The sequence below is a fragment of the Sinohyriopsis cumingii genome, chromosome 15, assembly GCF_028554795.1.
Source record: "Sinohyriopsis cumingii isolate HCF-2022 chromosome 15, ASM2855479v2, whole genome shotgun sequence".
NCBI lineage: Eukaryota > Metazoa > Mollusca > Bivalvia > Unionida > Unionidae > Sinohyriopsis > Sinohyriopsis cumingii.
The window spans coordinates 52,452,960-52,525,048 of NC_142975.1; the positions used below are offsets into that span (position 1 = coordinate 52,452,960).

General features: G+C 35.0%; 1 long non-coding RNA gene across 1 annotated transcript; it reads left to right on the forward strand.

The window, feature by feature from the left end:
* Positions 1–11,536: 11,536 nt before the first annotated feature.
* Positions 11,537–42,785, forward strand: LOC149781800 (uncharacterized). The gene is made up of 3 exons (XR_016414530.1): positions 11,537–11,874; positions 38,525–38,599; positions 42,663–42,785. It is a non-coding gene; the product is annotated as an uncharacterized LOC149781800 (long non-coding RNA).
* The last annotated feature ends 29,304 nt before the right edge of the window (positions 42,786–72,089 follow it).

The window sequence follows — 72,089 nt, forward strand, 5'->3', positions numbered from 1 at the left end:
AAAAAATTAATATTTTAAAATGATGAAAAACATCCCAAATGAGTTCAGTAATCAGTAGAAAATTACATATAAATTTGTTTGATTTAAATTAATTTATTTTGAGTAATGTGATCTTTCTCTGGTTGTTATGTAAAAAGAGACAGTTTTATGGTTTTGCATTTATTGTTTAATTTTTGACTTGTACAATATTCAAACTTAGAAATTAAATGATTGTGTTAATTGTATGTATTAGTTACAAAAGCTAAATAGACCGCTCCTATACATGCCAATTAGTGTCATACACTTTCACGTCTAGAACTTTCTCAAACATGCCAATCGGTGTCATACACTTTCACGACTAGAACTTTCTCAAACATGCCAATCGGTGTCATACACTTTCACGTCTAGAACTTTCTCAAACATGCCAATCGGTGTCATACACTTTCACGTCTAGAACTTTCTCAAACATGCCAATCGGTGTCATACACTTTCAGGCCTAGAACTTTCTCAAACATGCCAATCGGTGCCATACACTTTCACGTCTAGAACTTTCTCAAACATGCCAATCGGTGTCATACACTTTCACGTCTAGAACTATCTCAAACACGCCAATCGGTGTCATACAATTCCACCTTTAGAATTTTCTCAAAACATGCAAATCGGTGTCAAACACTTTCACGTCTAGAACTTTCTCAAACATGCCAATCGGTGTCATACAATTCCACGTTTTGAACTTTCTAAAACATGCCAACCGGTGTCATACAATTCCACGTCTAGAACTTTCTCAAACATGCCAATCGGTGTCATACAATTCCACGTTCATTTTGTTGCATGGCTCGTGCATACATATGGAGGACAGTGGACATTTTTTAAAAAAAAAAAAGAATTCACACAGAATGATACCAAGTTCACATGTCTAAATTCAGCATGTGCGATTCAATAGCTTGTGCGTCTTTGAACACTAATTAATTTGTGCGATTGACCGGTTACTATTACTATCGCGCAAGCAAGCTGCCAAATCTATGCCCGGTTTCCTCTTGAGGTGGGACTGTCCCTAACCAAATGCCAAATATGTGAGCTTGTTTGTTTTCGTGTACTGTACGTACTTGTATGTTTTCCTAAAATAGGTACCACTGAGGTCGGCTTAAAGCAGCCAATAAAGTTAGCGATCTCTTTTGGGGTCTTGCGACGTCATTAGTTCGTTCAGCAGCATACCAATTAGTCTTTTCGGGGTCATACGGTTTCCGCCTGAATAGGGCTTTCGGGGGTCGAATTGAAAAGCCCTGTGTAATAATACTCTGGTTTATTGTGCCACTTGACGTTGTTTAAAAGTTTCCCCATTTACCTATTTTCGGGCTATCCTTACTTTTAAGTCGTTGGGCATAAATTGCCTTTTTATTGTTTTGTTGATTTTAATCAGTTTCTGGTCGGTATTTGTTGCATAAATCCCAGAGTTTAATTTAATCACACTTATTACCAATCAATTTAGGCAACTGATAGAGGTCTTAACCCACAAGGCATCGTATGAGGCAAGTGTACGATCCCAAATTTGAGCCCTAAAAACGGCTGTTTTTAATGCGGAAGACCGTATTTTCTGCTCCGGAGCAGTGGCGTCACTGAGGGGGTGCGGTGGGTGCGGACTGCACCGGGTGACACCATCAGAGGGGGTGACACCCAAATGACTGTCTATAAAATTTTCGACTTTTGTGCAGGAAGTGTTATGGGGGTGACACCATGAGTTACTGTACATGACTGTCTATAAAAATTTAGAATTTTTGTGCAGGAAGTGTTCCATGGGGGTGACACCATGAGTTACCGCACTGGGTGACGCCAACCCTAGTGACGCCACTGCTCCGGAGGTATTTGGACATGCTATCTTCCGCACTCTGTATAAGTCCGACATTATGACCATTTCTTTAATTGTAAGAAACTCTATAACAACCAGGTTTGAAAATGACACCACCAAGCGTTCAGTTGCACAGACCTAGTGACGCACGGTCAGTGTCATATTTTGGTGCACAAACCTAGTGACACACAGTCTGTGACATCTGCTTGCAATCTGATTAAAATCAGATCTTCATTGCCCTATGTGAAGACCTGACTGCCACCTCGTAGGGTCATGTTCTGGTGACCTATGCTATTACCATAAGTGCTAATTTATCAGCCAGTCACATGAAGTCATTTGTCTTCGGTTTTGGGAGACAGAGCAGTATAGCTGAAGAGCACCAGTGTGTGCCTATCGATTTTATTCTCTTTCGAATTTCTGAAAGCTGTATTTCCTTTGGCTAACTCGAAGGTCACCAGAACATGACCCCTAAGCGGTCGCTGTCAGATCTTCACCCAAGACAATGGAGATCTGATTTTAATCAAATTGCATCTGCTCACAGAGCAAATTAGAAAGTTGACACTAGCATCAGATGACGCTGACTAGTGTGGGTCTCTGAGTCAGTGAAATATAATGTTTGGTCTTGTCGCCATTTTGAAATCTGCTTATCACAGTTTCTTACTATTGTATACATTTACACAATGTTGGCCTTATCACTATTATGGAGCCAATGTCTTTCTACAACCCCGTTGTCACAAACTTTGTATTGTTAACAATACTGAATATGAGGACTTGAAAAGTATTGCATCATATTTTTCATCATCTGTAGTCTGTGAGTCACTCTCTCAAAGCACACGCACGCACGCATGCACACACACACGCACACATACATACATACATACATACATACGTACATACATACATACAGGCACACACATCCATCCGTCCGTACATACATACATACATACAGACATACACACACAACCTTCCATCCATCCGTCCGTACGTACGTACGTGCATGCATGCATACATACATACATACATACATACACAGGAAAAGCATTTTAGTGTCAAGAAAGGAATGTAATCTTTTCCCGCTTTCCCACTTTTTGGGATAAGTATTTTTTTCCAAACAATTAGAAATCGCATTAGTTACGGACGTTAGTCGTCTGTGACCTATGTCTGTGACTTCTAACAAAGCAGACTAAAACTAGATCATGCGAGAATTGCTTGTCTGATACTCACCGTTTTGTTTTTTTAAATAGTTATCCATTTGGTCCAGAACGGATTATTATCTTCTACTGTTATACAAAAACAACAACAACAACAACTATTACTACTACTACTACTACTACCAATACTAATACTACTACTACTACTAATAATAATAATAATAAATATAATAATAATAATAACAATAATGATAATAATCGTCATCATAATCATTATTATAATAACCACCAACTGAGAAGTGTAAATCACTGCATTTTGTAATATTAAAAAAGGTAATAGGAAAATGATACAATTAACCTATAAACCATGGTGTTTGCAATGACCAATTGAAAGAAGAAGAAAAATATTTTAAAAAAGAAACAAACAACAAAACACTAAGAAGGACCAGTTCGTCTTGAGTTTCAATGATTTTGTTGAAAGAATTTTGCACGCCATGATTACAAAGATGAAGAACGAAGCCTCCCCGACTCTTTCCTGACAATTTGCTCTGAACAAGGCCAAGTTCGTCTGTCTATCGTGACCTGGGGTTTTAATATGTGAAACAGAGCAAAAGGATGGATATAGATGATAATATCCAGTCATATCAGAGAGTTAGAGAACAATTGCTCTATGCTTTTGCAAAGTCTAATCATGTTGCTTTGCAAGAAGTATTAAAAAAAAAACGTGTGGATTCGTTTAAGTGCTGCTCCTGACGTTATGTGTATTTCTGCAATAAAATGCTGCCATACAGTTTCTTTTATTTTCTTCCACTAAGACTCTATGGTTTTAAACTAAGCAGCAGAAAGAAGTGAAACCATGAAGTTTAGTCAAATCAACAAATACATTTATTTCTCTAAGTCACAAAGTGAAAATTTAAGAGAAATTTACGGTATTGTGAGTTAAATCCCCAATAATACTAACAGTTCTATCACAAGTACAAAAGTATAGAGTGTTCCGAATGAATTCTAATATGAATGTACTGATGTACCAATAGACCTCACTACGTTCATATGCCAACAATATCACAATAATAATTCAGAATGTCTTTGAAAGATTTCACGAAAAATACCAAAATAGTGATTTTGTGCAAAATATCAATGATCACTTTGCAATTCCAAATAATAAGTTTTAAATTAATGATTCCTCTCAAATTATATATGTACACAACAGTAAATAATTCCAGAGACTGAATTTAAACGAGGATTTATTAGTTTTGTTGACAGCAACCTTATACAAAATCTTAAGATATCAATAAAATAACCAGGGTGTGGGTCAGAAGTTAGCTTCCAGAACTATTAAAGTTTCTATAAAATAAAGACCTTGAGCTCAGGTATCAGTAAAAAAAAACTATTTGTAACGTACAAACTTAAGAAAAAGTAGGTACACATCAGAACCCTATCCTCAATCCTGGACAAAGATTAAGCAAACAATACAAATTAAATATACCAAACAATAAATATTACTTGTAAAATTACTATTACTGCTTCTGTTCTTAAATACATAAGTATGTCCGTCTTTCCTTCAGCTACACAAAAGTTTAATTAAATCAGATAGTAATGAGCTGGTTTAGCGCTAAACAAACGTCAATATGCAACCATTTGTTCAATGTCCTTTGACCATCATCTTTTGTGATGTATATCACAAATCATCTTTTGTGATGTATATCACAATCTTACCATCTGTGTCTAGGTTGTGTTTTTTCCAGCAGAATAAAAACGTAGTCGTCTTTTTAAACTCTGATTATCGTTCAATGAACAGTCGATAATTAGAAGCGACTGTCTCTACATATTTTGCATCCAACAAAAGAGCACTGTTTAGAAGGCTCTCCAGTAAATCATATATATATATATATATATATATATATATATATATATATATATATATATATATATATATATATATATATATATATATCTGTGTGTGTGTGTGTGTGATTCGCAAGTCAATTTGCCCGACTCCCGGGACAAATTCAAATTCGGCTCGGGCAAGCTCAAGTTACCCGAACTTCTAAATACGGTTTGTTAGTGTTTGTTACTAATTTAAGCCAGTTTTGACACATAAGGAGTAAATACTGATATGCTGTGCTAACTTACCAGTTAAATTGTAATCGTAATATTTGTACGCATCTGAGATTGGCTGACGTAGAGGACCCTAACTTAATCTATGGCATTTTGTTTGCTGGCCGAGTATACAAAATGTTTTGATGCATGTTTCCGTCTTTAGGTGAGTAAGGTGTTAATTATTGATAATATAATTTGTTAGATTTAATTGACATGTATATTTGGAAATAAACGGTTCTCGTCACCAACAATTAACCACCAGGATTTCATTCTAAAGTGTGATCGACCAGCCGAAAATGTAGCCCAGGAAACACGGTGCTTATGATCTGTTGTTTATGTTGTAATTAACAGGAGATCGATAAGTAAATACTGCCTGGCAAATTATTATGGAATAAAAATAACTGTTCTCAGTCTCAAAAGTCGCCTTGTCAAATATTTGGATCCAGCTCGTTGATTTGAGGGTGACTAGAGGCTGATTGGATGCGGAAGCAGATATGTGAGTACATATAGCACGCCCCAGAAGAACGTGATGGAATGATATCATATACAGTTTTGTGACTATTTCTATGATGGACATATTGTTTACCTAGTTTTCTTCATGAATGCATTATTAAATCTGCATGATCATTTGAACCTTAACTGGAAATATAAAGAATGTTATGTATCAACACATGATCAAAATTAAATTAATGTAGCTCTGTTGTTGTCTGTTTAAATCTCTCTCTCTCTCTCACACACACACACATACATACATACATACATATATATATATATATATATATATATATATATATATATATATATATATATATATATATATATATATATATGGGTCGACTCTAATTCAATGATTGCTTAATAATTGTTGGTGTCTATATTTGAATCGTATTCAATTGGAAACCTCTATATATGATTCAATTAAATTACAAAGCTCTATATCGTTCACAGATATGTTCGCGTTGTCGACGAAACGTAATTTTCTATCCCAATGGTCACCCATGAATATTCGTCTTGATTTAGAAAACAAAATAAAATTTTCCGATTTCAAAGGAATTCGTACGAAACAATAAAACTGGAATGAAACAAATATTTTCTCTATTTTAAAATACGGGATCTTTCTCTATATTTTCCAGGCAATTAGAACTTGTCTGGGCTACGGACGCCCGTCATTGGTGATCTGGGACTGGTAATCTGGAAAACAGACACAAAGCAAGGATGCGGGCTTAAAAACAGATCAGATGTGTAAAATATATGCACCCGGCGTTTGTAATATCTAATCATGATGTTTGGTTTGCAAGAAGCACAAAAAATATGGCGTAGATTCGTCCGTAAGCGGTGCAGGGATTTGATAAATTACGCCAGATGAGGCAATTTATCTATACGATATGGGGTTCAGAACCCGTGGTGAAGGCTGAACGATTATCAGCCGTCTACGCTGCAAAGATTGACACGCGCATACGGCATACCTACATCTTCTCTGCTCTTTCAATCACTGGGTTTCACCTACAAGGCTTTTCCACAGATAAGTCTATTTAAAATTGGGAGCTAGTTTCGAATGGAGTGGGTTATTTCGTAGCACCTCTTGTTACATCAGTCAAACCAGTATCAAGGCGATAACGGGGTAAGCTGAGCAACTAATTTAGCAACCCAATCGTACCAGGGGTGTTCGTGCATTTATCATTTTCCATTTCAATTCGTCTGCCATACCGTTCTGTACTGCTATTTTGGTTAGGTTCTGCAAAGATTATAGAGATAACGTGTTGACCTTAGATTGTATGACGATTGTAGAAATTTGGTGTTGGTTATGTAATATTAGTGCTGTATTTCCAGATAAAATTGGATGAATGTGCACATTTAAAAATGTATGTACATATGACTTGTTTTTGTCTTCACAATATGAAGGTCAGATATGAAGAAAATCTACAGTGAGTACACTTTTCAAGATTTTTGTAAAACAATATGCGCAAGTTTAATAAAGAAACAAATCCTTCTTCTGTATAAGTTATACCGAATGAATTTCCGTAGTTATGCGCCAAAGTGAAAAAATGCCAAGCCCAAAAGTACCGACTGCGTTATTTCCCTTGCCTTAGGTTAGTTAGTTGTTATGTGTGACGTCATTCCAGAAAGAGCTGATCATCCGTTACTGTACAAGAGTATACAAGACACACGGTACTAATTGTATGGAAATATGGGAACCAGCCTGGAAAACATAAAATAGAGTACATATGGGTTTGGGTGGCCAGGAAGGGTTGAAAATGAAAGTATTTTTTAGAAGAAAAAAATCTTTGAAGAGCTTGTCCTAGTTGTAACTTAAAAAAAAGAGACTGTTTTCTTGATGGGATTTTAGTCCTTTAACAGTCTTGAGTTTGGAACACTCATTACTGACATTAGCACCTTACTCTTTGGTGCGGAATTGAAAGCACACATTTCAAACACGTGCAGGTCCAGAAAATGCCGCGGCTCATATCGTTTTCTCTAGAAACTGTCATTCACGTTTCGTCTATACTGATAAATATAGGTTTGATCATGAGCACTCAGAAATTTAAAGTTAATGAATTTTTAATATCATGGTGATTGCATAGGTTAACTATGGGAACTGAATTAGTACCGTGAGTCCTAAAATGAACGTTTCAGCAAGTGAAAATAATATATTTTTTTTTTCGTACAGGATATGATCTAAATTTTTCTAACATTTCTTTTGAGTGCTTAACTTCAATTAAAATTTGTCCAACAAGCGCGCGTGCGTGTTTTAATTTAAGACTTTTCTGCGCAATTTACATAAGCTGGGCAATCTAATTTGACAAGAACAATGAAGATTGGGTTTACAGACGAGTAAGTTTCAAAATTGTGTTGAAACATATAATTTCCATATTTAATGCTGTCTCGGCGCTTGATCTCAAACCACTTGAATATTATAAAAGTTTAAGGGAAAAAGATCCAATTTTTAAATATGCATAACTTCCAACGTGCTCATCTTCTTGCAGCTGTCATCATTTTTAAAAAAAAATAAAATGATATAAGTTCATCGTGTTCTTTTAATGTATACTATACGAGGGGGTGGGCGCCACCATGCTGAATCAATGTCTGATTTGCAGCTGAGTTGTGATTGATGACGATGGGTATATGAAGGGGTTACCAAGTCTTGTTGCAAATTGTTAATTGCATTCTTTTTATAATCTGTATTTCTAAATCATATTGTTTTTGTTTATTGTTTTTTTTTTAAAAAAAAACACCATAAAGAGATGCTTGAGATTCAAACGTAATGGTTGGTTTAAACAAAGAAAGAATATTTGGTTATAGTACGATTATAATCAGGGAAATCGTTCTATTTTTAACGATAGGCCGCATCTGAGCATGTCAACTGTGATCGAGCGAAATGAGAAACTCACAGGAGGTTATTCACACACGCGAAGTTATTTGCATTTGATCTAAGTCGTAGTTATGACTGACTTACAAATAATACCGAACATATGATTTTTTTTTATCCTCCTCTCTCTCTCTCTCTGTTTACCATCCGAGAGAGAGAGAGAGAGAGAGAGGGAGACTTGTGTCTTGGTTTATCTCTCTTTCCTTAGAAATGCAAACACACACCCCATCATTCTTGGAAGGAACACGGTTAATCTTAAAACGATATACTCAGTAAAATTCAAGTGGCGCGAGCCATATATATATTAACCAACACTTGATAAGTTTAGTTCATGTTTCAAAAAGGTAACTATTTCGCAGATAACTGCCCAAATATTACCCACTAGATGTGTGTGAGAGAGTCTATTTCTCTTTACTCATAGCAAACTCAGAAACTGAATGATTTTGGTGGACTAGACTATTTAATGCACTGTAAGTTGACTAGAACAGGGGTCGGCAACCTATTTTACATAGCGTGCCACTTTTTCCCGGATTAATTACAAAATGAACGAGCGCGTGCCACCAGTTAAAATCGAGTTTTGGCTGCCATTCGCTTGCCACACAAAACCGTTTGCGTTCCACCTTATGACACGCGTGCCGTAGGTTGCCGAACCCTGGACTATACTATTTAATGCATCACGTATTGAGTATACTTTTTTAGTTTGAGCAGACCATGGACGGCATCACATGTTGAATAGACTATTTAATGCATTACACGTGGAATAGACTATTTAATTTACCCTGTGTGGAACAGACTATTTAACTTACCCTATGTGGAACAGTCTATTTAATGCATTACACGTTTATTACACTATATAATGCAGTGCATGTTTATTAGACTTTAAGCGCACTACAAATGGACTAGACTGTTTAATTTATTACATGTGAAGCAGAATATATTATATGTGGAGTAGACCATTTAAAGCACTCCTCACTGCTGGTACTTTCGATGCTTTTCAAAATAGGTGAAAACCCCGTTTAATGGCCTAGATAATTTCATCCTCACACTACTCATTTAAAAAAAAATTAAAAAAAATAAAAACAACCAAAATAAAACACAAGAAAAAAAACCCAACAATAAACAGAATTTCACAAATCCTAAAGAAAATAAGTTTAAGTTAATGTACATTTGGTAATGCCACAAATTCTTCACCTTCTGATGATCCATCCTTATATTCGCTTGTATGACGAACACATAAATACAACTGGCAAGAATCAATATATTTGGTCAGCTGTCAGTCCATAATCAGTCAATAAAAGAATAAAATATGCAGGAATGGCCGTAGCAAACGCGGAGCCCGATTTGGATAATTTTTGCGCCCCTCCCCCCCCCCCCCCCCCCCCGCGCGTGAGCACGGCATTTGGAAATAAACTTTTAAACAGTTTTATATGATACTGAACTTTAAATTTTCTTCCATCGTTTTAAAATTACTTTCTTTTCTGAGTGCGGGTCTCGATTGGGCCAAATCGGTCCAACCGGCCTAAGGCCGGCCCTGAAAATATGGCATAATTTTTATCAGCCTTACCTTTTGTTTTAACTGTGCGAACACCATAAAATTTAAATTTAAGTTGTGGAACAGTCATTCATTTGATCGCTTTCGCTAGCGAAGATGTCGTAAGTTGGAGTGCATATTTTCTGAGCGAATTACTGCCCCTGGTGAACGCTTATCGCTAACATCCGGGCATCACGTGCAGACGAAAAGCGGAATACCGAAGAGACGAGGTCGAGAGGCATGTTCGTGAAAGAAAACGTGCAGTTATGCGTCTTTATCACTTTCTGTGTCGGAGGTCTTACGCCATATTTAACGCAGTTCAGTTGATTGGGACCATAAAATTGAACAGAGAAGTTTATGTGTAATTCGTTTGTTGGTGTTTTAACAAAATGACATTCAAACGTCCTTGACACGTCAGATACACACTAGTTATCCTCAGTGTATTTTGAAAGAAGCATTTTCAAGGATTAATATTGTTTGGATTCACCGGGCACTCATTATTACACACGCCTATAACGTCCCCTATAAACCCAAACATATTACCCCAGGAGTTGACCAAAAGTTGAAATCTAAAACTAGCATGTAGTCAAAATTTCAGACATTTGGAGATCAAAAACTGAATTTAAAAAAAATATCTTAAACTAAATTAGTGTTGTGATATTCAAACATTTCTTAAGTGAAGAGAAGCAAGTATATCATAATTTGGGGCAAATAGTCCCTGTTTGTTCATTAGAATTTGCCTTTGATTTACTTCTGAGTAAAAGCTTAATCAAGGCAAATAAAAAAATGAAACTTCATGTTAATATGCATTTCTTCAATATCACATGTTCTTGTACCTGAAAACGGTAGTGAATTAAAATTCGGACATGACTCCACAATACTTCGGAAGATGGTAAATGGGGTTAATCTGTAACTATAGATTGGCGCTAGCAACAGCCAATCTAGTGGAACAGATTTTTATACCACTTTGTATTAAAATTGTATCTCTGGAAATTTAAGTTTATTGCTTTATTATGTGCCATACTTTAGCAGTAACATATTTTCAAGCCTTAAGAATGATGTCACTAACTACATGCACTATTTCTGCCATATTGGCAATGCATCGTCTGGTTTGGATTACAAGCCTGATCCACTTAATTCACAACACAATTTCAGGCAAGGCACATCAGTTAAACTTGAAAAAGTTTAAAATGGTTCAACATGTTGCCTTTTAAAAAAATTGTACGAGTTGATCGTGCATTTGGCCAATAAGGATGAACAAATGAACATTTCAATGTTCCTTTACTCACATTAAAATGTGTGCTGAAATAACTGTACAAGGTTTGATGTTGAAGATTTAGTTTTTTGCATTACATAAATACTAATAATTTCAGGGCCCCGAGTGGCCAAGTGGTCTAAAGGGTTCTCCATTATGGATCACAGTCATTTCACTTCTGTCGGTGTGGGTTCAAGTTTCAGATTCGGCCAATGTGGGTATGTGAGGAAGCTTACCAGTATCTTCTTGTGGGTTGGTGGTTCTTTCTGGGGTTTTCCCGGTTCTTCCTCCACCATTAATACTGGCTGTCATGTATAGCCTATTGTGTGCTGAAAAATGGTGTTAAACCCTACAACAAGAAAAAACAACAAGTAATTTCACATAAGCTATGCACAGTAGATATGTTTTAGACTCCAGGACCATTATTATTTTCTGAAATCTGCAGAGAGTTATTATCTTTGCTTGAGCATAGCTACATAATATAAAGGGATATTGTAAATATTCCGTCCTACCTACTTAATGTATCCCCTTCCCATTGTTATGCAGATGAGTTCCTAATACACTGTAAAATCTGAATGGAGCTGTAGAAGGGCTAGAAAAGCTCAGCCAGTACTAACCATCACTGCAAGGCACAGCTGACAGCAGGTAATGGCCATCACCATACCAAAATTTGAACCATCAATGGATGTATTTAGATTTATAGAAAAAAATTGTCCATCATTAAAGCAAAGAGCTTCCAGATTACCCGTTAATAAATTGGGCAATTTAGCATTAAGGTTGAATGGGTCTTTGGAGACTGTCCATTTAATTTTCTGGGGGTGGTTATGGGTATTTCTTTTAAACCTGGATAGTTCAAATTTTTTTAACCTCAAGAAAGTTATTTTCAGCTACTAGAATGAATATGTTCTTTTTCTCCAGCACATCAGAGCAAGAATATTTTTTCTAAAGTTACTTGAGGGTGGGAATTTTTTTCCCCAAAAATATTCCAGGTCCCCCTTCTAGAAAGTTGAATGGTTTGTCCTTTATACTGTTTGCAGTATTAATGCTCCCCCTAACAAACTATTGTAGCAGGGAACCAAATAATTGGGAACAGAAGTGATGGGCTTTAGATAGTATAGGTGGCTCCATGTATCGCATGACAAGCAAGACGTAAGTGTTGAAGAATAATGGTCAGAAGAATTGGAGATCCAATGTCAAAGTGCACCTCTAGATGAAAAATAAGATTTTTTACTTTATTAATGCAATTAAAATTTAGAAATACCTACCAACATTGGTAAGGATTCACATAAAAATCATTTACTTTTTCCAATAATTTTTATATTTTATAACTTACATTCTTTCAGAAATATAAAATCAGATTAAAGCAAATTCTGTAATACTCAAAGAACTTGGACAAAGTCATGGGTATAACTGTTGTTTGACATACAGAGAAAAAGTAGAGGGATAGGCCAGTGGCATGGTCTATTTTTGAGCAAAGTTAGTGATAATCTTTAAAATTGTTGTATAAAAATAGTTGAATATATAACCCTAAATATGATTTTTTTCATGTTAACTTGAGTAGCTACTTTGCAGGTTTCCCCACAACTGTTTTGAAAACGTATCCATGCCAAAATGCCATGAATCATAAACAGTCCAGAGAATTTAGAAAATATATTCATGCCAAAACAGTCCAGAGAATTTTAAAAAAAGGCTTTGGCCAGTTTACTGTTTGAGTAATAAAAAATTATTCCCGATAAGGTCATTGGCAGATAATAATCTGCCCCTTTTACATTGACAATGGGCAACCTGGTAGCTTTTCCTATATGCAGCCACCAAAATTGACCATTTTGAAGAAGGCACAATTAAGCAAAATCTGTTTATGAATTATAAATATAGATACTAATAAAAAGCCTGATTTGCATTCTGTTTATGTATGTATGTTTTTTAACAGTTTCTTGAAATTGTGTGAATTTATTTCAACTTCCAAATACCATACAAACTCAACAATAAATCTGCCAGCATACCACAAATCTTACATCTATAACCAGTAATGTCATTTGGGATTAGCTTTTTTTTATCTATAAAACATTATTTGAAAGCAGGAGGGTAAGTATCCGATGTTTGTTTGACAGGTTTTTTTTTTATAAAGAATGATAGTAATTTTATTTATTGAAAATTTATACAAATTTTCTTTGAAAAAACAATTATAAATTTAGATTTTTTAAATACAAACCCCATATTTAAACTTGCCATGTATTAAATACTGTAGCTACTTTATAACATACAGATTTTTCCTACATGTAACTCCTTTCTTTGTTGCCTGTACTTGAATCTTCTAAATCTTATTACATGTATCTTTAAAAATGTATTTATGGTGAATTGCTGCAAGTTGTAGACAACCCAGAAAATAGTGAAAAAAAATGCCTTTGACATGTTTAGTGTTAGTCTAGTAAAAATGATTTAGAAAGTGGAATGATGGATCCATGATGTCCACTATATTGGCAAATTTTTGTTGAATAATAATTTATGTGCTTAAAATTATAAATTTGTGATAAGTACAAAATGTGATAAGTACAAAATGTGATTTTCATAATTTGTTTCACTGAAATTTCAACTTTTCTTCATTATGTGTTAACTTTTTTTTTACAATGTATTTTGGCTGAACTGCTGAAAGCCCTGGAATAAGCATTGGAATGTTTAAACTTAGATCAATAAATAAAGCCCTGGAATAAGCCTTGGAACTTAGATCAATAAATAAAGCTTTGGAATAAGCATTGGAACTTAGATCAATCAATAAAGCCCTGAAAAAAGCATTGGAACTTAGATCAATCAATAAAGCCCTGGAATAAGCATTGGAATGTTTAAACTTAGATCAATAAATAAAGCCCTGGAATAAGCATTGGAATGTTTAAACTTAGATCAGTAAATAAAGCCCTGGAATAAGCACTGGAATGTTTAAACTTAGATCAATAAATAAAGCCCTGGAATAAGTATTGGAATGTTTAAACTTAGATCAATAAATAAAGCCCTGGAATAAGCATTGGAATAAATAAACTTAGATCAATCAATAAAGCCCTGGAATAAGCATTGGAATGTTTAAACTTAGATCAATCAATAAAGATCATTTGGATCACATAAAGATGAATCTGGCATATGCTACTTCATTTGGCAAATTCTTCATGAATACTCTCTTTAAAATTTACTATTTTTCTTTAAAAGAACAAATTGTTTTTCTTACAGTTTTTAATTAGATATTCCTAAATTTAAACCTTCTCACCTCCTTATTGATTAACTTAGCTAGCTAGTTTACAAAACCAATTAGTTTCATTACAGTTTCTTCTTTTTTTATCACCATTGAGTGAGGGAAAGTTTTAAACAAAATATATTCATTCTAAACTTTCCCAGATAATTATGACAAAGGTTTTTGCATGATCAGTGTTATACCAGTGAATAAAAATGATGTTAAAAGTAGCAGGATGAATTAGTGGCATGTGCTTCATTGGATGGCAATGTGATGATGAAAGATCTTGATTTATCTCAATATATAGGTTTAGATTACCGAAATCTAAACTTTAATGTATACTGAATATTCCATGATTATACTCCTTTCACTCTTGCAGATGATTGGATAGTTTTAAAATTTTTTTTTAAATACATCTTAAGGGCATGTTTTAGCAAATCATACATTGTACAAAGTACTATCAAAATGGCTGGGGTATATTTAATGTGTGGCATCTTTGTTAAAATTTAATTTAGAAAACAGGAGGATGGATCTCTTGTTTGTGTTATTTAAATACTATTATTATTATGCTTATTGTTACAGCTTTTAAAATCATAAATCTAGATTGAAGTGAATGTAAAATGTGCCTCTGCATTGGAGAGGTAAAATAATGCAGATCACCATGTAGTGTCCAGTATATGTCATACCTGACAGGTAGACTGCCCTTCCTGGCAGGAGATGATCTTGGTGTTTACACTCAGGTGTGAAAATTCTCACTTTGACCCAAGACAGACCTGTTTATCAGGTTGTTAACATTCCCTTTGTTTAGTTCTCAGATTGTAGGTGGGTAATGGCCACACCAAAAGAAATTTGTCAGGGATGGCCCTTCATTGCTACAATATTTCATCATTAAAATAAGAAATAAAAGTAGTTGCATTGGCAAAAGATGTCAGAATGCATTGGTGTGACTTTTGTGGACATTTTAACAAAGGTTTCTGAAAAATGAGGTAAAAAATAATTGAATTTGCAAACAGAATTTGTGCCAAGGTTTGTTTTAACCCACAATACAAAATTTGTGTGCAAGTAACATTGATAAAATTTAAATTTGTATTCTTAGTACCGTACACAGGGTTGGTTAGCAGTGGCTTCCGTGTAATGTTATGAATCACTATCTCGTATCTAAATATAAAATTGAGCCCCCGTTTCAGACAAACAGATAACATTATGGTGGGCCAGTACCATTATTTAAATTATAAAATACTGTACTTAGAGAAAATGAATAATGCAAATTATCTTTTAATGAATTAATGAGCAGTAATTAATCTGATAGCTTTTGTAACTACTTTTCTCGCTGTCTAGCAACCTATATGCAAGGCTGTTCTGTTTTATTTGCACTTGTTTTAAACACTATTTTTGTACTCATTCTTGTGATTTAATAAAATACATATGTACACAACTTATATTTAAGATCCATTTTAGACTTGTTATATATTTTGTGGATTTTATTGTTCTACTTTACTGTCAACAGATTCGAAAGTTGACTTGTTTTCATTTTTAATTATAAAAATACATAATTATAAACATAATCTTTTCGACTAAATTTAACCAGTGTTAACTGAAAATACAATAGCATGTGTAGAAATGCGGAGTACAATACATCCCATTTATGAAATAATGTGCATCCTGCTGAAGCCCCATTGCCCGAATTTCAGTCAACTTATTTATTGTTTATTTGTTCTTTTATAAAGTGCATGGTAAGAAGGAGATGTGAACTTGTACTCTTTTTGTGAGTCCAGGCCCATGAGTCTTTGTTTCATTTCTGAAACATAATAGCAATTAAATGATGAAGTAGCTTGTGCTTTATATGGGGAAAACAATTTTTACTGTCAGTTAATATCATGGGATTTTTCTGATGGATGTGGGGTGTTTAAGATCAAATTTAAAAGGGCTAGTTTTGTTCTACTCTTCAAAATTGGCACAGATTTTTTTTTTCAAATGGGCTTTATTCCAGTAATTCACTGCCAAAGATTTATAACTGAATTATACAAAGATCAAATAATGAAAGCAAAAACAACAACTATTATTAATATTATTATTATTATTATTATTATTATTATTATTTTCTTGATAGGGTAATATAATGGATAGAGGCAGGAACAGTCAGTCCAATTTCTATAACAACAGTGTTTCACAACCATTATTTAAAAGTTCTTCTGGATAACAAACAGAAGTTATCACTTAGATAAAGATGAAAGCAACAATAAGATTTGCTGAATGCAGCATCATATGTTTGTCTGAAAATAATATGGCCAAAGGTGCAATGCCTTATGGATAAATGACACCATACAATATTTATAGCTTGCTAAACAGCCCTATTGCAAAATGCATTGCTGCCAGTTAGAATGAATGAAATAGTTTATTTCATTTAACTATTTCTGTACATTAAAATTGAAAATTTTTCAGAGTGGAAAGGAAAAGCTTTTTTGGGTAGTTGTATTAGCAAAACAATGGACTAACAATATGATGTTCAGCTAGTCTTTTGGGTCAAATACCCCAAATTTTAAATGCATCATTTTCGCTTCAAGGATTTTATGGCTTATTGGTCTAGTTTCAAATCTATAAAAAAACATATATATATAAAAACACCTGGAAGATAACAGTCAGTTTTCCTTTACTAATATTGCTTGTCTGAGCATTGCTGTCTTTAACTTGTAACTCATTTAACAGGATGGGCAAATTAGATAGTTCAGTGATTTCTTTTAATATTTTGGATAATAATCTAAATCTATTATAACTCCATAATGACTAAAAGCAGCAGCATCAGCATCTGTAAGGTTAAGATATACATATAAAATGTATCCATTTATCATGTAATCATTATTATCAAGTAACAACTTCAAGCATTACATTAGAAATTTACAAAAATTCTCATGTGAAACATTTTCTAAATATTTGTTTTTAGATGTTAGTGACCATTTGCAATAAGCACAAAACAACAAAAGATACATCATTGGTTCATATTCATTTAAAATGGTATTAAAATTATATTAGGGTAGAAAATTTAACTAGTGTAACAAGGAAGGAGAAACAAAATATTATTCTCTATTTAAAATTGACCAGTTTGGTGCTGGAAGTAGCTACACCACATCTATTTTGTATTCAGCTTTTCCATTGCCCTTTTTTTCCAACTTAAAAAATTTGGCCACCAATATTAATTCTAATGTACTAAAAAACAGAAATATTTATGTACAGTGTATTAGTTATTTAGTGTGTTGGGTCTGTAATGTATAGTACATACATGTACTTTCAAATATTGATATAGTCCTAGATTTAGATTTTGTTGCAATATTTTCTTTTGCAGTTTATAATATTGATTCTTTATGTACCTCATGGCTTTTTTGTATGCTCAGTGGCATGTCAACTTGATAAGGCTGTCATCTGAATTAATTTCTTGATGTGAAAGGAAACTTTTTGGGTCCTAATGATGCCACTGTTGCTATAAAGACTCTTGACAGCACTCAATCAATGTAAATTCTTTCAAAATCTGTTTTTAAATAAAGCAGTGTGTAGCAAAAGATAAGAATCGTGTTACTATTACTGCCAGTTCTGTTCCATAAATGGTACATATGTTAATTAGAAGAGATCAAATTATACACAATCCTTAATTGGAAATGCAGTATTTTTTTTCAGTTTAATTAGGTGTATGTGAGTGCTGTCCTTCTTAAATAACAATAAACAAGATTCAATAAACGTTTATCAAATTTAATGACTGCAGTTCTGTCAATGTAATGTTATTTGCACACAGGTTGGTCAGAAATAAAAATGATTGTGCTGCAAGAAGACCAAATGTGAATATTAAGGCTACTTTCAGGCATGTCAATAAGATATTTTGGTATAGAATTTCAGTTTATTAACATTACAGCTGTTTATGCACAACAACGTAACATGGACGAACACTTCCAGCCCATAAATTTTAAGTGAGGTTGGTACAGAGAAAATACTGGTGTTTCCTCATTGAAGTCTTTCATCTTAATGGTCATCACATATTTGTACTTAAAGATAAACAATTTATGTTTAAGTCTGTTCACTACCTGTTTAAGAATTCTCCTATTTTGTTACATATCATGTAACTACCTTACGAATATCTTTAGCAAGCATTCTGATCAACTTTAAACAACCTCTGATTGGTTCCATGATGGTTTTTAACAGCAGGACTAAGCAAGTGTGCCATGTGCAAACTGAATATTGTGTTCAAATATTTGTGTTTTTGGTAAAAATAGAACACAAAATTTTGATTGCATAATGGTAAAAGCAGACAGACATGGATGGTTTGTCTTTAAATTCATAAATTTGTCAAATGTTGAATATATGTTTTAAGTAATAATAATAATAATAATTATAATATTTAATTTGCTGATGAGGCAAGTTGTTCACCATGACATAACCATTCAGGCTTACACATCACATGCAACAGTGGGATGTTTCAAATTAAATTTCTTTTCCATCCAGCAAGACAATTTTTACCAAATTAAATGTTAACCACAATGATAATCTATTTCACTGTCAAGGCTACAATAAACCATTACGCAGGGACAGAGTGACAGCAGGGTGTGTGTGTTGTTGTATAAATTAGGGATGATGTAAATCCAGAAAGACGACTTGACTTGGATTCACATGAAATTGTGAGTGCATGTACCTGGGTGGAAATTTCTCAAAAAAAATGCAAAATCATTCCTAGTTGGAATGATAACTTTTTGAAACAAATGGAAAATGTTCTTGCACAGGAGAAAGAAACATATATACTTGGCGATATAAATAAGGACCTTCTCAATACTCAAATAAGGAACAACTGGATGGAATTTATTGAATCATTAGGCCTAGTCCAGCTGATAAATGAGCCCACAAGGGTAACAGAAAAATCAAGCACTCTTATTATCACATTTATACCAATCTACCAGACAATGTAGCTTGTATTAATGTACTGAATGTTGGTTTTAGTGACCACCATCTTACTTTTTTTAACAAGAAAGGTTAAATGCAAGAGAAATAAGAAAAATACACACAAAATGATCACTTACAGATTGTTCAGAATTTTTAATGAAGAACAATTTCTCAATGACCTATAGAAATTTAACATTTTGATGACAAAGATGACGCTCTGAGGGTGTGCCACGATTGACTTATTTATGGATGTAGTCTCTAAGCATGCACCACTGAGAGTACATCGAGCAAGGAATGAAATCCAACCTAATTGCTTACTACTGAAGTCCTTGGTGCTATGGAAACACAAGACCAATTCAAGGCTATTAGAAACCATGCACAATATAAAGTATGGAGGAATAAAATAACAAATATGATTAAAAAAGCTATAAAAAAATTATCAATCATTGCTTGTAAACAAAAAGAGCAGCACAAACTCCATTTGGAAAGTCTTCAGGGAACTCACTGGAGGAACACATGAAGATCAGACAAATAAAAGTCACTCAGACAAATAAAAGTCACACACTTCTGGTAAATGACACCATAGTCACTGATGACACTGACATTGCAAATGTTTTCAGTGATTTTTTTTCATCAGCATTGCCACAAAATTAAAAGAACCAGTGATAGAAAACAACTTTAATGAACTGAATAAGTTCTGCAGTAGCAGAATCCCTAAGGAGGTATGTTTCTCTATCCCACCAGTATAAAAAAAACTTGTTGAAAACTGTCCCATTGAACTTGATACCAAGAAAGCTACAGGAGTTGATCAGATGGGTCCATGACTCATTAAAACATCTGCCTCAGCTATTTCAGATAACATTCATAATCAATTGAAGTATTGCAACCTCATCTGTCCACAAAATATGGAAAACTGCAAAACCCGAGAAGAACCACTGACCCACAAGAAGCTACTGGCAAGCTTTCTCACATACCAATGTTAGCCGAGCCTGAGACTCGAACCCACACAAACAGCGGTGAGATGGCAGTGATCTGGAACAGTGAGTGCTTTAGACCACTCGGCCACTCAGGGCCCCAACTAAACACTTGCTGTTACACCCTAATCAATAGGCTTTAGACAGAAACATTCATGTGAGACTGCCTTGATCTCACTAACTGATAAAAGGCTTCAAGCACTTAACCAAGGTAGAATAGTAGGATCTGTATTTGTAGATTTCAGGAATGATTTTGATGAAACTGAAAATTTACCAATGTGATGAAAGCAGTTAGATGGTTTACTTCATACTTAAATGAGAGAACACAACATGTTTATATAAATTATGTTCTGTTTGAACCTGGAACAATCAAATATCGAGTACCACAAGGCTCAATTCTAGGTCCATTACTATTTAGTTTATTTATTAATGACCTACCTGACTTTTACTAAAGGACTCAATATCATCTACAGATCTCTATGCAGATGACACAACATTGTCAGACATCCAAAGCACAAAGCATGAACTTGAAATTTCTTTACAGAATGCCCTAAACAAACTGGACAACTGATCCACATGCAATGGCATGGTGGTAAATACTGGTAAAACTAAAATATTACTGATCTCAGCACAGCAAAAAAGGACAAATCTTGATAGTGATGAACTATGACATGGAAGGATACAAATTTGCAGATGGTCAGTCATGATAGACTACTTTGAGTTTTGGTAGATAGTAACCTATCATGGACTGAACATATTAAACATATCAGTAAAAAAAAGTCAATTCAAGTTTATGGCCTCTCAGTAGGATAAGACATTTTCTCCCTGAAAGGCACAGAAAACTATTTTATGACAGTTACATACAACCCTATTTAGACTACAGTAATACAGTATGGGGTAATTCAACTGATAAAAACATAGCAAAGCTGGCACATATTCAAAAAAGATGATTTGGGCTAATATCAGTCTAGAAAGAAAGCATGGAAAATTAGCTGGTAAGTTAAAAATATTACCTATTGTTGTTGTTGTTGGGTTTAGCTCTATTTTTCAGCACACGATAGGCTATACATGGTGGCCAGTATTAATGGTGGAGGAAGAATCCGGGAAAACCTCGGAAAGAACCACCGACCCACGAGAAGCTACTGGCAAGTTTTCTAACATACCCACATTGGCCGAATCCGAGACTCGAACCCACGCAGACAGAGGCGAGATGGCAGTGATCCGTAACGGAGAGCACTTTAGACCACTCAGCCACTTGGGGCCCCTATTACCTATTAAAGACCAAATCCATTTGAGAAAAGCCAAATTAATTTACAGGATATCCAGTAATAGTGCTCCTGAATATTTACAATCACTATTCCAGTATAGGCTCATGGCAATTCTCCCCACCAACAGTGTAAAATCCCCAAGCCAAGTAAGGAATTATTCAAAAAAGTTTCCAACACTCTGGAACTTTGCTTTGGAATAGTATTCAGTTGAAATTAGAAATGCCCACTCTATTTCCTTCTTCCAAACCCAATATATCCAGTGGCTTCAGAGATGCAGCTAAAATAAATAAATTACTTTGTATGAGCGCCTAAAGGTAGATTAGTTCTTAGCTAATTGAGTTACCCTCTTTAAATAAAGACATTAAGTCATTAATATTATTATTATTATTATTATTATTATTATTATTATTATTATTAAAGGCTAGAATCAGAATACAGAAGTTTGCACCAAACATTCATAGCTTTATGTACTTGCAGTGCTAAAAAAAAGTGATTTAAATTTTTTTTGGATGTAACCAAGTAATGTCCCATTTTGATCTGTCAGGAGCTGTGGATGCATTGTGCTATGGCAGATTATGTTCTTTGTTGTTTGCAGTTTGAGGCGACTTATGAACAAGTATATGTACATACAGTGAAAGTTTAGATTTAAATTGTGGTCCAGGCATGATCTATCCAGGTAGATTCTATTTTGCTAGCTAAAGATCATAAAGATGTATTGTTATGCATGTAACTTTGGCATGTGCAATCAGTCTGAATAGAAAACAAAATTAACTGTCTAATGAAAGAGCTTGTTACAGATGTCAGATATTCAGTTAAGCAACTTTCATGATGCCTAATTTGCCTTGACTAAGAAGAAAGAAAATTGTCTGAACTGTTTAAATTGGCACTATATTGTATATGCAGACCAGAATGATTTTTAAAATAATCTACCTTGTAAATATAACAAGCAATCTGATTGGATCAGTTGCTTTCTCCTGCTCAAATCATCTACTTTGTAAACATAACAAGCAACCTAATTGGATCAGTTTCTTTTTCCTGGTCAGATCATCTACCTTGTAAATATAACAAGAAATCTGACTGGATCAGTTTCTTTCTCGGGCTCAAATCATCTACCTTGTTGTTGTTGTAGGGTTTAATGCCATTTTTCAGCACACGGATAGGCTATACATGGCAGCCAGTATTAAAATGGTGGAGGAAGAACCCAGAAAAGCCCCGGAAAGAACCACCGACCCACGAGAAGCTACTTGCAAGCTTTCTCACATATCCACATTGGCTGAATCCGAGACTCGAACCCACTCAGAGGTGAGATGGCAGTGATCCGTAACAGGCAGCGCTTTAGAACACTTGGCCACTCGGGGCCCCCCATCTACCTTGTAAATATAACAAGCAATCTGATTGGATCAATTTCTTTCTCATGCATTTAATCCTATAGTGGAGCATTAGATAGTTTCACCTAGCTGAATATATCAAAGATTGATGTGTATTGATGACCCAAGGACAGCATATTGGTACTTAAGTGATGAATTGGTTTCCTGATTTATCAATGTCAAATGGGGGAGGGTAGGATAGCAGTATTGGTAGAGCATCTGACTCAAAAAACAAGGGTTTGGGGGTTTAATACCCACCCATGCCAGTCTGGGTCAGCTGCCTTGGCATGTCTGTCCTTGGCAAAGGCACGTGGCTATAATTACCAGGTCATGATATAAGTATAATGTGTTAAAAATGTCCATGTTTTACAGCAGTGCATTGCAAGTTGAAGTCATTTACTGTGGGAGTCCTATAAACATAGTGCCAGCAATGGCATGAAAATGAGCACAGTGGCAGAAATTTAATGTTGTTTCTTCATTATTATAAATAGTGCTAAATTGAAAGCATGTAAATCAAATTGGTGTACAGAGAGCATCATCTGTATTTGAAAGTGCTGTTAAAAGGTAGTCAGATGATAACCTGACAGTCAAGTGCATATTGACGACAGCCAATGAATGATAAATTATGCCTTATCATTCCAGGAAAGAGTTCCTTGATGGACTTCAACTGCTATGCAAAAAAGAATGGTTTCTGGATATTCAAACATAAAAACCTTGGATTACAAGGTACTGTGGTTCCCTCGCTATTGGTTAAAAATGAATTGTTCTATTAGTTTAAAGGAATTCCATCCCCAATATAGACCTTGTTAAAAGAGAGCAGAATTCACCAATCCATGCAATTTACTCTGGATAATTTTATTCCCATGTGATCATTTTCTTGACAGACCAAAACCAAATGCCAAAGTTTTTGAAAATCCCTCCTGGCTGATAGATTTAATTAGGTACTGTTAGAATGTTTGGTGTTGACATAGGATAGATAGGTTGTGTAAAGTAACGAGTGCAGAATTTATTGCATTTCATGTCTCTGACATAATTTTTGATTCTTGTATCATTATTCAAGCTTTATCACTTGAACACCCAAGTTGCACAGATAAATTTCAGACATAAATTTAAACATGGAATATCATGTTATATACAGTTTAGTATTGGATTAAGTCACAGGCAAACCTTACTTTTTTTAAAATACCAATTTAGTTTACAATTTATCAACCTATTTCAGCCAATTTCGAAATAGGTGATTCTGCGATGGCAGCAGTTTTAAACTATTGGAAAATTCTTGTGTTGGTTGATTGCACCTATTGTGTTGACTGATATAATTGTTCAAAATTATGTCATGGTTAAGTTGTCTGGCATTGAACATTATTTATGGAGAACCATTGTGATCTACAGATATTCCAAGGCCATATATTTTATTAGGTTTATGTTCTTTGAAGTCTGCTAAGCTGTAAAACTGTGCCTATCAGTCTATGAATAATTTGGTTGCAGCAAGATTTCTTTTATCAGGGATTTATAGATTTTGGCCATATTTGATCTGCAGTTTTATGTTGATGAGATCTTGTAGGAGTTTCATTTTCACATTTCTGTTATTTAGAAGAGTTTTGATTTTAATTGCCTTTGGTTTTTGCAGCCTTAATTTAACAAGGATTGTTAGATTTCAGTCAGATTTGACATGCAGTCTTATGCTGATGAGAGATGCAGTGACTGCAATTTCTAGTTTTCATGACATAATAGGCAGGTGTCCTGGAGTCACATGCATGGACGGTTGGCTTGCACTTCAGGAAAATAAAAAGTCTATCCATTTTGGGGGTCAAATAGTCATTGGTCCAAGTACCTGTAAATACATTAATAAAGTGATTTCTGCATTCAGATCTTGACAAGGTACTTGAACCAAAGTTAGTGACTTTCTTAACATTAGGTTACAAAGAAGCCTTTCGATTTCTTGTTCCTATTGGTAAATGGTCACCACAGTTCAAAGAAAAATAGATTTGCAGATCAAGGTGTTTGTTCTAGAGTAAGTTCCTTGAAAAAATTTGTAGATATCTTGTATTTAGAGCAGTAAAGAAACCTATATATTCAGGGGTCTAAATATAAAAGGTCATTGTCATGGTAAGTCCATTAAGCAAATAAGGTTGCCACACAATAAGTTGACTTAAAACTGTCTACCAAGACCCAAAAGGAACTGACAGTTGAAACCTGTTGGTAAATAATTTCCAACCAGTAGCGCCAGCATAGGGGACCATTAAACATGCAGCAGTCTGGGCCATTCAGGTATCATAAGCTTATTATAAAATGGAAATAAAATAAATAAATAAAGATTTTTCTAACAATGGTAGCTAGGTCTCGTTTGAGCATTCTTTGTTAAAAATTAATTAGACTTGTCACTGATGGAACTTACTTGGTTGCTATGTTTTATCAATTGTTTCAATACTCTAAAACTGCAAAGCACAAGGCAAAAAATATGTGGAAACTTGTCACCTGGAACTGTCATTACCATGTGATTCAATAATTGCCCCAGTGTCTGTATTAGGCATTATATCAGTCCCTTACACCATGTGGGTACCAAAGACTTTTAAAAATAGTATTTACAGCTGCCTTGCTAGGTGCTCAGCTGTAAGAGGTTAATGTTTGGACTGGTCGGCCTGTTGTCAGGATAATGTGAATGGGTGGGACATGATGCTACATGTCTTTGGCATGATGCCCCAGTGCTAGACATCACTTTAAACTGCAAAACTGCAGACCTTGTAGTGATATGACTGAAAGACTGTTATAGCTACATTAAAAATCTAAATCACACACACACATACACCATATGGTTTTGAACTATATTGTGCCTTTTTATGTCCAGTATTTCAAACAATACTTGAATCCTAGGCCCTGACTAAGACTGAAAGATACCAGCAACTTCTGTTGATCTCCAAGACCTATTTTGGGAACTCGTTTGATAAAACGTAACCATCCAACATTACTTAAAGGTGTTGCATATTTTCAAGGTAGTAATTAAAAATGTTTAAAGTTAATAGTTCATTTTTTTAGAGTGGAATAAAATACTATTGTTAGATGATAATCCACAGTAGCATTTTGAAGGAAAAGAAAAGTATTTTATAAGTAAATAGTTTCGAGAGGAAATAAATTAATCAAGAATTGATAATATCAACACTTGAGCAGCAGATCTGGGTCCAAGAATGCCATTTTTGGGTACATCTAATACTTTATTATGTCAGTGATTTCATGTACTCTTGTTTATATCCCCTTTGAATCTTTTATATTAAATTTCAGAAATATGGGGCCACCACATTAATTTTATGGGGAAAATGTGTGGCATGAACCAATTTAATTTTGGAATCCCTGGTATTAATAATACAGCTACATTTGATATCATTTTCATATAAAGTTGTACCAACTTTACATTTTTGTTATCAGCCCTTTGTCACATGCTCAGGTAGAAGATGAAGTTTTGGGAACTATGAAACTAGTGACACCAGATAGTGTCATTGAGATAAAGGTAAGTCATGGTAGAAAAATACCTGGCCTTGCCTGGTTCTAAAATTATAATACAAATGCTGATATTCTTGTTTGTTTTTTTGAGATTTGAAAAGTGTTTTGAGGTTCCAATGAGCATATGTATGGGTGAGTGTGCAACTCAAAATAAGTGATATCATACATGATACAATTGAGAAACTGCTTATATGCATTGACAACATGGTCTGTGACAGGATTATATATTTTGGAGTGTATAATTGTTTAATTTGAGATGGTGGATTTTCTTCTGACCCAGGATACTATTTTGTTACTGCAGGATAATTTATTTTTCTCAAATAGTGTCATGGATCTAGTTATTATTATTATTATTATTATTATTATTGTACCATTCCCTTGATAACTTGCGCACAAATGGGTCCAACAACTTGGCCAGCACTATAAGTGACGGCACAAGTTGCCAACAGGACTCTGAATAATGAAGAAAGGGTTGCCATTTCCAGCTTGATGTCAAAAGACTGGTGGTGGTGGGTTGTAGGTTGTGGCACTGTTTAATGGCTGAATACTCATTTTATAATCACTTTTGGAATGATTTTCAGTACCGGTAAACAGCTTTTTGTAATGAAATTATTCACTTTTTGAAATAAATTGTTTTATTTTCAAGATAGCTGATCTGTCTAAGATCATGAAAAAGATAACTCCAGGAGGTTTCAGCACATAAGTAGATGTGTGCCTCATTGTGTGTACCTGCCAAGCATTGTGTATTATTTCACAGATTTTGCACAACAAAAGAGATTCCTTTTGTTAAAAAGTAGAGACATTGGTTTCGTGAAAAAAATCTGCTTAACCACCCTGAAACTAAAGTTTTAAAATATTTTGTATTGAAATACAGATGATGCGATTTCATCGCAACTTCTGCCCACCCTGGAGCAAATCTTGAGTGCGAGTTTAAGAGTTTTAAATTCACTATACACTTTGGAACTTCATCGTAATCAACCATATCCATTCTTGCTCACATTTCTGAATGAGTAGGTTAATTTAAGATAGTTTTATTGTTACTTGCACAATGGCTTAATTATATTACTTACATGATAATATTTATAACAGTGTTCCAGTAGTCAATTGAAATTAGTTGACCTGACATGATCATAACTGCTAGCTCTGCATGGCACACTGGTATGGATTTGCATACATTTTACCTTTTTTTGTTCCCGTTTATTAGAATTGATATAAATGACATAAATGTTAATACTATCCAGTCTGTTCTTGAGTATAACAGTACAGAAAATACATCTGCAAAATGAAGATCAAAATACAGTCTGCGGTTGTTTAAGTTCTCACAGGAATGAAAACAGAGACAGCTGTGACTACAGATTGAAATTTTTAAAGTTTAAATACAGGAGAGCATGTCTCTCGGATCAATTGATTATACTGAAATTAAATTAAAATATATGACTGAAACATAAATTTGTATTATTTATTAAAGTCTTGACACCAGTAGATGTGACATTTTCACTGATTGAAATTCTATCATAGAATGTTATTTACAGTATTATGAGAATTTGCAAAGAAAATGTAACAAAATACAGGATTTCTTGTTATAAGTTGAGAATTCAATGATGTTGATTTATATTCCTGGACACAAAGCCTTTTTTGTTTGTTTAGAAAACAAGCAATATATCAGGGTTCCATTTGTCAATTTGGATTGTGATTTTCTTCACGTTCAACAAATAAGGGTCGTTTCTTTTGACATTTTCAAGAAAATAATTGGGATCCATGCCTACCCATGTGTTTCAAGTGGGTTTGCAAGTTATCTGAGCACGTGTTATCGAGGAAGTGGTGTAGTTCTATCTTTCTACAAATCATAGCAAGAATGTATTTCAAGCTGTGTGGGCTGAACATGTTTTAACTCCAACAATTCTGGCCCCCCCCCCCCCCCAATTAAATGGGTAGTCACTTAGCATTGCCAGATATCATCATCACATAAACACATCATGTATGCACACTCATATTATCACAACCACACAGACATGAACTAAAAAAAACAAATTTTCTGTTTTTAAAATGCGTTTGATAGTGGAATAAAGTCTTTTACAGTCTTTGCTCAAAACAGTTTGCTCTGGGGTTTTGAAAGTTAATGCAAGTGTCATTGACGTTCCTCTTTGCATGGACCAGAGGCTGGATGGTATTGTTCAAACTTTGAAACACATGGGCAGGCGTGGATCCCAATTGTTTTCTTGAAAATGCCAAACTTGTTTGAACATCATGTTGAAAGTTTAACAGAATAGAAAATGATCTCTTTGCATCTGTGTTGATGTGCGAGAGTTCAGACGTGGAATGGCTTAAATGTTAGCTACTTTTGTGACTGATCTTTGCATTTGTGCATTTGTCATTATGCTGGTGTTACTATGCTAATGGCTGTTGTCTTGATATGGACCGCTCTGGTGGCCTACTGGTTTGAGCATCCACCTCAGAATCATGAGGTTGTGGGTTCGAACCCTGGCCAAGTCATACCAGAGACTTACAAAAATGTAACTAACAGCTGCCTCACTTGGCGCTCAGCATTAAGAGGTTAGTGTTAGGACTAGTCGGCCTGGTATCAGGATAATGTGACTGGGTGGAACATCATGCTACATGTCTGTGGCATGATGTCCCAGTGTTTGACATCACTATAAACTGCCACACTGCAGACATTGTAGTGATATGACTGAAAAATTGTTAAAGCTATGTTAAAAATTCTAATTACACACACTCATCTTGATATGGTGCTTACAGTATTTGCAATGTGCAAAGTGTAAAATGCATCCCCTTGCTGCTGCGCTTGATGAAGTCTAACTCCTGTCCCATACATATAACACAACCAGGATTTCGAACTAGTAGATTATACAAATTTTTATTAGTCGATTGACTTCTTAACTGTAGATTTTTTATCTGCATTAATTTTCCATGTTTTAAGCAGACTGAAAACAAAATAAGTCCTTTTTTACATGTTATGTGGGGCCTCTAGTGGTTTAGAGTGCTTATCGTTCCAAATCACTGCCATCTCACCTCTTTGTGGGTTCAAGTCTTAGGCTCAGCTAACATGGGTATGTGAGAAATTTTGTCAGTAGCTTCTTGTGGGTCATTGGTTCTTTCCAGGGTTTTTCCTCTTCTAGTTATACCATGAATAGCCTATCTTGTGCTGAAAAATGGCATTAAACCCAACAACAACAACAACAACAACCATATTACGTATTCTCTCCATATTATAACAAAACAGTAAGTTTGAAACATGAATCAGATTTGCAATAATAATTAGTGAGTCAGTATATGATCAGTTCATGAAAAGTTGTTTATCTTATAGTTCACTGCGAGATCTTTTAAAAATAATATCCAGTTGCATTTTTAGTGCTTTAAATTAATTATGAGGATGACCACTGATGACACTGTGATTATCATGTGAATTAAAAGGCCTTAATTGTTAATAATATAACTTTTGAAATTTCATTAACAGGTTTGTTTGGAAATAAAAGACACGTGTAACTAATGATTAACCACCAACATTTCATTCAAAACATTATTGATCAACTGAAAATGTAACACCCACATGCAATGTGAGTGATTTGTTGTTTGTGTTGTAATTATCAGGAGAGCATTAGTCATAAATACAGCTTGGTAAACAATTAAATGAATAAAAAATAGTGTTCTCAATATCAGAAATCAGCTTGTCAAATATTTTGATGCATGTCGGTAATTTTAAGGTGACTAGGTGATAATTGGGAAGTACATTGATAAAATCCATGTTCACAAATCTTTTAAATTGTGGGTGTAAATAAATCATTACGAAGAGTCAAGCTTTCATTATTCTTGAAGAAATTAGTCCACCATCTTATTTAGGCAAGAGAGGAAACTGGATGAAGTTTTCTAGCTCTGATGAACCTATGTTATAGAAAAAATAAGTATGATGCTGCTAAATGTGCAAAATAGTTTCCATCATCATGGGAAATCTAGCTGTTCCAAAACAATTTTCTACTTGACCATTTTTGGGGCAAGCTTAGATTTCCTAAGGGTAAATTAAAGTTTACAGTCAGCTGACTTTTAGAAACTTGTAAATCCTGGAAGGTCATAGGAAAAAAACTTCATAATTCTAATTGTCTTGGTATTGATGTCAGAGTCATATTTTGGAGATTGTAATGTTGCAAATGCCCGACAGAAAATATTGCAAATGCATAGGAGAAAATGTTGCAAATGGATAGGAGAGAATGTTGCAAATGCATAGGAGGAAATGTTGCAAATGCATAGAAGTAAAAATTGCAAATGCACTTGGGACATAGTTTAAACTTAACATACATCTAGGACATAAAGTCACAAAATGAAAGGTCAATACATAAAGTTTTAAAAAATTTTGGGGTGTAATTTGCTTAGGAGAAAAAATAGAAAAGTTGATTTTGAAAGAAAAAACAGGTTTGGCTACTGTCCTTTTATCTATCACTTTTTTGTGACTTTTTATGATGTCAAATAAATTTGTCATAAGACTTGTGCAAAAATATGTTATAATTATTATATTCTATATTTAATTGTTACTATTATTGATCCCAATAAGTTGATGGCTTCACTTACAAAGGGGAAATTACTTAGTCCTTTAGCAAATTTTAAATAAACATATAACAGAGATAACTGAGGTTCATTTAAGGGATCTGTTTGACAGGAAAATTATTAAGCAAATGAATAACAATGAGATTATTGAGGCTGTAAAACAAACAGATAACAATGAGATTATTGAGGTTTTAAAACAGATAATGAGATTATTGAGGTTGTAAAACAAACAGATAACAATGGGATTATAGAAGTTGTAAAACAAACAGATAATGAGATTATTGAGGTTGTAAAACAAACAGATAATAATGAGATATAGAGATTGTAAAACAAATGGATTGCAAAGAGATTATTGAGGTTTATTTAAGGCTTCTGTTTGATAGTAGTAGTTTTGATAAGAATATAGAAGTTCAATTTTTGTTTCAATCTCTAATAACATTTTTGATGAAAATGTAAATACATTAAAACTATTTTTGTTATAAAATATCTAGAAAATATGAAAAATCTCCACATACTTTGTTTATCATGTTAATGTCTCAATGAAGACATTAAAGACATGAAGAAATAAAATCTTCATTTGGAAAAAACCATAGCAACATTACAGAATTGCAAGAATGACTATGTGACTATGTGTTCTGTGATCTGTTGTCCTACACATCTCTCGTAATAGTGAAAATAAGTTTTGTATCATCTGTCTCGCCATTTTATCTCCCTGCCACCAAAGAAGCATCTTCTTAAAAATTATGTTTCATTATATACATATAGCTTATTATCAATATTTATGTATTGTTTTGTTTGCTTTTTACACTATTATTGTGTGTGCAACTAATTACATGTCCTCTGTAGGTAAATGGGAAGAGAGCCACAAGATTTTTTCATGCAACTATTCTGTTGCCCTCTGTAAATAAAGCCAAAATTTATTGTTTTTATTATTATTGCTCTTTCACGTGTTTTCTTTTAAATTGCTGCATAGTTAAAAACAAATAATTTTTTTTGTACATCCTTTTTATTTGACTGGCCAAACTACAACTGGTTTGGCTATCACTGATACTCATATCAGTTGCATAAGGAAAGTCCACATTCTCTTTGCCATTAATATCGATTTGCTTGATTCCTATTTGGAAATTCATAGTAAAGTGTGATCCCACTATAGCACGCTCCGTTATAACACAAATTCAGATATAACACGGCTGTGGTGTGCCTCCTGAAATTTCATATACATGTATTTTATGAAGATTAATATGTAATAAGTTTATTCTGGGATCGTGTACAGCTTTGCCAATGTTGCAAACATAGATTCTTTTCCTTAATGGCAGCAAAATATACCGTCTGGTGATTTTTTTATTTGCAAACTTGTTTAAACTTGTATATACAGCCATTGGTTTTTAGTGGAGAAATTTAGAAGCCCTATGAAAGGAAGCCGCAGACTGGATATATAATGCACTGAAATTTATTTTTTGTTACATAAATTCTTTGTCCATATTGACAAACCATCTAAAGAGTGCATTGTTATATCATAAATCGCTTATCTTGACATCAGGCGCGAGTACTGTATGTTGTGAGATATCCACCTTTTTGTTGTTGACATTTCTGATAACGAAGATCAACCGGATGAGGCATTATCTCGTATTTTATCTTTTGTCGAATTTTTGGTCACTCACTAGTAATTAATATATTTACATATTAGGCTGACATTTATATGTGGCTGGTAATTAAATTTCCTCTTCTTTTCACTCAGAACTAAATCCTTCAGAAGACTCACATTTTCTGTAATAATCCCTGTCATCAGACCAGAACATCTGCGTCTCTTTCGTCCAGTGACCCGTTTTTAAATTTCTGATTCATGCATGGAAGCAGCATCACGCTGCTACCACAAATGTAAGAAAAAGAAAAAATTATTTTAAAAATGGTTTATTTAATAGGCAGGGAGGAATAGTACCTAGAATAGACCACATGATGGCCAATTCCTTTTTAAAAATGTACCCAGATAAAAGAGTTTGCTGAAATTTCAAAGGAAACAGATTACCTCTGAAGCACTGATTGTTATGAAAACATACTCGTCAAATGGAGAAAAAAATCAGTCTCAGTCATGCAATACAGTTATTTGCTGTTGCCACCGCAATAAGAAATGGGCATATGTTTGGTTCTCCAAAGCTGTTCTTTAGTGGTGACTTCAATAATACACGCATCCTTCATCAAAGAAAGCCAACTAGTCTTCAATAAAAACAAAGAACGTTTTTTCAAAGGAATTTAGTACCGAACTTAAATAAAAGTAATGGTATCGAATGGTTTTTACATTTTCCAACATGACTGGAACACATTAACTCTGCCGTGAAAGTTTCCTTTTTGCAGGGAAAACGTTTTATGCCTACGAATGCAACCAACGGTGGCTTAAAACACAAACTAACATTTACCAACTTGGTATGTACTGAAAAGTAAATGTGCTTTGTCATTGATTATGCTATGTTTTTCAGACCAATATGACCTGTGACAAAATTATTGAATATTTTAAATCTGTGTGCATATTTTCAATGTAATCACTTGTATTGTGGATTCAATGTATATGATGAGATTTGCAGGTGAGTACACGGTGTTGATGCTGTATTTATTTTATATATTAGACATGTATATATAAACATTAGTCACATAAATGTACCAGTTCGTGGTTCTCTAAATAAAGTAAACTATTATGTATGCTTTCTCTGTTTTCACTACAGGTGTATTTCTCATTTAATCTGCATCGATTTAAGATGGTAACTGTGACGATGAAGCATGTATTTTGCCGCCTGCATTTATTACCTACCTCCTTTTGCAAATTTGTGGGGGTTCATGCATCATTTCTTTCATCTAACTGACCTGTTTGCTTATAACACGGTTTGGTCTATAATATGGTCAGCTTCTATGGCTCCCAGCTACCATGTTATAGCGGGGTCACACTACCAGTAATTGCATTTATATTTGACCATCAGTTATCACCTTCATTGACAAGTATTCTTTGTGAAAATGTGAATTTTAATTCTTTACAATTTATGTGTATAAGAGCTTTATCCAGGCTGGAATAATCTTGATCAGTGAGAAACTTCTTTCGCCACTTGAGTGATAACATCCAGCATCTGATTGACTTTGTAGACCAAACATGGGAAAAGATTTGCAAACTATTTACATGGCTATTTTTGTGCACTGTTTAAATGCACCTTGTACAATTTTGAACTGAATATGATGCAAGTTTCATGGTCAAGGTTGCAAAGACTCGTACACACACACACCTGGCTTATTCATAATTTTGGTATTGTTTCTAGTACATTTTTAAGCTTATGGGTTTGAAATCCTATTTTTACTCTTTTAAGAAAAAATATTTACATATTTATACATGTACAATACTGATGCACCATCAACAAACAGCATATACCTTGGTCTGCCAGTACATTATGCGACTGCATTATTCCATGCAACAACAATGAATTTTGTATTGAACATTGGCGGGTATCAGGGACTAAAATATTCTGTATTCTTTTAGAAGTGTCCTTTATTACTGCAGGGAATTTTTGTTTTTAAGACTGCAGGTATTTTTCATGTCTTTTTCTAAGAATACAATGATTCCATGTACAATGTTATAGTATAGAAATATTTTTGTTGAGCCCACATTGGTGGGAAGTGAGACATGGCATTATATTTTCCAACATCATCGTCAGCATCAACAATGTGCAATACCTTTCAGCTTGTACGGGTTACCCATAATTTGTATGTTTATTTTTTCTTTTTCATTTTCATCAGTGTACTGCTATACAAATGTTTTGTATTGTTTTTCTTATAAAAATTGACCTTTTTATTTTTTTAAATTATTTTTTGTGTGTTAATCATGGGAATTGGGACATAATTATTTTAAAAATCAAGTGTGATCCAGAATCTTTTTAAGCTAGGTGCAATCGTCAAGGGGATAACTTTAATATGCTTTGGAATGCGATGCAAGTTAGGAATGCTGAAATTGGGTTAAGCGGAAGTATATTTCTTTATTGAAACGAATAAAATGTATTAATTTTGAAGAAAGTGTTTAGATAGCTTCATTTCGTTCAAGATTCTTATGTTCCTTTTAAACGATTTTGGCATTCCCAACTTCCATCACATTTCAGCCAACTGAAATGTAGGCCAGTGGAACTTGAAAACATGTCTATTTGCTTGTGTGGGAATTTGACTTTATTAGAAAAAAGACATCATTGTAAGTAAAGTCTTACTAAAACATCATAACTTGAATTTGTAGAAAAGTGCCAATATGGGATGCCAAGTATGTGAGATATTCCTCAAAATTTGACTTATCATTCCGAAGTTAATTGATATCGGAACACATTACATAGTGCCATCATTGGGTAATAAGACCTCAATGTCCAAAAAATAGATATCAGGTCGAGGTCTTATATTGTAGGACTAAGGGTTTATGTGGGAAAAATATAAATATGTAATGAGACAATGATAAATCCAAACAAGTTAATATTACACCTTGAAAATTTATTTGTCCAAGTACCTTGCACATAGCTTTTTTTAAACTAGTAGCAACACTTTTGTTTTTGAGTTGCTCCACACCTGGATCATGAAGCACTTAAAGATGAGTTTGAGGATTATTGTATGCTGCCTGATGAGTATGTGCATGTATTAACAGACAAGGAGCTTTTGTAGCTACTGGCTGGATATTATCAGCCAGACAATTACTATGAGTGGCATCCACTTCCCAAATCTGAAATTAGTTATTTAGTGACTACTTTCCTTGCCACACAACACTGTAGACTGTGAAAGATCTTTTTCAGTGATGATAAAAATACATATTGAAGGAAGTCCCTGAATGCAGACACACTAACATCATTTTTACAGTGTCAAATAAACATTGACACCTGCTGCATAGACTTTAAAACCCCTGATTACATTTGAAAAGTGGAAAGGGTGCATGTGTTGCATATAATAACTTGTGTGTGTGTGTGTGTGTGTGTGTGTTACAACACGCTGAAAATCAAAAGAATAAAATAAAATAACGTTTCAGAGATATAAATAATTATGTAAATGTGTGTAAAATTTGTTTATGGCATTTGTTGCTTTAAAACTGTTGATCGTATATAATGTATGAATACATTTTTTTGTGTAAATTTTTTTGTGTCTTTGTAAGTGTTTTATTGGTCTGGTGTATGGGTTTTTATCTCAACTGGTTGACAGGTGTGAATGTAGTTTTTAAAAAAAGTTTTTCATTTGCATTTATATTTTGTGATTCTCATCATACTTTCCATGACTTGCTATGAAGCAAAGACGATTCATTCTACATGCTACTTGCTCTGCTTTTGACCACGGGATTAAGGTAATTGAGCTCTAGAAAATTTACATTAAGGTTTTGGTTCAAGATTTTCATTTGCACGTATTTCCTAATCCCTTGATTGGTTTCAAACAAGGGATAATTGTTATGAAGTCACAATATATTTCAATGTATGAAATGTTTGCTTACCCCTTGGGGTCAACATCACACACGTTTGCTTATCCCTGGGGTCAACATCACACACATTTGCTTACCCCTTGGGGTCAACATCACACATGTTTGCTTACCCCATAGGGTCAACATCACACACATGTTTGCTTACCCCTTGGGGTCAGCATCACACACATATTTGCTTAGTCCCCTTGGGGTTACGATCACACACATTTGCTTACCCCTTGGGGTCAACATCACACATGTTTGCTTACCCCATGGGGTCAACATCACACATGCTTGCTTACCCCTTGGGGTCAACATCACACACATGTTTGCTTACCCCTTGGGGTCAATATCACACACAAGTTTACTTACCCCTTGGGGTCAACATCACACACATGTTTGCTTACCCCTTGTGGTCAATATCTCACATGTTTGCTTACCCCTTATGATCTTGGGGCCAACATAAAACTTTTTTTTTGTAACTGCATTTATTGTAGGCTCAACATACAGCTCCTGCACTGATTTTACTGGCACTTGGCAACATTTTAAGGGTTGTACATTGTGGAACTTTTGCATGAAAGGCAGCAAAAATAATTATTTGAATTTTGTAATGATATTTATCCTGGAAGTTCTGACTCTTCAGCTTTTTAAAAAATAGTATCATGGTTTTTTGAAAACTATTTTGAAATTTTACACTTTCTACTTGCACTATGATAATTTCATTTTTCAGTACTACTTTTGGCACTCAATAATGCCATTATGCCATAAAAGACCATCACCACCACCACCACCATCATTGTCTTCCACTACTGCCTCTTCTCATGTTCCCATTGGGCATAGGAGATTATGCATGAGAAACACTGAATTCAGTGTATTTGCTGGAAATGACATCAAATTTTAACAGGCACATACTGTGAGAAACTGAATAATGATCTTTCGATATCTCTTGTCATATCAGATTTTTTTTTTATTTGTTTATTTATTAAAGTGTCATACAAGCACATTAATAAAGCAAGGTGTATGCATTGTTTTGTTTTTGTTTGACAGACAGATAGTACCAGTATCGCAGACAAAGCTTTCTGCCAACTGCATAAGGGCTGATACTGGTAACAGTCACTTGGGTTAAACTTGATTCTTGTGTTAACAGTAGGGCAGTATATTTTGAATAGCATCTCATAAAAGATATTTTTTGCCACTCATCATCAATCCTACAAAAAAAAAATTAAAAGCAAGAAACCAACTTGTGATTGAATGATTGTCCCATTGTCAGTACTGTAGTCAATACCATAATCAGTACCTTGTACATGCTTTTTAATGACATGTCTGTGTGTCAACAACGATCAGACTTTAGAAAAAATGTATATCCAGCTGTGGGGGCCCCGAGTGGCTTAGTCGTCTAAAGCTCTTTCCATTACAGATCACTGCCATCTCACCTCTGTCTGTGTGGGTACAAGTCTCGGAGTCGGCCAACATGGGTATGTGAGAAAGCTTGCCTGTAGCTTCTCATGGGTCAGTGGTTCTTTCTGGGGTTTTCGTGGGTTCTTCCTCCACTATTAATACTGTCCACCATGTATAGCCTACTGTGTGCTGAAAAATGCCCTTAAACCCAACAACAACAGCAACAACAACATATCCAGCTGTGACAGCTGCTAATCTCTAATATCACCTTCCAGCACCTATTTTAGAACCTGAGCAAGTCATCAGAAATGTTCATCATTTATTTAATTTGATATTTTCAAGGTAATGAGTCAGTTTCCTGTCCAAAAATGAAAGTTTTAAAAACAGCAGTGTCATCAGATACTTGTGATGGGTAAAATTTTACTGTGTAATCTTCTGAAAGAAAAAATCATTTGTGTTATCATTAGTATTAATAAATAATTTCATAAACTGTTGTCATACGGTAAGTTAATACTAAAACTGAAGCAACATGCTAACAGATAACCAAAATTGAGACATTTTCTGGTATATTTAATAAAAGTATGTGTACATTTTTTATTTGCCAAATATTTTTATACTTCCATTGAATTTTTTATTACAATTTTCAGAAATATCTGGCTGCCATGTTAATTTTAGGGAATATTTGTCTGACAAGAACCAGCAGAATTTTGGAATCCCTGAAGGTATATGGCTTTTGCACATGTTACACGATGGTTTTCCTCCTGGCTGATCAGTTTCTAAAATATTAATAGGATTAGCATTTTCACATGACATCAGATACAGTATTTAATGCACTATGACATTAATCCAGGCATTTAATGTACTATGGCATTAATCCATGCATTTAATGTACTATGGCATTAATCCAGGCATTTAATGTACTATGGCATTAATCCATGCATTTAATGTACTATGGCATTAATCCATGCATTTAATGCACTATGACATTAATCCATGCATTTAATGTACTATGGCATTAATCCAGGCATTTAATGCACTATGGCATTAATCCATGCATTTAATGTACCCCACTCATCCCTTCTTTAAAACAAGTGGGTACATTAAAATTGCGCACAGACAATTTGTTGTGAGCCAAATGAAACTGTAATCTTTATTAATTTTAAAACCTGTACTGATCAGGTAAGCTTTGATTTTTAGATAAACATGCCTAAATTGGGTGCTTGCTCAGTAAATATTTTTGCATTTGATCATCGAGACAATTTCACGAATCACCAAGCTCTCTTTTAATTGGACATGGGGATGTTTTAAAATGGTGGATGAATCTTCCTTTTCAGTATTTGTTGATAATGCCTCCATTTATGTGCCCTTATTCTATTACCAGATAATAGCCCTGTGACAGTATTAATAAAAAAAAGTCTGGTAAGTATTATCATTGTTAAATATAACCTCTTTTGGTCTATTTATTGAGATGCCATGGTCTATTGAAACTTTTTCTCTTTTTTTTGTGTGCGCCCCCCCCCCAATTTGTTTTAGAAAATCTCTTGGGGAAAAGGGCAATTGTGAATTCCCCTTTGTGTGAGAATCACTGTGTAATGAATAAGGATTATACCTTTTGTGTAAAAATCACTATCATGTATGCTGTTCACCCAGTAACAGTTGTCTTCCCCCTAGACTTAAGCAAAATGATGATATAGCAACATCTGTACAAGACATTGTGGAAATGTTCAACAATTTCTTCATAAGCATCTCCTGTAACAGTATTCAGAACCAGACTAACATCCCAATTGAACTTGATGCTCTTCTGTTATTTATAAGAGCTAAAATTCCTGATGATAATTATTTTTCAGTAGCCAATGTTAGTGAAGCTGATGTTTTTGATATGCTAATTAAGGTGAATATTACTAAATCCTCTGGATTGGATGGGATTGGTCCATGAATTTTCTTAAAATTGTTGCACCAGTAATAACAAAGTCACTAACGCATATCATAAACATAAGTATAATGAGTGGTAATTTTCATTTTCCAGAAACACTGAAATGTGCAAAGGTTACACCTATCTTTAAGAGAGGAGAAAAGGAGAATCCAGGGACGTACAGACCAATATCAATTCTACCTGTATTGTCAGAATTATTTGAAAAGCATGTTGCCATTCAGGTCTATAATTTTTTTAAAACATACTCTCTATTTCATAAAGCACAATCAAGATTTAGAAAGTACCACTCATGCCAAACAGAACTTACCAAATGATCTTTGGCTGAAGGAAATGGATAATGGACATATGACTGGGATTGTTTTCCTTGACTTCAAGAAAGCTTTGATCTTGTTGATCGTAAAATTCTGCTGCAACAGTTGAACTGTTACAGGTTTAACAGTCCTTCTTTAAACTGGTTTAGATCATACCTAAACGAAAGGTCTCAACATGTAAGCATTGTCAATATTAGCTCTCAGACTCTCACTATTTATTCAGGGGTCCCTCAAGGCTCAGTTTTTGGCCCTCTCCTCTTCCTTATCTATATCAATGATCTACCATTAAATAATGAATCCACAAATACAGATTTGTTTGCAGATGATGCAACCTTGTATACATCTAGTTCTGATACTGAAGTTATCCAAATGAGATTAAACTCAGACCTTATTAGAGTCCAAATCTGGGCACAACAAAATAGGATGGTAATTAATGAAGGTAAAACAAAATGTATGATTTTGGGTACATCACAAAAGCTACATAAGTAAGGTAACCCAGAACTATCTCTTGTAATAGATAATCATCCATTAGAAAATGTCAAACATAAAAGCTTGTAGGTGTGACCGTAGATAATTATTATGGAATGACCATATTGATAAGCTTTGTAAAACACTGTCATCCAAAATTGCCCTACTCAGCAGAATCAAGAAATATATACCTATGGAAACTCAAGATCTATACTACAAGTCATATATTCTTCCAGTAATGGATTATTGTTCAAATGTATGAGGAAACTGCTAAATCTGAGTTTGACTGGATTTATAATCTTCAGAAACAAGCAGCATGCATAATTTTAGATGCATCTGTTGATCATCCCTCAAAAGCATTATTTACAGAACTCAAATGGTTCACATAATATGACAGGATAGATTTTAACAAGGCAGTTCTTTTATATAAATGTCTACATGGAACTGCACCAGAGTATCTTCAGGACTTATTCAGGCCTTTTTCAACACAATACCAGTTGAGATCAATATCACATGGAAACCTTCTTAGCACCAAAACCAAGAACAGAGCAATTTAAAAAGAGCTTCCAATACTCTGGTACAGTTCTGTGGAACAAGCTTCCACTACATGTAAAATCTGCTGAAAATATTAGAGTATTTAAGAAGCGATATCATGAGCATGTATGTGTTTCTAGTAGATAATGGAATTTAGTATTTTAATACTAAAAATGTTAAAATAAACAGTAATTATTGCTATCTTCATATATTGTGCATTGTTATACTCTCCTTAAGAGGGCCTCAAGGGAGAATAGTCCTTGATTAATGAGTCACCCTCTATAAATAAAGCATTATTATTATTATTATTATTATTATTAAGGAATGTACTCTTTGTGTGAGAATCAGTGTGTGTGATGAATAAGGATTGTACCCATTTTGTGAGAATCACTGTGTGTGATGAACAAGGATTGTACCCTTTGTGTGAGAATCACTGTGTTTGATGAATAAGGATTGTACCCATTGTGTGAGAATCACTGTGTTTGATGAATAAGGATTGTACCCATTGTGTGAGAATCACTGTGTTTGATGAATAAGGATTGTACCCATTGTGTGAGAATCACTGTGTTTGATGAATAAGGATTGTACCCATTGTGTGAGAATCACTGTGTTTGATGAATAAGGATTGTACCCATTGTGTGAGAATCACTGTGTGTGATGAACAAGGATTGTACCCTTTGTGTGAGAATCACTGTGTGTGATGAACAAGGATTGTACCCTTTGTGTGAGAATCACTGTGTGTGATGAATAAGGATTGTACCCATTGTGTGAGAATCACTGTGTGTGATGAATAAGGACTGTACCATGTTCCCACATTGTAATATTAAAGCTGCCAGACCCGTCAACTTGAAGTTAAAAATTTGCTTGTTCTCCTCCCTGGTTTATTATCATTATTTCCATTTCACTTAGATTTCTGGAAATGATTTGTACATTCTGTTAAGCAATTGCAAGACTCTCATCTGGAAAAATCATTTCCCAGTTTTAAATGTCTGGGATGAGTTTGCTGCCTGTCATTTTGCCTGTAGTCTCCCCTATAAATATTTCAATTATTCCTGGAGATGAAGGATATCAGCCCTCTGCTGTTAGGGTTTATTGCATCTTGGTCACTCAGACGTGAAATTGGGGCTGTTAAGTCAAAAGTGTTGATTTAGCAGGTGATTTATTTGATGAAACAGTTGCTTGCATACTCCATAAAATGCATAGACTAAGGTTTCTAGTAATATTTTCCAGTAATAGTCTCGTATTTATGTTGTTGTTTTTCCTTGATCTCTGAAGGGAACTTGATCATTTCATAGTAGTAAATAAGGAAGAGATACTACATTCTTATTTAATATGTATTTTATTTAATATGTATTTTATTTAATATATATTTTATATGTATTTTATTTAATATGTATTTTATATGTATTTTATTTAATATATATTTTATATGTATTTTATTTAATATGTATTTTATATGTATTTTATTTAATATGTATTTTATATGTATTTTATTTAATCTGTATTTTATGTATGAATATGCGTTATCTTTATTTGCAGTTTTGGGGGAGCTGCAGTTGCTTAGTTGAACTTGTTGTCCAAAGGTTCCTGGTTTGATACTCACCCATGCCAGCCAGGGTTGGCTACCTCGTTGTGACACCGTGGGAAAGGTCCTGAACTTAAATTTCCTGTTCATGATATAGTAAGTTATATGTTGAAAGTGCTGTTAATACCTAATGAAAGCAAATAAAAAATAAAAAATTTAGACACCTAGCAAGGTTTTTACTCTCATGCCATGAATATGGTAGGAGTATAAATACTGTTTAAAGCATGCCTTTTTGTCTCGTTCATACATAATGCATGTACATCATTTCCAGAAATTCTTGTCTGTGCAATTTACTCCTGCATCTTTCAGTGAACTGTCTTGAAACTTGGCTGAGATCATTGACATGATGGTCTTCATACTCTGGTGTGTAATCTGCAGAGTAATACTGTATGCCTTTTTGTGTTGCAGTACATCCTGAAATTCCTGTGTGCAACTACTGCTGCATGTTTGCATGGGTTGTATTAAAACATGGCAGACATTATTGACATGAAGCAAATGTATACACGTTGTCGTGCTTTGATGCATTTTGATCGAGTTATACCCATTGGAGTGTTATAATCCATTGCAAAATGGTTGTGTTGACAACTACACCTGTGTCTTTTGAAACTTTGATGTGAGGTGAACATGCAGGGGTTGTTCTGCTGTCTCTTGCTTTTGGGCATGTTGTAAAACTATAATTATATACTGTATATAATAATGTGATAGTTGACTTGTATGTGCCACTTCTCCCACTGCTCTTGATGTGTGATGCCTTGAAACTTGGCAGTCACTGACACATAGTGTGAACATGAATATCTTTGTCATTTTGCTTAGATGGATTTTTTTTTTAGAGTTATGCCCCTTTTGGATGTTAAATGTATATACAGGTGATGCTTGATTTACACATAGATGTGTTTGAGGTTATGGTTTAAATCAAAAGTAATTTTTCCCATAGGATACTTGTAAATTAAGGAAGCTCTTGGGCAAACTTTACCTCCCAAGTTTTCAAGTAATGATTATTTACGCAAAATTTTCATGGTGAGTGATGAGATGTGCACCGATGTAAGTGCATGAACTGTGCAAGAAACACAGGACATGGCACCAGTGATGGTATAAACACGAGCACATTGGTACAAAATGAATGTTATTTTTTCATTATAGATGGTGGTAAAACAAAATCGTGTAAGTTGAATTGGCATATAATGAGCATCACCTGTATGTGTTAATTCTTAGTTAGTCCCATGGTTTTGATGGGTTTTTTTAAATGGCACTTTTAACACATTATTGGCCATGTCATGTTGAAGAAATTAGAGCAGTGTGCCTTTCTCAAGGACACACCAAGGCAGCCAGTATGGGCTGGTCTAGTTGGGTATCGAACATACTACCCTTGGATTACAAATCTGATGCTCTACTGAGTTACTATAGCTGCAAGAAGAAAAGTGTTGAAAAATCATCAAGATAATTAGAAACAAATGAATAGGAGCTATTCAAAAATAGCTTTAAATTTTCAGGTGTACTTGTTTTGAATTACATTCCACATTATATTAAATCAGCTCCAAGCATCTCTTCCTTCCACAATAGGAGTATTAGATAGATGAAATCCAAAATGGTGTAAATATTAAAGTGCATGTTACACCACCCTCTTCCTGTGCTTAATTTTCATTTCTGCAAAAAAGTAGTATTTATGTGAAAAGTTTAATCAGGTGCTACTTTCAGTATTGAGTGTTCCGAAGTCAGTAACAAGACTGAAGTAGCATCAGTTGAAGATTGCGATTCAGCTGCACAACAGAAATAATACGTTACAGGTGCAAAGTATTTAATTCAAATTGACTCCTGACTCAGAATATTTCCTGCTTCCTTGTTTGTTCTTTATGTCACAAATTGTGGCTCACAGACCTCAGGTATAATTATGTAGTGGGTTCACTGCTTTTAATACAGATATGCTGTTAAGAAGTCTGTGCACTACAGCCTTTTTTCCAGTTGGCCAGCTTTGGGGTACATGGGTTTCTTAACCTTCAACAGACCGCTAAAATGAAATTCCATGAAACAATAATAATGCTGTGAATACCAGCGAATATCCAAAATTACAAACTCGCGAAGTAACTGGGTTCATCAGGGCAATCTTACTTACAACTCAAGTTCTCCTACTCAACCGCTCTGGTGGCCTAGTGGTTAGAGCATCCACCTCGGATGTGTGAGGTCGTGGGTTAATCCCCAGCCGAGTCAGACCAAAGACTTATAAAAATGGTACTAACAGCTGCCTCGCTTGGCGTTCAGCATTAAGAGGTTAGTGTTAGGACTGGTCAACCTTGTGTCAGGATAATGTGACTGGGTGTGACATAATGCTACATGTCTGCGGCATGATGCCCCAGTGCTAGACATCACTATAAACTGCCACACTGCAGACATCATAGCGATATGACTGAAAAATTGTTAAAGCTACATTAAAATCCAAATCACACACACAGTTCTCCTACTCAGTATCATGTGATTTTTCAAAAGCTCATGTGTCACAGTGGGGTACCTAATCCCATCCACTTTTGCTTTCTGATGGAGCAATAAATTCATATTAATCACCAACCTGCCTCAGCAGGTATGCTGATGGCAACTCCACCCTGGAGTGACTGGTGGACATTACTAATTGACATTTGAACAGCCAATGGGAATGAAGACCACCCATTTAAAGACAGATGTTGAGAGTGATTCAAAATCAGATACTATTAAAAAAATCAGTAATCCTTATTTTATCATATACTTGGATAATAAAATATAATTTCAAAAGTCTTACATTAAGTTTACACTTTTGCTTTATTCAAAACAAACTTGTGCACTGGCTTGACTAGAGGCACAACTTTTTCAGCTTCTCTTGATTAGTGTAAATCCATCTCTTGATTAGTGTAAATTCATCTCTTGACTAGTGTAAATCCATCTCTTGATTAGTGTAAATCCGTCTCTTGATTAGCGTAAATCTGTCTGTTGATTAGTGTAAATCTGTCTCTTGATTAGTGTAAATCTGTCTGTTGATTAGTGTAAATCCGTCTCTTGATTAGTGTAAATCTGTCTGTTGATTAGTGTAAATCTATCTCTTGATTAGTGTAAATCCATCTCTTGATTAGTGTAAATTCATCTCTTGACTACTGTAAATCCATCTCTTGATTAGTGTAAATCCATCTCTTGATTAGTGTAAATCTGTCTCTTGATTAGTGTAAATCCATCTCTTGATTATTGTAAATTTATCTCTTGATTAGTGTAAATCCATCTCTTGATTAGTGTAATTCCATCCTACTGTTTAAACATGAAAAGTAGTCCTCTGAAATTCCAGATGACAACTGCTTCTGTTTAATAAAAACAATCATGGAAAACACTGACTTTACACTTAAATTGAACCATTTAATGGCCCAGTGATGAGGTTGAATATACACCTACACAGCTATAAACTAGTTCAAACCCTGGCCAAGTCATACCAAAGACTTAATAAAATGGTACTAACAGCTGCCTCGTTAGGTGCTCAGCATTAAGAGGTTAGTGTTAGGACTGGGGCATGATGCCCCAGCACTAGACATCACTATAAAATACCACAATGCAGACATTGTAGTGATATGACTGAATTGTTAAGACTATGTTACAAATCCAAATCACACACACAACATTTCTTAGGACTTTATTGTCATAAACTAAGTAACAGAAAAATAAAGCAAAATCATCAAGTTTTGTAAAATTTAATAAACAGTTTAATTATCTAGCTATAAAGGAAAATGTAAGAAGAACTTAACAGTATTTCTAATTCTGATAAAGATTTATGGAAGTCCTAAAAGAATGAAAAGTTCCCTATGAATTTCAAAACCAGAAATGTACTGGTCCTTGAAGAATTGTTATGTTGTCAAGATGATGGTGGCCAGATTTCCTTTGAATAATTTATAACAGTTCCAGAGTATTAAAGTCCAAATAACAAGCACTTTTTATTTCCTCTGAACAGTCCAAACTAATGTTTTTCCTCTTGAATAATATCCAAGTACAAAATAAAACACTGCAGACTTATAACAGGAACACAAGAAATGTGACTGATTCCAAAATTGGAATGAAACTGATTACTCGGTTCTCATTATATCCACTGTCTATTGCAACTGTATTTTGCAATAGACCCCATGTGACAGAATACACTACTCATTTTGTGTTTAACCTGCCTATGCATGTGACCTAACCCAGTCAGTGGGAAGTTACTAAATCCTTCTAGAAATGTCAAAACCCTATCAGCCAGTGAGAAATTAAGCGCTATGAAGTCTTATTATTATGGTTATTATTCATGTCAGCACATATGTGAATATCTGTTTATAGGCCCTGTGCAATATTGTGCTTTCAACATTAAATTAAAGGATAGCCATGAATAAAAATTATAAAAATTAGATAAATCATGTACCAGGAGTTACGAAAATACAGGTGGTCATTGGTTTTATGGGGCTAGATTGTTCTTTCTGACCAGGATATTTTTTATTCTTTGATTCATGACATGATAAATTTGTTTTAAGTAATCAAAGGAATGGCATAGTGTACTTTTTGTTCTACAAGTCACAGCAGGCCAGTTTTAAAGCATTTAGTCACCTTTTAGAAAATGAAATGGTCTCTCCCTAATAAACACTTGACTTAAGCAGATGTACTGCAGAAGTCAAGGCAGTGACTACTGTCAACACTGAAATAAAATATTAACATCAGAAAATGTCAATTTCAACTTGGGAAGAGTGCTTTTCTATCACACGATAGATTGGTGTGTTGTATTTATTATGGTCTTTTATGGATGTCATTTAACACTTTGTATGTAGTACTGTGAACCAATTGATAAAAATAAGTTTGGTCTGCATTTATCATGAATTGGTTTAGTGGTTTCTACTGTAGCCTGCAGAATCCTTGAATCTTTTATTTAAAACAGTAAAATCTTAGAAACTGCTAGTAGATTTATTTCTAGTAGAGAGAAATAATATAATGCTAGTTTCTGATAAAGATTACATGCCACAATCCAAGATTATTCATCAAACTAAACTGGATATTGTCAAGTTTTATAGATGGTGTCTAACTGTAGAAAAACTCTTAAATTTCTTGAGTACTGTGGACTTTGTATCACATGGACATCCGTCAGATAGAAAATTTTGATATATCGACACTGTTACCACTTTATAAATGTACATGTATGATTCGGTGTACTGCTCATGACAATCAAATCATTAAAGATGTATTGAGTAATGATGATACCAGTTGTTTTAAAGATGTCAAAAGAGCTCTAACTGTATTCAGCACTTGTATATAGTCGAACTGTATTCAGCACTTGTATATAGCTGGAAAAGTAAATGGTCAAATTGCTTTAGGAATAACTTTTGTTTTTGTATGTTGATGCAGCAACTGTGAGAACTATGCTTTCTCAAGCTTTAATCACCCTCCATAATTCTGTGATTGGATTTCAAAAGAAATCGTTCAATATGCTAATAAGAACTTCTGCATAAAGTAACTATTGGAACTTTTGTGATTTTGTTACAGTTTTGTTATAAAAATTGTTGAAATTTGTCATTCGTTAACATTGTTTTCACTGCTGGGTGTGCGATTTCACCAACTTTCATATAGTGATTAATGAAGTACATTGCACAAACTGCAAGAGAAATATTGAATTGAATGCATCTGTACATTCTGAAAAGGTAGTATTGAGAAAAAAAATAAGATTCATTGTGTAAAATGTATTACTACAGTTTGCCAAAAGGAAAACTATGTTTTAATTTTTTGGAGGCTGAGCAAGGTTGTTTTGTCATTGCTACATTACAGTGCTGATGAAGAGAACATTCTTCCATTCTTCACAAAATATGAAGTGATTCAAGGGGAAATCTGACTGGAAAACTATTGAGAGCCTGTTAAGTGAGAGCTTAATAATCAACATCAGTGTCATCAGTAGTCACAAGTCAGTGACCTTGTGAAGGAAACTAAAAATGCTTATTTTATAAAAACTCTTTTAATGAACTACAAGATATACAAAAACTCTTCCTTTTTTATTTAAATAACAATAGACTGACTCATATTAATTATTATTTTAACATTTTGCTTCAGTATCTGTTTTGAGTTAAAAAATTAATTTTATTATAGCAGTATGAGAAAATGCATATAGTGGCAAAAAGATGAACTTTTTTCAACCCCTTTGAAAGCACATAAAATTTATGTTGATACAAAATCTATTGGTTTAGAAGTCAGTCTACTGGTTTGATGTCTTGGTTTTGTGTCACATATGTTGCACAGATTTCTTTGTACAGTCATTTATGCACAGCCTGCTTTTAACATGCTTTTCTTGCTAATCCATATGCAAATTAATAAAACATGAACTTGAATTTTTTTGTAAAATCTACATGTTTTATATCTTTTCAATACACAATCTCTTTTGAGTTGCCTGTATTGACCAAAAATTGGGGTATGTAGTTTACCAGGATCTCATTTTATTTTCTTCCTGCTTCTCTTCCAGCCCTCTTGATTGGTTGAAAGTGTAGAATGTGCCTTTTGTTGTTTGATTCCGGTGTCCTCACAAATCCTACTGAAATGTCACTGTCATATGTTTTTGTGTTGCCTAAAAAATTTACTTGTATAACATTGGTGGTTGTAATACCATTCCTTTTAAATTTAATGTCTTGGGAAAGATAAAACAGTTTTCTTCAAATGAGTAATTTGCAATAATCTTGGAATAATATTCATGATCAGGTTTTTTTTTCTTGATATTTATTACTAGTGGAAAATGTTGGGACTGTTACCTGTCAAAGGAACTTTGTTACTTAGAAAAAGTCCTTATTTTAAATGTGCATGAAGTTTTTGTTTTAATGTCTGAGAGCAAGTAAATTTAAGTTTATTATGATTATTTGGCAGTTATTTATTAAAATTCCTATTTCTCATGCATCTTAGCTGTCTCTTCAAAGCATTTTGCCACCTGTTCACATTGTTTTCAGAACTGCTGCATGGTTTTCATTGTTCATAGACCTACAGAAAATGAAGAAAAGATCTTTTGTCTAATTCCTGAATTTGTTTCAGAATTTGTCAAGTAGCTTGATGGGTTGAAAACCTTTGAAATCTGGTTGACATGTTTTGAGCATCATTTTTTCTTTTAAAATTAGAAATATGGACTTGATAAAAGAAATGTTATTCTAATGTAACTGCATTTCACTTGGGGAATGAGATGAATGAAAGGGTATTTCATTTAGATATTTTAATTCCACATGAAGCCTTCTAGTTCTACATGATGTCTCCCTTGCATTATGGTTGATCCTAGCTTATGATTGATCCTAGTGGGGATCACAGAAATCATGCCATGTAGACCTTTCTAGACTAATGCTGAGCTAACCTTGGGTCTGATTGTACTAACTGCAGGCATTTATCTAACACTTGCATACAAACACAAATGCACAAAATAAATTCTATAACCAAATTATAGCCATGTATCTACTCTCCACTCACACTTCTTTGTATGATTTAATGTGTACTAGAATTTCCAGAAATCCTATATTAAGTGGAGAATTACTTGTTAAACATTTCCTTTTCCAAATTTACAATGTAACTACTTAACTATATCTTAAGCACTTTACACTTACTTAAAGAGTTACAAATTTTGCAACAAATAGTCACAAATCTAATATTTGGCTGTAAAAGGAAACTTGCTATCGGTGATATATTTCAAGTCTTTAAACAAACCTTTGGGTCCCCGGGTGGCTGAGTGGTCTAAAGTGCTCACCTTTACCGATCACTGCCATTTCACCTCTGTTTGCATGGATTTGAGTCTCTGGCTTGAACAATGTGGGTATATGAGAAAGATGCCAATAGCTTCCCATGGGTCAGTGGTTATTCCTGGGGTTTTACCCTGGTTTATCCTCCGCCATTTATACTAGCTGCCATGTATAGCCTATCTTGTGCTGAGGAATGGCATTAAGCCCAGAACAATAACAAGAATAACAAACATGCCCTCCTGGCTAATAATATGTCTGTTTGTTTCACTGACCTGAATGTAACAAACCCCACTGGTTTACACTGGCTACAGTATGTCCATATTTAACAGGAAGTACAGTCATGAAAATTAACAGTAAATACATGTGTGCCTATCAATCAACCCATCAACAATTAATATTTATCAAGAGAATTTAGAGGATTATATATCTTGGTATTTTCTCCTCTAAGACATAGATAAGTAGAATACCACCCTGAAATAATTAAATCTGGCACCATAATAGATAACTGAAAAAGGTGCTTTTATACATAGTTTTCCATTTTATAGACCTAATTTTGAATATTCTTTGAATTTGTTGAGCTGAATGAAATATCTGCAGCAATTATGACATGACAGTTCTGATTGTCCTTAATTTGCTAAATGTACCCCAAAAAATAAACACTGGAATTTCTTGCATTCCAGACTTTTTCTTACTGTTCTGTTTTACAGTTTTTCAAAATCTGTCATCCTAATTTGTCAATATAGCATTTAGGTCTGTAATAAAAATGTGTAAAAATAAAAATTTAAACAGCAGAAGTGTTACAGAAAAATAAATGCAACAGAGTAGGTTAACCAGAGTACAGAACAAAGTGAGTTTGATAATCCTAATTTTACAACTTTTTTTTGTGTCAAGTATACATTTTTACTTATATGAAACATATAGATTATATTTAATTTTTAGTAATTCCATTTTTGTTAATTATTCGATATTATTATAAGATTTATACTATATTTTTGAATGGTAAAATCTCAGAAATGTCAATAATAATAATAATAAACATCTCCAACATTGTTCATACATTAAAGAAAAGTATATGCATGTGATTTTTTTCCCTGTATTACAAATTTCCATACAATATGTATGTTGAAATAGTTTTTTTAATCCCCAAAGGGGTACAAGATCAATTATTTAAAATAACAAAAATTCCATTCTTATGATACTTTCCTTTTGCTTAGTCCTGTTAGACATTACATACCTGTCTGTTGTCATAAGTACTTTTATTGTCATTATCAGCTACTGGCAGAATAAAATCAAATGGCAGTTTTTTTCATGATGAATAAAAACTTTAAAATGTATGTATCCTAGAATCATTATTTTCTTAGAGAGAGAGAGAGAGAGAGAGAGAGCCATCCCATTTTGCCTGCATTCTGTAAAGGGTTATCCTACAAGAATTGGGGTTAAAAATTAGTCTCCGTTTTTGAGCTCCAAGATTCATGTCAAGTAATACCAACATTCATGCAGCAGCTGATCCTATAACACTGGAGATGACTGAGGCAAACAAAGGTCATGGAGTTGTCATGTTGGTGAGTAAAATCAAACAAAGGTCATGGAGTTGTCTTGTTGGTGAGTAAAATCAAACAAAGGTCATGGAGTTGTCATGTTGGTGAGTAAAATCAAACAAAGGTCATGGAGTTGTCATGTTGGTGAGTAAAATCAAACAAAGGTCATGGAGTTGTCATGTTGGTGAGTAAAATCAAACAAAGGTCATGGAGTTGTCATGTTGTCGAGTAAAATCAAACAAAGGTCATGGAGTTGTCATGTTGGTGAGTAAAATCAAACAAAGGTCATAGAGTTGTCATGTTGGTGAGTAAAATCAAACAAAGGTCATGGAGTTGTCATGTTGGTGAGTAAAATCAAACAAAGGTCATGGAGTTGTCATGTTGGTAAGTAAAATCAAACAAAGGTCATGGAGTTGTCATGTTGGTTAGTTGTTGTTGTTGTTGTTTTGGGGTTTAACAACATTTTTCAGCACATGATAGGCTATACATGGCGGCCAGTGTTAATGGTGGAGGAAGAAACCGGGAAAACCCCAGAAAGAACCACCAACCCACGAGAAGCTACTGGCAAGCTTTCTCACATATGTTGGTAAATAAAATCAAACAAAGGTCATGGAGTTGTCATGTTGGTCAGTAAAATCAAGAATGTGTTGCATTTTGCTGGATTATGGGACTGTTGTTTGGCAGGCACTTCATACTGGATTGTTGCTGAGCAGTTTTGCCCTCATACCTTGGATTAGATGACCATATGTATCATTTTGTTCCACATTACCACTGAGATGAACATTTTGCAGATCAGTATTATTCACCCCTTGCTGCAGTTATTGGAGAACTCTTAATATCTGTCACTGACAATATGGAGATCTGATTACCAAATTGCATAAAAACTTTTTATTGCATTAAAGTTTCTTTGGACCCTGTTTTCTTCTAACAGTCATCAGAATTTTGGAAACTGGTGCACATTTATTTGAACATGATAATTTTCTCATACCTTTTAAGAGAAAAATGCAGTGTTGTAGCTTAATCACGTGTGCTGTAATGTCATCATAAACATATGTCTATTAAATTTGATCGACCATCCAATTTTTTGGGGAGGGAGGGGACACCTGTCATATTCTATCAAGCCAGGATATTTTTTTCTTATTCCTCAAGATACTGATTCAGTAGCATAATTGATATGGTATGCACACCTTGGATAATGAAATATCCATATTAATATGTTGGACCTTAATCCCTACATGCTTTTTCTGTCATGGACTGATTGTAGTGGTCATCATAGACTATCCACATCATGGCTGATAGTGGATGGATTAAATTTTATTGCCCAAATTAGAAAGTTGCAGCTGTATATTTTATGCAATGGTGGTATCCACTACATCATGTGGAACTTACCTGTTGGCTCAGATACAGTGCAAAGTGCAAAATGTTCTTTGAGTTGCACACAATGCAATTTAATATCCAATTACTCCCCAACTAAAACACATTCACATAAATGTATTGCAAGAGATAATCTTGAGGCTCTTTAGGTATTTCATAAAATATACAAAGTTTAATTATAGTAATTTTATTGTGAGAGAGAGATATTCAGATTTTCAAGAAAGAAAAGGAAAAATAAATCAAAGGTAAGCATTAGCAGATTTCATTCCATTATTAAAATAAAACATGACAGAAAATACTGTGTTATGACTCTGTGGTCTTAAACTATGTAACAGAAAGCAGAAAGGAAACCACAATTTAATTAAAATAAACAATTTTTGTCTCTAAGTTACAGACTGAAAATTTACGATGAACTTACAGTATTGTGAATTAAATCCCAAACAATCCTAAATATTCCATCACAAGTCCAAAAGTATAGAATGTTCTGAATTAATTCCAGTAGTTTTGAATGTGCTGATATACCCATAGTCTTGAATGTGTTGATGCTCCACCATGATGTAATCCAGAATATCTTTGAAAAACTTCTCAATAAGCCCAGAGTAGTTTTTTAATCCAAAAAAGTTGATGAGCACTTTGTAATTACAAAAAATAATTTTAATAATTTAGATTATATTGGAACTCAACAGTAAATGATTCTGCAGACTGAACTTGAGATAGGAATGAAGATTTTGTTTACAAAAACCACTTTACATAATACCCCCATGATCTATGTCACAATATCATTTCCTGAACAACTTAATGATAAATCCAAAATATTGTCAACAAGTTTGCTTCCAGAACATACCAAACTCATAAAAAAAAGGTATGGCTTTGAACTCGGTTTTTAGTGAATATATTCAAAATAAAAGTCAGATAAGTCAAAGCACTTCCCACAATTACAGATAGAGGTCAAGAACACAATATGAATTAAATATACACATGATTTTTGTTTTTATTCCTCCAGTCACTTTTAAACTGATTAACTTGTTCCCATACAGTTTTCTGTTGGAGATAATCTTGCATTATTTTCAGTTAATGCAGATACAGATGCATAACAATTAAGGAGAATATAGAGATAAAAATTAAGGAGAATATACAGATAACAATTAAGAAGAATATACAGTTAACAATTACTGCTAAACTGTTCCTGAATGTTAAGAGAACATTGTGTATCAGTGTAGTTACATGTACCAATATGTTACACTTTGACCTAATTATGTTTCTTAAGAAGTTGATGTTAATACAGATAAAGCATTTTTTTTGTCGCCAAAGAATGGACCAAATATGTATGTATATAAGGCTTTGGCAATTAGGCCAGTAATATGAAATTACTGAAATAATATTCTTAATCACCCAAGCAGCACTGAATCTTTGGAAATCAAAACTAAGCTTAAGATCACATGAACAAACTTTGGACTATGTACTGGTGTGAATTTTGCAACATTTTTCTGGAACACATAATGGAGGGAAATTGGCAGCTGTCAGGGTGATACATACCCATTTTAAGTTGATGTATGTGATTTGACATGGAATTAAATCCATGACAGGGGGTAAAGATACATTATACTAATGTGTCTGATGGGGGACACGATTGATCCTTAATGAGGTTCATCTGATAAATGTGCCAAGGAAATTTGTCAATAAGAGGTAAAGTGGTTCAGTTATAGAAATATGCCAAGATCTGAATTGTTGCAGAAACAGCATTTGTACTAGCTGAAATAATTGTCATAAGTTGAAACCTTGCAGAAATCATTTATTAAGGATGCATGAAGTGTTTAATTTTTCAAATCTTGATGGGTGAGTGTTAATTTTGATTGCTTAATAAACCTAAAATCCAATTGGACAAGTGATGGCTTGGGATGTCTTGGACAAGTAATGGCTTGGACAAGTGATGGCTTGGGATGTCTTGGACAAGAAATGGCTTGGGATGTCTTGGACAAGTAATGGCTTGGACAAGTGATGGCTTGGGATGTCTTGGACAAGTAATGGCTTGGACAAGTGATGGCATGTGATGTCTTGGACAAGAAATGGCTTGGGATATCTTGGACAAGTGATGGTTTTGGATATCTTGGACAAGTGATGGCTTTAGATGTCTTGGACAAGTAATGGCTTGGAATGTCTTGGACAAGTAATGGCTTGGACAATTGATGGCTTGGTATGTCTTGGACAAGTAATGGCTTGGACAAGTGATGGCTTGGGATGTCTTGGACAAGTAATGGCTTAGACAAGTAATGGCTTAGGATGTCTTGGACAAGTAATGGCTTGGACAAGTGATGGCTTGGGATGTCTTGGACAAGTAATGGCTTGGGATGTCTTGGACAAGTGATGGCTTGGGATGTCTTGTACAAGTGATGGCTTGAGATGTCTTGGACAAGTAATGACTTGGATAAATGATGGCTTGGGATGTCTTGGACAAGTGATGGCTTGGGACATCTTGGACAAGTGATGGCTTAGGACGTCTTGGACAAGTGATGGCTTGGGATGTCTTGGACAAGTAATGGCTTAGACAAGTAATGGCTTAGGATGTCTTGGACAAGTAATGGCTTGGACAAGTGATGGCTTGGGATGTCTTGGACAAGTAATGGCTTGGGATGTCTTGGACAAGTGATGGCTTGGGATGTCTTGGACAAGTGATGGCTTGAGATGTCTTGGACAAGTAATGACTTGGATAAATGATGGCTTGGGATGTCTTGGACAAATGATGTCTTGGACAAGTGATGGCTTGTGATGTCTTGGACAAGTAATGGCTTGGGATGTCTTTGACAAGTAATGGCTTGGGATGTCTTGGACAAGTGATGGCTTGGGATGTCTTGGACAAGTGATGGCTTGAGATGTCTTGGACAAGTAATGACTTGGACAAATGATGGCTTGGGATGTCTTGGACAAATGATGGCTTGGGATGTCTTGGACAAGTGATGGCTTGCGATGTCTTGGACAAGTAATGTCTTGGACAAGTAATGGCTTGGGATGTCTTTGACAAGTAATGGCTTGGGATGTCTTGGATAAATGATGGCTTGGGATGTCTTGGACAAGTGATGGCTTGGGATGTCTTGGACAAGTAATGGCTTGGGATGTCTTGGACAAGTGATGGCTTGAGATGTCTTGGACAAGTAATGACTTGGACAAATGATGGCTTGGGATGTCTTGGACAAATGATGGCTTGGGATGTCTTGGACAAGTGATGGCTTGCGATGTCTTGGACAAGTAATGGCTTGGGATGTCTTTGACAAGTAATGGCTTGGGATGTCTTGGATAAGTGATGGCTTGGGATGTCTTGGACAAGTGATGGCTTGGGATGTCTTGGACAAGTAATGGCTTGGGATGTCTTGGACAAGTGATGGCTTGAGATGTCTTAGACAAGTAATGACTTGGACAAATGATGGCTTGGGATGTCTTGGACAAATGATGGGTTGGGATGTCTTGGACAACTGATGGCTTGCGATGTCTTGGACAAGTAATGTCTTGGACAAGTAATGGCTTGGGATGTCTTTGACAAGTAATGGCTTGGGATGTCTTGGATAAGTGATGGCTTGGGATTCTTGGACAAGTGATGGCTTGGGATGTCTTGGACAAGTAATGGCTTGGGATGTCTTGGACAAGTAATGGCTTGGGATGTCTTGGACAAGTAATGGCTTGGACAAGTAAAGGCCTTGGATGTCTTGGACAAGTGATGGCTTGGGATGTCTTGAACAAGTAATGGCTTGGGTTGGACAAGTAATGGCTTGGACAAGGAATGGCTTGGGATGTCTTGAACAAGTGATGGCTTGGGATGACTTGGACAATTAATGGCTTGGGATGTCTTGGACAAGTGATGGCTTGGAATGTCTTGGACAAGTGGTGGCTTGGGATGTCTTTGACAAGTAATGGCTTGGGATGTCTTGGACAAGTGATGGCTTGGGATGTCTTGGACAAGTAATGGCTTGGGATGTCTTGGACAAGTAATGGCTTGGGATGTCTTGGACAAGTAATGGCTTGGGATGTCTTACTCCATTGAAGCTTTGGGTTTTATAATTTTCTTATACTGTAAAATTAGTCAAAGGTTTGCATGTGGTGAAGATCTTGAGTCTGGGGGCAGTCATGAAGATTGTCCAAGGGATGTGTAGTTGGAAGTCTTACGAGGTGATTCTGTAAAACGGTAATGAGACAATTATGTAAAGGTAAAACGAGAGCAAGGTACCATACCTTAGTTTCATACAATTTTTCTTTGACGCTAGTCTGAAGATAATTGTTTAAATTATGAATCTTGGTTTCATACAATGTTTCTTTGATAGGAGACTGAAGATAATTGTTGGGATTCATTTGTCTTAAATATTATATCACTCATGTCCTGGATTGCTACATAGTGTCCAACATCGTGATATAATGTCCTGCATCACAATATACTGTACTGCATTGCATTATACTGTCCTGCATTGCAATATACTGTCCAGCATCACAGTATTCTGTGTCCTACATTGCATTATACTGTCATGCATTGCATTATGCTGTCCTGCATTGCAATATACTGTCCTGCATTGCATTATACTGTCCTGCATTGCAATATACTGTCCAGCATCACAGTATACTGTGTCCTACATTGCATTATACTGTTCAGCATTGCAATATACTGTCCTGCATTGCAATATACTGTCCTGCATTGCATTATACTGTCATGCATTGCATTATGCTGTCCTGCATTGCAATATACTGTCCTGCATTGCATTATACTGTCATGCATTGCAATATACTGTCCAACATCACAGTATACTGTGTCCTACATTGCAATATACTGTCCTGCATTGCATTATACTGTCATGCATTGCAATATACTGTCCAACATCACATTATACTGTGTCCTGCATTGCATTATACTGTCCTGCATTGCATTATGCTGTCCTGCATTGCATTATAGTGTCCAGCATCACAGTATACTGTGTCCTGCATTGCATTATACCAGGGGTGGGCAAACTATATCCTGCCAAGGGTTTTCATGCGGCCTAGGAACAAGTTATCATTTGCACTGACTCTGTTTATGTTACTCTGTTTATCAAATAAATGTGCTTCTTTTGAACTTAAGTTTAAGTTTTCAAATATTAACAACACATTATCAACTGAAAATTAATTATGATGTTATTTAGAAAAACCTTTTGTTTTTGCCAGTTCAAATATTAATAATTTTACCTAATGAACTATGCTGCCCGTGACAATGTGTAAATTTGTGTATGCAGCACTTGCATTGGAAAGTTTGGCCACCTCTGCCTTATACTGTCCTGCATTGCATTATACTGTCCAGCATCACAGTATACTGTGTCCTGCATCGCAATATAGTGTCATGCATTGCATTATACAGTCCTGCATTGCAATATAGTGTCCTGCATCACAGTATACTGAGTCCTGCATTGCAATATACTGTCCAGCATCACAGTATACTGTGTCCTACATTGCATTACACTGTCCAGCATTGAAATATACTGTCCTGCATTGCATTATGCTGTCCTGCATTGCATTATACTGTCCTGCATTGCAATATACTGTCCAGCATCACAGTATACTGTATCCTACATTGCAATATACTGTCCTGCATTGCAATATACTGTCCTGCATTGCATTATACTGTCATGCATTGCATTATGCTGTCCAACATTGCAATATACTGTCCAGCATCACAGTATATTGTGTCCTGCATCACAATATGGTGTCTTGCATTGCATTATACTGTCCTTCATCACAGTATACTGAGTTCTGCATTGCAGTATAGTGTCCTGCATTGCATTATACTGTTCTGCATTGCAATATAGTATTCTGCATCACAGCATTGTGTCCTGCATTGCATTATACTGTCCAGCATAGCATTATACTGTCCAGCATCACAGTATACTGTGTCCTGCATTGAATTATACTGTCCTGCATCACAGCATTGTGTACTCCATTGCCTTGATACATCGTTCATTTTATGAAAGAATAATGGTGATTAATGACTGTAACAAATAGAAGCAGCATCGTGAAGTTTGCAAGTTTTAATAAGAAATAAAATATTTTGTTAGGTTTTGTTACAAAAATATTCTCAATACACTGTAAATAAATAATCTAGTGTAATAGCGATCATTTAAAAATTCTGGTAAATACTAACAGGTGGCAACAGTGAAAGAAATAAACACCAATTAAATGTATCTTGCTTGGTGAAATTCATATTCTAATCTTTTAATTCTGTTTCAGTGTAAACAGTATAATCACAACATGTTTTCTGTGAAAACATGAAAAGAGTTGATCATCCGTTATATGGAAGCTTGTGAGTATGTCTGGAAATCATAATTATGTACAAACTGACTTTGTTTTTCTTGGGGAAATGTTTGTTACATTGTAAAATTCTTTAGAGTGCATCCTAATCATTTGTAAACGTAACCATGGAGAATAAAGCTATCAAGCAAGAGGCCTAATCACTGACTGAAAAGCTTTACATAATAATAATAATAATAATAACAATGCTTGATTTATATAAGGTGACTCATTAGTCAGGGACTATTCTCCCTTGAGGCCCTCTTAAGGAGAATATAACAATGCACATTATATGAAGATAGCAATAATTACTGTTTATTTTAACATGTTTAGTATTAAAATACTAAATTCCATTATCTATTAGAAACACATACATACTCATGATATCTCTTCTTAAATACTCTAATATTTTCAGCAGATTTTACATGTAGTGGAAGCTTGTTCCACAGAACTGTGCCAGAGTATTAGAAGCTCTTTTTAAAATGCTCTGTTCTTGGTTTTGGTGCTTGAAGGTTTCCATGTGACATTGATATCAACTGGTAATGTGTTGAAAATGGCCTGAATAAATCCTGAAGATACTCTGGTGCAGTTTATAAAAGAACTGCCTTGTGAAAATCTATCTTGTCATATATTGTGAACCATTTGAGTTCTGTAAATAATGCTTTTGAGGGATGATCAATAGATGCATCTAAAATTACACATGCTGCTTGTTTCTGAAGTTAATAAATCCTGTCAAGCTCAGATTTAGCACAGTTTCCCCATACATTTGAACAATAATCATAGGGTTGATAATGGTGAAGCGAGATTGAAAGTTGAAAGTGAATTCAATTTTGCTGAGTTGATACTCAGGTTGGCTTAAGGATTAGCAGAAACTTGGGGATTACTTAAATGATGTTGATTCAGGTGATGGGTTCAAATGAAAACAGGCATGGACTGTAAATGATACCAAATTAGATGATGCTGTGTACTCCTGGTTCACCATCGTGAATCAAGCATTCCATCTCTGGAGCAGTTCTCAAGACCCAGGCAAAGAAAGTGTACACCTGGTTCACACACCATCAGGAACAAGGCGTTCCATCTCTGGAGCAGTTCTCAAGACCCAGGCAAAGAAAATGTAAGTATGGATGATGACTTTGATTTCATGGCAATCCATGGATGGCTTTGGAGATTCCAACACTGACATGGAATGTAACAGAATTCATTGTTGGTAGAGATAAGTTCGGCAAATCAGGAAGCCGCATGCATTTATTCAAATCAGCTCAGATAATCAGTCGTGAGGAATATGCAGGAGATCAAATTTACAACTGTGATGAGGCTGGTCTTTGTGATAGGATGTTGCCCGACAAAACTGTAGCTACCAGAAATGACCCACACAAAAAGGAGGTCTTCATGCAGAACAAATAGAAATTAATACTCTTGTTTTGTGTGAACAAAACTGGTACACAAAAGATGAAACCATTATGTGTGGGCAGATATGAGCCTCCTTGTTGTTTCCATCACATGAACATGGACAGCCTTCCATTTGTATATAGAAATAGTGGAAATGCTTGGATGACTGCAACTATATTTACAGAGTAGTATTTCAAGATATTTGTTGGTGCCATCAGAAACCACCAGCGATCTAGGAGCTTAAGAGGAGAAAGCTCTACTGTTATTAGATAATATAACAAGCATGGAAAGATCTGAGTGGAATATATCCCTAAAAACACAATGTCTAATCCAACCACTATATAAGGGAATTATCAACACTTTTAAGCAGTTACTGTCAGCTGTTAAATACAGTCAGTGCTATACAGTGGAGAAGGTGTTACAACCTTTCTCAAGAGTGTGAGCTTAAAAGAGGCTGTATCCATGGGTGGTCAAGCATATGCAAAGCGATCACTCCTAATGATAATAGAGGGGTGCTGGAGGAAGGGTCAAGACAGTGATGATGATAGCAACTTTGAAGGTTTCAGCGAAATGGATGTCATTCATGCAGAGGCTGTTGGGGAGAAATTTGTATAGAGACATGGTGCTGAGATGGATGTTTCTCATGATGATGTGGAGGATTGAATATGTGCTGATAAGGAGTGTCTCACCATGAAATACATGTCAGATAACAAATTATTAATTCTGTAACAAACAAAATTGCAGCAGAAGACGATTCCAATTGGGGTACCACAAGTTTCGAGAGTGATGCCAACATGGATGTTGCTACATGTCCCTTCTGCACATGAAGCAATAGAATCTTTTAATATTGTTACACAGTGGCTGGAGACCCAAAATGTTGACTCTTGAAAGACCATGCAGTTGAGAAATCTGAGATTTCGCTCTGCAGCAGAGAAATCAAGGAATAACACAAAAACAGTTAACTGAATCTTTGAAAATTTTAAGTGATATTTGTCAAGTGCACAACAAACTTCAAATATTATCATGTTCTAATTTGCATTATTTTTAATTTGTATTACCCATTTAATTCATGTTGGCATTGATTAACTTAATTTTTAATTTGACTTCTACTGTAATTAAATATATATAGCTACCTACCTTTCCATTTATCGTTTGATCAACATTGTTTCTCAAAAGGAATGGTGATCTTTTTTATTTTTATAGAAAAAACATCAAAATTTGAACTAAAAATAGAACTAGAATATATCCAATTCAGCACCAAAATCAATGATGTAATACACAATTTGTGAAGCGGTACACTTCTTAAGTGAATAGAAACCATGTAGAATAATGTTTTTGATGATCTCTTCAGTATAGTTGATCTTGAAATTGAGGGAAGAAAACAAAGTACACTGTTATGAAGAAGATTTATCCACAGTTAATCTCAGCATGATTATTAATCGAGTATTCAGTAATGTAATCTGCCAACAAAAAAAAAACCACTTTCATCTCTACATTGATCCCTTAATTAGTTTTTCTTATAGGTCCCATGATAACTTGTGCCCTCGCTGATAGTGCAGTTGTTTTTGGACCTCGTGCTGCTCAAGTTGTCAAGGGAGTGATGTACTGCCAGGCATTGCCATATATTGTCCTGCATCACAGTATAATGTCTTTAGTGTCCTGTATTGCATTATAGTGTCCTCCATTACAATATAGTTTCCTGCATTGCAGTATACTGTCCTGCATCATTTAGTGACTTGCATTGCAGTATACTTAACTGCATTTCAGTGCAGTGTCCTGCATTGCAATTACTGTCCTGAATTACAATATTCTGTCCTATATTGCAATATAGTGTCCTGCATCATGATAGTGCCTTGCATTTGCAATATAGTATCCTGCATCATGATAGTGTCTTGCATTGAAATATAGTATCCTGCATTGCAATACAGTGTCCTGCATCATGATAGAGTGTCTTGCATTTGCAATATAATATCCTGTATCCCAATACAGTATCCTGCATCGTGATAGTGTCTTGCATTGAAATATAGTATCTTGCATTGCAATACAGTGTCCTGCATCATGATAGAGTGTCTTGCATTTGCAATATAGTATCCTGCATTACAATATTCTGTCCTGTATTGCAATATAGTGTCCTGCATCATGATAGTGCCTTGCATTTGAAATATGGTATCCTGCATTGCAATACAGTGTCCTGCATCATGATAGAATGTCTTGCATTTGCAATATAATATCCTGTATCCCAATACAGTATCCTGCATCATGATATTGTCTTGCATTGAAATATAGTATCCTTTATCGCAAATACAGTGTCCTGCATCATGATAGGGTGTCTTGCATTTGCAATATAGTATCCTGTATCACAATATTGTATCCTGCGTCATGATAGAGTGTCTTGCATTTGCAATATAGTGTCCTGCATCACAATAGATTGTCTTGCATTGAAATATGGTATCCTGTAACCCAACACAGTATCCTGCATCATGATGGTGTCTTGCATTTGCAATATAGTATCCTGTATCATGGTAGAGTGTCTTCCATTTGCAATATAGTATCTTGCATTGCAATATTGTATCCTGCATCATGATAGTGCCTTGTATTTGCAATATAGTATCCTGTGTCACAATACTCTTGCATTGAAATAAAGTATCCTGACCCACAATACAGTGTCCTGCATCATGATAGAGTGTCTTGCATTTGCAATATAGTGTCCTGCATCACAATAGATTGTCTTGCATTGAAATATGGTATTCTGTATCCCAACACAGTATCCTGCATCATGATGGTGTCTTGCATTTGCAATATAGTATCCTGCATTGCAATATTGTATCCTGCATCATGATAGTGCCTTGTATTTGCAATATAGTATCCTGTGTCACAATACTCTTGCATTGAAATATAGTATCCTGACTCACAGTACAGTGTCCTGCATCATTTTAGAGTGTCTTGCATTTGCAATATAGTATCCTGCATCATGATAGTGTCTTGCATTGAAATATAGTATCTTGTATCGCAGTATTGTGTCCTGCATCATGATAAAGTGTCGTGCATTTGCAATATAGTATCCTGTATTGCAGTAGTGTTCTGCATCATGATAGAGTGTCTTGCATTGAAATACAATATCCAGCATCATGATAGAATGTCTTGTATTTCCAGTACAGTATCTTGCATCACAATATTGTATCCTGCATCATGATAGTGTCTTGCATTTGCAGTATAGTGTGCTGTATTGCAGTATAGTGTCCTGCATCATTTTAGAGTGTCTTGCATTTGCAATATAGTATCCTGCATCATGATAGTGTCTTGCATTGAAATATAGTATCTTGTATCGCAATACAGTATCCTGCATCATGATAGAGTGTCTTGCGTTGAAATATAATATCCAGCATCATGATAGAATGTCTTGTATTTCCAGTACAGTATCTTGCATCACAATATTGTATCCTGCATCATGATAGTGTCTTGCATTTGCAGTATAGTGTGCTGTATTGCAGTATAGTGTCCTGCATCATGATAGAGCATCTTGCATTTGCAATATAGTATCCTGCATCATGATAGTGTCTTGCATTGAAATATAGTATCTTGTATCGCAATACAGTATCCTGCATCATGATAGAGCATCTTGCATTTGCAATAGTGTCTTGCATCATGATATAGTGTCTTGCATTGAAATATAGTGTGCTTTACCCCAATACAGTATCCTGCATTATGATAGAATGTCTTGCATTTGCAATATAATATCCTGTATTGCACTGTAGTGTCCTGAATCAAACGCTTTTAATGATTTTGCAAAACAATTCAGGAGAATCTGACCAAATTGGACAGAAGGTATCATGGCATTAAGGCCTTCCTATTTGTACAAATTCTGTCAATCTGCTGTCAGATAAAGCTCTTGTTACTAAAATTAGAAAAATCTTGAAACAACTTTGTACACACCACTCTTTAGAACTAAAGTTGACAGATTGCATCCTGGTATGAAGAGATTCCCGATTTTATAAATGATGCTGATCTGCCATCAAATATGGCTGCTGTTACTATAGATAGAATACCAGCCGAGTCATACCAAAGACTTACAAAAATGGTACTAATCGCTGCCTCATTAGGTGCTAAACATAATTAGGTTAGTGTTAGGACTGATTGGCCTGGTGTCAAGATAATGTGACTGGGTGGAACGTCATGCTACATGTCTGTGGCATGATACCCCAGTGCATGACATCACTATAAACTGCAGACATCATAGTGATATGACTGAAAAATTGTTAAAGCTATGTTAAAAATCCAAATTACACACATACACACTATGGATAAAATAACCAATTACTATTTTCTTAAGCTGAAATAAATTTGACCAAGTTTTGACCACATCATAACATCAAGGCCATTAAAATTTATAGTAATGATACCTACATTTATCTTTGAAAACTTTGTCAAAAAGCATCCATGCATACATTTTTGTAAATAATGTGTAAATTATGTCTTTGTACAATCAAATGTGGATGAAGATACAGAAAATAAATCTGAAAAAAGTTTTTATAACATTTGCAGTCAGTAGTATTGAAAGAAAGTTATACAGTATTCAGCTAACCCAGATTTCTTGGGAACTGCTCCTGCAATTGACTGTGGGTCATGTCAGCCTTTTGATTGATTTCAGTCACATTTGTGCCTCTTGTTTAATTTATAAGATATTCTTTAAACTTGAAAAAGGATTTAATTTGGCCCCCCCCTTCTCCGCAGCTGCCAAATGAAGTATGTAATATAATACAGGGGTAGAAGTATCTGCTTGTATAGTGGTCTGAATTATTTCTAAATGGGTTGCCCTTGCTGCCATGTATTTCCACTGATTTTATCTTACTCTGTAGAAGTATGATGTGAATTATTTCTAAATGGGTTGCCCTTGCTGCCATGTATTTCCACTGATTTTATCTTACTCTGTAGAATTAGGTTATACATTAGATGACTGCATCAGCTGAACTAAGTTTCATAATGCAATTGGAATCTACTGTGCTAATACATATTTACATTATCTACACTTGACTGATTAACAATCTGAGTAAAATTAGTGACAGGTTAGGAGCATTCTCTAAAACAATGTGATTGGGCCATGAGACATCATCTGTTAAAATAGACTTGTTGATGATTTTGCTTTGAAAACATACAACAATAGCATATTAAACACCATAGATTGATATGACAGATGTAGATGCACAAAATCTACAAAAATTCAGTCAAATTCAAGCATGTAAGGGTCTACATTGAAGAGTGCAGAAGAGTACATTGGGCCTGTGGTGGGTATATTGCCTGAGTCTGTAGGGGGTTGGGTGCAGGTAATACATGAAACGAACAGGCGTATTGCCTTTGTAAAGTTTCAGATTCTATATTGTATTGCTCCTTAAAGTTGAATGCATTGAGCATTAAAATTTTATCACATTTAAGCCATAAAAGTCTTTGTGAAGGGTCACTTCAACCTTTCTTCTTTTCTCCTTCCCCATGCCAGTGTTAAAACTTGAAAGGCTAGCACTTATGGCTCAGTGAGATTCAACCAGGGCATTGCTGTGCTGTCCTGATAAAGTAAACATTTGAGCTACCAACCATAACCGCTTGATAGGAACCCTTGTCAAATTATCATTTTTAAAGGGAAATTGGTATGCACCGTAGTTCACAGATTCTAGTCTGTCTAAAATTGGTATGCACCATAGTTCACAGATTCTAGTCTGTCTAAATCTAACAAAAGAAATGATTATCATGGGAAAAATTAAAAAACTGCTGCTTACGATTGGGCAGAGTAAATTAAGGCGTACACTTTAGAAGTATGTAATGTGAATTTAAAGTGACGACCTTGGTTGAAATTCTTTAGTATAAAAATCCTGAGAAAGGAGTAGAGTGGCTTGCGGAAGCCTAAAATGAATAGTGCTTTCCTTGTTAAATAAGAAAAGGTGACCAGGTGGCTGTCTTGTAAGAAAAGGCAGATTTTAGTGCAAGGACCCACAATTTCTGAAAGAGAACAGTAGTAAGATACACAATTTTAATTTTCCACATCATTTTCTATTTTTGATTATTTGTTTTATGTAAATGTGTTTGATATGACTAGGATCCATATTATGTATTGTTTATTAATTTCATGGAAATCTGTTGATGCTAGAGTTGTTATGCAATTTATCTCTTTAATTTTAGTTACTAGTTTATTGGTAGAATTGACAATTGCATGCTGTCCAACTTTTCATATGTGTAGGATTTCATAGGGTTATATGAAATAATTTTCTTTGTATGTTAGGACGATACTGATTATGATACTGATTACTGTGAGTTAATGATAATTGCATATTTGTATGTGATTTTTGTAATGTTTAAATAGAATTTTGTGAATTTCATGCAATAGTAATCGAGCATGTGGTAGCATAGGTAAAGAGATACAGTAATGCAAGATATACTGCTCACATGTTTATTATGGCCTGTCACTGTAAAACGAGGGTGATGTTTTATCAGATTAGTTAAGAATTGATGCAGTGTGGATAGCTTGTATGCTTCTTAGTTATGTAAATGAGGGAATTAATGTACGTGTAGAAAGTGATACATAAAGAGATTTAGGGGTAATTTTGTCCTTTAAGGAACAGCTTTCTGGGCAGAGACGGGAAAATCCGAAGACAGAAGTCTGAAAAAAATAAAAGGAGTGATGAGTTCAGAATAAAGTACTATGAAGTCCAGGAGCGCGTTAAGCGTAGAATAGGAGGGCTCGAGGAAACAGGAAGACGTTGATACATGGTCAAGGGAGGAAGGTGATGCAATCGGTCGTGGAGATTGCGCTCTTTTCACCACTTGTTATTATGATGAAATAAATCCAAATTAGACACTGCTATTAAATTCTGTTGACATAATTTAGATTGAATTGTAATTGCCTCTGTTAATTTGTTTTGACTGAATTTGTTATTTTTCTTGTCTAAGGGGGCTCATATTGCATTATTTCTTCCCAATAGTCCTGCTCCGGACAGATGGAAAGAACACTTTAGTCATCTCCTAAACCTGCCCTCATCGGTCAGCCAATGTGTTCTTGACCAAATACCTCAACAGCCAACGCACAACCAACTGGATGTTCTGCCAACAATAGAGTTGAGGACGGCCGTTAAACAGATGAACTGTGGCAGGGCACTTGGAAAGGATGGTATCCCAGCGGAGGTGTACAAGACTTTCAGTGAATGGACTCTGGAGGCATTCCAGGATATGCTAATCATCATCTGGATGGAAGAGAAGATGCCAGATGTCCTTCGTGACGCATCAGTTGTGACCCTCTATAAGAATAAAGGCAAACATGCGGACTGTAGTAACTACAGAGGCATCTCCTTGCTCTCCATAGCTGGCAAAATACCTGCTCGCATCATTCTCAACAGGCTTATTGCGGCAGTGTCACAATATAACTTCCCCGAATCTCAGTGTGGTTTTCGCCCAAATCGCATCCATGTTGACATGATCTTCACAATGAGACAAGTCCAAGAGAAGTGCCTTGAGCAGAACATGAATCTGTTTGCCGTCTTCATGGACCTAACAAAGGCTTTCGATACAGTCAACAGAGACGCACTGTGGATAGTACTCAAGAGGCTTGGGTGTCATCAGAAGTTTACCAACCTCATGTGGCTCTTCCACGATGACATGACTGGAGAGATTCTCTCAGACAGTGAACCCTCTGAGAAATTCCCAATATCTGTGTCAAACAGGGCTGTGTACTGACTCCGGTACTCTTCAACCTCTTCTTCACACAGGTACTGCTCCATGCCATATGTGACCTTGACCTTGGTATCTGCATTAGATCTCGCCTGGAGGGATCAGTGTTTGATCTCTGTCGCCTAGCTGCAAAAACCAAGACACTAGAAAGACTCATCATTGAAGCACTCTTTGCAGATGACTGCCCTCATGGCCCATGAAGAGAATCACCTACAGGCAATCATGGACAGGTTCTCTGAAGCCACCAACCTATTTGGACTCACAATTAGGTTGGGAAAGACAGAAGTCCTCTTCCAGCCTGCCCCAAACACTGTCCCTTCACAACCCTGCATCACCATTGGTGACACACAGCTGAAGAATGTGGACAGTTTCAAATACCTTGGCAGCACAATATCCATTGATGGCTCCCTGGACAAAAATATCACTGCGATGATCCAAAAAGCCAGTTAAGTACTCGGATGACTCTGATCCAAAGCCTTTACAATCCAAGGACATACACCTAACAACAAAGTTGAAAGTGTACAATGCAGTTGTACTCACATCTATCTTGTATAGCTGTAAAACATGGACTGTCTATCAAAGGCATATCAGTCAGTTGAAACAATTCCACCAGAGCTCCCTGAAATCCATATATGGATCAAGTGGCAGGACCGAATCACCAAACAGGAAGTCCTTGATAGAGCCAACACGACAAGCATCGAAGCCAAACTAATCCAGGCCCAGCTTCATTGGACTGGCTATGTCATCAGCATGGATCAAAACAGAATCCCAAAGCAGCTGTTCTTTGGCAAGCTAGCTCATGGCAACCAGAACCAAGGCTGCCCTCACAAGAGGTACAAAGACATTCTCAAGATGCACATCAAATGGACAGACCATCAATCCCACCAGCTCGAGCTCACTGCCTCAGACAGAAGCCACTGGTGAGCCCTGACCAGAAAAGCCTGTTCCACCTTCAAGGCTGACCGCCACCTTCATCTTGCTGCAGCTTGTGAGAGAAGTCACAGAGTTGTATTCCAGCCACCACCAACCATTGGTGTCCAATGCCCCAAATGCAACCGCCTGTGTGCATCGGAATTTGGACTCCAGAGCCACATGCTCATCTAACATTGATGAGATCACACAACTTGTCTTCTTCGGCTTGAGAGACTACAAAGAGAGTCCTGCTCAGCTCTCTGTTGAAATTCTATCTTTCCACTCCCACTGGGCTGTAATGTTGAGGGAGGTCATCCTCTAGATAACGCCAGCCAAATCCAATTAATCACCCCTCTTGCTAAGAGGGCGACATTACAGCCTTCTTAATGAGAAAGTAACAGTTTAGTTTCTTAAGTTATACTTATGTCCATTCAATATAGCTAATGATACCAAAACTTCAGATACCTTAAAAATAATTGTTTTCCTAATACATACAATTAAAAGCACTGGATGCAATTTATCTAGAAACTAGTCTACTGGCCCCGATCTTTTGGCCAACTGCTATTGTATTTGGGTGTTATGCAGATGTATTTGGGTGTTATGCAGATGTATTTGGGTGTTAGGCAGATGTCAGCCAGTTGAGCAATTTCAGGCCCAATTGGGCCTTGTGTATGTATATTTTTTTTTTTCTTAAGCTGATAGGTTGAATATGGATAAAAAAATTCCCTCTTAGACAGGTATGGGATATTTACTAAATCGGTCTCCTTCTGTATAAGGCTGTTGATGGACACAAAAAGTGTTTCACATTATAAGTATTGTTTCTTCATAGTGAGAACCACTTCATTGAGGTTGAGGCATTAAAGTACATAAAACACAAAATATAAATTATTAATAAAGTAAGATGGTGCAATTAATTTGGAACTGTTGGTTCACATGCCAGAACCTAAAAGTGAGTGAAATTAAATGTCAATTATAGTGTAAAATTTAAACTAATTTTATTAGATCCAATATGATATGATACTTGTGTTTTAAGAAGGAAAATGGTATACTGTGGGCCTTGATTATTAGAAACCATTGTATTTTGCTATTTCACATGCTAAAAGAATTCAAATCTGCTTTGCAGGCAGACTTGAATGAAGTTAGGGGAGCTCTGAATTCCTAGATGTTATCTTCTGTTGCATGCATTTTCACTGCATAACTGTCAGAGATTGTTAATGTAAATGACAGTCTCTACAGTTTTACTGCTTGGATCTGTGGATAATTATTAGCTTGCATCCATTACAAGGACATAGCTACTTTAATTCTTAAAAAATTCTAACCTGCGTAAAATCTTGCTTATTTTGCAAGACAAAATAAAATTTGCACAAAATTTGTTTGTTTTAACAAGAATATACTAAAATTGCAGTGTACAAGTTGCAGAAATGTTATGAATATGCTGCATCATGTGACTTGGCAAAAAATATAATGATGAAGTAATGCTGCCTTGGTTGAGAGCAGTTAAAATGAGTTAAGATTTTTAAAAAATATTTTGTAGAACAAACTACATTATCTCACCAGTACAGTGAGACATGGGCATAATTTTGTTTTGCAGTGTAAACCGTGGCAGCATCAATATTTAAAAGCTTTTTTAAGTTGGTTATGAATTGCACTTAACATAATATTAAAAAAATAAATTGTTTAATATCATATTAATAAGGAGTTCATATGCCTTTTGCATGCATAGAAAAGGAAAGATTACTTGTTTCCTATCTAAATGCATGTCTCAAATCTAGCCAATATCTCCAAGTGAATAGCCTATGTAACCGGATCTCACACAGATCAGAGTTCTTTTGCCGTTTGAGGGTCAGGTTAAATTCTATACATGATGGTACTGCTCAAAAGGAGACTTACTTTGCCAGAAGTCTGGAACAGTTGCTGGTTGTTCATTGTCACAACCCTCTACAGTGTTGGGACTAATACGGTAAAAAGGTGGACATTTAAATTTTTAATGGCACATGAGCTCCAGTCAGCATTGCTGACAGTCTCAATACATGAAGAACTCTAAGTAAAATATATAACAATTTAATCTGTATTAATAACAAATAAAGTATTTAAACAGTTTCTATATTGAAATCATACAATTACACTCCACTCATAAATTAACACATTAATTTGGCCTCTTACAAATGCCTTTTTTATTGCATGGTACAAAATGTACCATCCCTATGTGAGTGTGTCTCATTTCAGTGAGTAGTCCCTAATACTCATCTGTATTAGATCTTTTCTCCCTTCTATCCTCCTGCCCTCTTTCTGTACTACTCCTTGTATTCTAATCCTTGTACTATTGTATTTCCTTCTTCCCTCCTTGAGAGTTTAGTGCCATCTCCACATACACTCTTAACACTTCCTGTGGAGAATATAAGGGACATACATTCAGTTCTCCCAATACTCCTCTCGTAATCATCTGCTC